The sequence below is a fragment of the Salvelinus namaycush genome, chromosome 9 (genome assembly GCF_016432855.1).
Source record: "Salvelinus namaycush isolate Seneca chromosome 9, SaNama_1.0, whole genome shotgun sequence".
In the NCBI taxonomy this organism is placed as follows: domain Eukaryota; kingdom Metazoa; phylum Chordata; class Actinopteri; order Salmoniformes; family Salmonidae; genus Salvelinus; species Salvelinus namaycush.
Window position 1 is genome coordinate 52928657 of NC_052315.1, and position 72089 is coordinate 53000745.

General features: G+C 43.9%; 2 protein-coding genes across 2 annotated transcripts; one reads left to right on the forward strand and one right to left on the reverse strand.

The window, feature by feature from the left end:
• Positions 1-3445: 3445 nt before the first annotated feature.
• Positions 3446-52098, forward strand: LOC120053544 (calcium/calmodulin-dependent protein kinase type 1D-like). The gene is made up of 10 exons (XM_039000679.1): positions 3446-3809; positions 36382-36513; positions 43843-43917; positions 44751-44889; positions 44966-45092; positions 46149-46224; positions 47292-47404; positions 47910-47988; positions 49598-49685; positions 50509-52098. The coding sequence occupies exons 1-10, from the start codon at positions 3712-3714 to the stop codon at positions 50680-50682; spliced, it is 1101 nt and encodes a 366-aa protein (XP_038856607.1). The 5' UTR covers positions 3446-3711; the 3' UTR covers positions 50683-52098.
• An 8835-nt stretch (positions 52099-60933) lies between these two features.
• On the reverse strand, positions 60934-67031 carry LOC120053323 (unique cartilage matrix-associated protein-like). The gene is made up of 5 exons (XM_039000450.1): positions 67013-67031; positions 66041-66109; positions 65684-65779; positions 63007-63105; positions 60934-61080 (listed from the first exon to the last, which is right to left on the reverse strand). The coding sequence occupies exons 1-5, from the start codon at positions 67029-67031 to the stop codon at positions 60983-60985; spliced, it is 381 nt and encodes a 126-aa protein (XP_038856378.1). The 3' UTR covers positions 60934-60982.
• Between the last annotated feature and the right edge of the window lie 5058 nt (positions 67032-72089).

Consider the following 72089-nt stretch of genomic DNA (forward strand, 5'->3'; position numbering starts at 1 on the left):
GAAATTGTTTTTGTCTTATGCAGCTGTATTGACCCAATGGGTGAATAAACTTGGTTGGAGCTTTCATAGTGTCTGTCAATTTCTTACTCTGATATTTAGAACCTAACAGTATGTAGTCCATGGAAGAACTGGGATAGTTTCACAGTGTTTCAAACAGTGAATTATAAGTGAAATAATCTGTCTGTAAACAATTGTTGGAAAAATTACTTGTGTCATGCACAAAGTAGATGTCCTAACCGACTTGCCAAAACTATAGTTTGTTAACAAGAAATGTGTGGAGTGGTTGAAAAACGAGTTTAAATGACTCCAACCTAAGTGTATGTAAACCTCCGACTTCAACTGTACATACACTGACCAAAAAGCTATTTTGTTGGCATTTATGTATGTCCCCATTACCAGTAAAACATAATCAACCTATTTCTTTCACTTACTTGATGTGCTGTTTCCTTGTTCTTTCTCAACCAGGATTTCATCATACATGTCAAGCAGTGAAGTTTCAGCTCTGTCTGTCCGTGGCCTTTCTTCCTCGTTGTGCACTGTCAGTGTGTCCGTTTTCCATCTTGTCCAGCTGTGTCTAACGTTTCACGTAAACCCTGTTTCTTGTCTGCATCGAAGTAGTGGTCCTTGTACCTGGCAGCGAGCACTGTAAGGAGGCTCAGAGAGACTGCCAACGAATCGCTTGTTCACATCCTCTAGTGGAGTTATTTTCCAAGTTTTAACCCCACGGTCTGTGTCGGCAGTTTTGTTGAGCAGGCGTTTCAATGTCTTGACGGAGGGTATCACGTCTGCTGCAGACGCAGTTGATGAGGTTATTTCTCGAGTCAGTTGGAGCTAGGGGTGTGTTAATGTTTTCAATGAGAGTCCACAGGTTTGTACTGATTGTTGCAGGTAACTCCTAGTCGGCTGCGTACACGCCAAGCACTCGTTTTTGTTCCAGCAGGCTCTACGTCATGTAAAAAGTACTGTTCTATCTGGTGGAAACGTCTTGCTTACGCCTTTTCGTTTTCACTCCAAGCTGCTCCTGTGTTGCTTGCAGGTGGCTGTAAGCTAGCGGTGAGTGTTTAAAATGACCCACTATCTTCCTTACCTGTTGCCACTGTCTCAGATATGCTGCGTTGGGGCCAAAACACCTTCGTTCACAGCCATTTGCAGCGTGTGTGCCATGCATGGCAAATTGCCGACTCCGCATTCTTCCAAAGCCTTTGTCATGTTACGTGCATTATCACGTAGCACAGCGTGTACTTTGTTCTTGGAGATTTTCCTAGTTTCAAACATGTTCTCAAATGCCATTGAAATGGCAGCAGCGGTATGAGAACCAGCACATTCTTGAGCATGCAATACGGCTTTCCTCAGTATGAAATCCTCATCGACCCACTGTGCTGTCAGACTCTGCATGCTCATGGGGCTGACATCGCTGGTCCAAATGTCAGTCGTGAAGCTAATGGCAGTGACTCCCATAGCAAGTAGCTCAAGGATGTGCGTTTCAACTATACTGTGTAACTCCTGTAGGGTAACATCTGAAAAATGGAGCCTACTTGGTAGTGTGTACCAGGGCTTGCGGTACTCGACCAGTCAGCGGAAGCCGACATCATCCACGACAGAGAACAGTTGATTGTCAAGGGCAATGAATTCCATTATCTTGGTGTTAATGGATTTCGCCATTGAGGTGTCTCGCTGAAATTGTATTTGTCTTTCAAATGACTACTCGACTTGAACTTGTTTAGTTGTTGGAAGTGTGCGTTTAGTTTTTTTTCTGCTTTTGTTCTAAGTAGTCGGTGAACATCTGGGGGTGATGCACTTTCAAATGAGTAATTAGGTTTCTGGTATTGAAAGATTTCACTTTCTCCCCTCTGGAAATAATAGCAGATGGCCTTTTTGTTATCTTCCTTTTGAAACCTAAATATATCCACACAGCAGACATTGTGGGCTAGGTTAGGAATGCTGTGTTTTGCACGTGCATCGCTGTGTTTTGCGTGCCGTCATTACGTCGTCTACCGACATTATACAGGTATGCACGTCAGCCGTGACATCGGTTTTGAACGTCGGCGTTAAACTAGACATAGAGCCGATATTGCCATTTTTAGCTAATATCAGCCGATTCCGTTATATCGTGCATCCCTAGAAATGAACATTACATTTTCTGGCAACAGCTCTGCTGGACATTCCTGCAGTCAGCATGCCAATTGCACACTCCCTCAACTTAAGACATCTGTGGCATTGTGTTATGACAAAACTGCACATTTTAGCTTGGCCTTTGTCCCCAGCACAAGGTACACCTGATCATGCTGTTTAATCAGCTTCTTGATATGCCACACATGTCAGGTGGATGGATTATCTTGGCAAAGGAGAAACGCTCACTAACAGGGATGTAAATACATTTGTGCACAAACTGAGAGAAATAAGCTTTTTGTGCATATGCAAAACCCTGGCTTAGGGGCTAGAGGTCGTGTTTTGGACAGGGACAAGGTAGCCTTGTTCGACCACCCTGATCTCTCTGTGTGGCTATTAAACTGTGTGCAGCAGTCAGGATGGTGGGTCAGGCCTAAAGCGTAAGGATGCTACATTAGGGTTGATTTGTGATCTGCTCCGAGATGAACCAGTCTGTCCATGGAGACAGACCGGTGAGGCTCCACCATCTCATTAACACATTGTAATGAGCAGAAGACCAATTGCACTTCCTTCAGAATCTCTGACACTTGAATTAACCGATTTGAATTGGTTTTCTATATAATCATCTCGGCTAACAGCAATGGCGATATCCCTTTTGCTTTGGGGAAATAAAAAGTCTCATAATGATATAGTAGAGAAGGATGACTGCTGAATGTGATAACATAGACCAGGCACGTGCATATACTGTACATGCAGAAAACTGTTACACACCTTTTGGCTTGGTTGAGGCCATGTAGGTTGGATCAGGCCTTTAAGGGCATAAGGCAATGCCAGGGGATCAGAGTAATCATGTTGTTGTTAGAAGGACTTGACATAGTTCCCTGTCACCATAGTTGTATTCATGGAAAAGCCCACTTGCTTGTCAACTATAGCCATTACGTACTACAATTTTTTATGTTTTATTTAATCTTTTATTTAACTAGGCAAGTCAGTGGGTCATGGATTTGGTGAAATGCGAACACCAATCGTTCACTCGTAGCCTACCTATCCTCATCCCCACGCACTCTGCCGGCTACATGGACAATAGAGGAGAGCAGCCTCCCACTCCCCCTTATTGGTATAACAACAAAGGGGGCGGTCAGCAGGCAGCGTGACTCACTAGAATAGCGGTTCAGTTCAGATACACACACACCAACCGATCAACTCCGCCAACCGGAGTCATCTTTCTATCAAGTCGCATAGCCTAAACAGAATCTGAAGAGGTAGAATGAATTGTTCCGAACCAAAAGGAGACAGAATAACGAGGAAGCTCCCGTTCAATTACATCAAAGAGATTAGGCTAGTCTGATAACCTGCAGGTAGGCTGCTACGTGTGATTGGTGGTAGGGCTACTGTAGGAGACCTTTTGCATTGGCGACGCAGCGGGTTGTATGGATTGGTTGAGCGATGCAAGGTAGAATTGGGCGACACTCAGGAAGAAACTCTGTGATTTCATTCCGACTTTAGTCGCCACGAGACGGGACCATATTTCCTCACTGAGTCAGCACAAGGAGGTGAAAAACGGTGTCTAATCTAATCACTTCGGTCTTCCCTGGCGGCGACATGGCGAGGGAGAACGGAGAGTCGGGCGGGGATGGATCTTGGAAGAAGAATGTCGATGATATCACGCTTGTATTCGAGTTCAAAGAAGTCCTTGGAACGTGAGTAATGTGGTTTATCCTACTCCGTTCTAGAACCTAGGGTGTTACACTTAAACTTTGTCGTCGACTCAGTTTACTTGACAGACAAGACAATAATACAATGTAACCGTAGCGGAAATGCAATTGTCATCGTGTTCTGTTGCACATTAGATGAACTAGTCGGATTTCCACTGTTGTCAACGACATATAGACAATATGGCTAATACCTACTGGTATTTTTTAAATATTTTACAAATGTTAATTATGCTTTATGATTTCCTACAAATGTTTATGAAATCGAAAGTTACTTTCTGGGTGCAACAATTCGACAGCACGTGCGAAAACTGTCAATAATTGGTCTATTCTATGGTGGCAGGTGTTTGATGGATAATCAGACACGACCCTATATAATACGACATTGTCTCGAATTTATCTCTCATAGAGAGATTATTTTGAGAGGTTATTTTGGTCTGAGATTAGTTCTGGTAGGTTATGGCGCTTGCCCCAACTCAATGCACCTGGATTACAGAATAGATTCTCTTGAGGTTTTCTTTATTCATGTACATCAAATTGAGTCTATAAGCCGAAATATGGCAGCACCTGTTTATTAAATGCATTGACAGGACTCTGTAGTCAAAATGGTCAGGAGATTGGATTGTCAGCTGCTGATGAGAAAATAAATTCTGGTGTCTGGTCAGACTGGATAACATTGGATATATGCAGAAGATTCTAATACTTGTCCTGGTGCTGATTTATGAGCATGTCTATGCTGTATTTCATTTATGATAACACGAAAGCACAGGAGGTTAGTGGGACCTTAATAATTGGGGAGAACGGGCTTGAGTGGAATGGTATCAAATACATCACACGCATGGTTTCCAGGTGTTTGATGCCATTCCATTGGTTCCGTTCCGGCCATTATTATGAGCCGTAATTCCCTTAGCAGCCTCCTGTGCACGAAAGGGACTTGGGCAAGTCGGGGGTATTTTTTGGGTTGCCAGAAGATTATGATCACTTGGACCGAACATTTTAAGTGGCTAATTTCACCTACATGCAGGGAAAAGACCAGGCTGTACCCGGCTTCAAGAGGGGGCTGAAGGTGGCTTAGCACCCTCAGTTCAAACCTCAGTTTTAGTTTGTCCCTATATAATAAAAGGTCAAATGATTGACAGGTTGGCTCAAAAAAAATCTATCTGTATCAACTTTCAAAGCAGAATTACTTTCCCATTGTTCCTCAACTGTAGTGTATGATATACTTTTATCCAATATAAAAAAAATAAAAAAATGTTTTCGCTACATAAGACTGAATTGAGCTGGTCGGTATTTTAACGCAACAGTTTTTGTGACAAACTATCAGTAGAGTTGAAAATGTAATGGAAACACAACTTTTTATTAGGTACGTAAAAACGTAAGAAAAAAAGTGCGTTTTGTGCACTACGTCATCACACTGATTTATGGAGATTTTTGAATATTCGCATACATCTGTGGCCAATTGGATGGAAACCTAGTTACTGACTGACACTGAATTGATTATGACCGAGCTGTGTGCTCTGACCCTTTCCCCGGGCTTGGAGAGAAAATAACTGTACCGCAAAATGTTCCTGGGTGTGGCATGGAAGTTGTCACTGCTGGGGGGGTCTGGAGACAACCCGTGTCCACTGTGCGTCATTTGGCAGAGAATGCTCCCTTACCTGCTTCAACAAAGGCCCATGCGGGGATTTTATGCCCCCGCATCGCCAAAAGGTTAGTGGACAGTGTTTAGGACCTGGGCAACGTCTTCATCTGCCTTGGGGAAACTGATATGATGTTCCTTTTATTTGCTCCACCAATCTACATTCACCAAATGAACCTACCATGTTGGTCAATATGTATGATGATGATACCCAGTGCTCATTTGGAATGTGCCATTCTGCCTTGCTGTCACATGTCCATTAGTTTGGGAGGTGTGAGTTTTAAAGGGGGTGGTTAGAAATACTGAACCGTACTCACCGTAATGACGTCCTGACAATGTATGAGGTTACTGCGTATGTGTGAGGAAGTTGTCTCAAACAATTTAAAATGTCGATCAGAATAAGGGTAGGGTTGTGTGGCGAAGATGCGCTATAGGCACGTCTCTCTCCACGTTTCGAACTCGCTCCAATCCGTGCGCACTATTTGTTTAATTGTGTCAATTGTTGGGTTATGGTCGTTTTGATCATTCATTAAATATAATACATTCCTACAATTTTCATTCTCAGAGTGGATTTTTTTTTGGAGAGCTCAAAACTGCGCAACAATTGTGATGAACTTTTGGTTAATTTAATTGCATTTACCAGTTTACTATCAATTTCTTCGTAGTCTTTGTTTGGGGAGCATGTGTCTGGTTTTTCCATGTTTAACGTGTGAATGCACGCACTGTAGCATGCATACATATACCTGGCCTGCGTGCCAAGAATAGGTGTTGCCAAATGTATTTAAGTGTTTGGGGATGTTCTAGTTAGTTCACCTTTGGGTAACTCAAAGGGAGGCTGTATCTGCTTATTGGTTAAGACAGGTTTTGCCTAATGAAAGGCTTTTTCTTTTGAATGCTGACATTTTTAAGTCAGAACCTTGTGTGTATGTATGTATGTATATATATATATATATATACTACATGACCAAAAGTCATGCTCGTCGAACATCTAATTCCAAAATCATGGGCATTAATTTGGAGTTGGTACCCCCCCCCCCCCACTTGCTGCTACAACAACCTCCACTCTTCTGGGAAGGCTTTCCACTAGATGTTGGAACATTGCTGCAGGGACTTGCTTCCATTCAGCCACAAGATCATTAGTGAGGTCGGGCAATGATGTTGGGAGATTAGGCCTGGCTTGCAGTCGGCGTTCCAATTCATCCCAAAGGTGTTCGATGGGGTTGAGGTCAGCGCTCTGTGCAGGCCAGTCAAGTTCTTCCACACCAATCTCGACAAACCATTCATTTCTATATAGACCTCGCTTTGTGCACAGGGCACTACGCGCTTCAGCTGTCCTGTTCTGTGGCCTACCACTTCACAGCTGAGCCGTTGTTGCTCCTAGATGTTTCCCTTTCACAATAACAGCACTTACAGTTGACTGGGGCAGCTGTAGCAGGGCAGAAATTTGGATGAACTGACTTGTTGAAAAGGTGGTATCCTATGACTGCCACGTTGAAAGTCACTGAGCTCTTCAGTAAGGCCATTCTACTGCCAATGTTTGTCTGTGGAGATTGCATGGCTGTGTGCTCGATTTCATACACCTGTCAGCAACGGGTGTGGATGAAATGGCCAAATCCACTCATTTGAAGGGGTGTTCACATACTTTCAAAAATGATGGTGATATTTAAACACCAGCTCTGTGTAAATAAATCGAACACTCATTTACACATCTGCCTCCTGCTGAATCTTTCTCCTTACGACTGCTAGAAGGACCCTATTTTACGCTGATACAGCACAGCGCCAACCTGTCACTTCAAAAGCACTCGATTTTGGACTTTTATGTTTGTGGTATAGCTTGACATATGTGGAATCCAATGTCATTCGAATGTAAGAACCCTGAAAATGTTTGTCCCCTTTCCACTGCCCCTTTATCCTGGTGCCAGTTCTGGACCAGACTACTGGAATTATTTGCATTTTGTTTGTCAGTAAACAATTATTACCTGCCCCACACAATGGGGCAACTTTAGAACAGGCACAACTTGTGAGACTGCTCAGTGCGCAGGTCACTTTCCCCAGGCAATAAGTCAACCATTAATGTCAATCAATGCATGTAATGTTATCCTCTTCATCAGCAGTCATGAATGCACTGCTATCACTTCATCTATCGTCTAAGTTACCTGGCGATTATTATTTTTTTATTTTATTTTATTTTTTAAACATTTTATCCCCTTTTCTCCCCAATTTTCGTGGTATCCAATCGCTAGTAATTACTATCTTGTCTCATCGCTACAACTCCCGTACGGGCTCGGGAGAGACGAAGGTCGAAAGCCATGCGTCCTCCGAAGCACAACCCAACCAAGCCGCACTGCTTCTTTAACACAGCGCGCCTCCAACCTGGAAGCCAGCCGCACCAATGTGTCGGAGGAAACACCGTGCACCTGGCCCCCTTGGTTAGCGCGCACTGCGCCCGGCCCGCCACAGGAGTCGCTGGAGCGCGATGAGACAAGGATATCCCTACCGGCCAAACCCTCCCTAACCCGGACGACGCTAGCCCAATTGTGCGTCGCCCCACGGACCTCCCGGTCGCGGCCGGCTGCGACAGAGCCTGGGCGCGAACCCAGAGACTCTGGTGGCGCAGTTAGCACTGCGATGCAGTGCCCTAGACCACTGCGCCACCCGGGAGGCCCTACCTGGCGATTTTTAAGATCACTCTGGGAGTATGGACCATTTTCATTATCACTTCAGATCTCTGGTGTTCAGTAACCCCAGAATCTGTGTGTTCAGGATGTCGAAGATGAGTATGATGTGTCTCCTGTCTAACGCCCATTCCAACTCCCATTAGACAGCTCTGCAAGCGTTATGTCAAAATACTTATTACTCATTATGGCGTTTTGCTGAGCAACAATCTTCATTTACGTCCGTTATGTACTTCCAAAAAAGGTCTAAATAAAAATGTACAAGCAACCAAAAAAATGCCTATTTTGCTCCTCAATGTAAATCACTCATTACTGTCACACAGGTCAGAAGTCTACAACAGCTCAAAACATTGGAGGTGCTGAAGATGCTGTTATTTGGTTGCTTGTAACAGTTTTATTTAGACCTCTTTTGGAAGTACGCATCGGCCATAACCGGAGTAAATTAAGATAGTTGCTCGGCGAAACTCCACATTTGAGCAACAAACGTGTTTTGACGTGATGCTTGCAGAGCTGTCTAATGGTAGTTTGAATCGGAGCTTCCTGGGCATTAGAGGAGACACGTCATACTCATCGTGGACATCTCGAACGTATAGCTACTGGGGCACTCCCAAGAGATGCTTTTATTGACGCTAGACTGACCTTTGAACTGGGAATCGAAAAAGACACACGCATATGGGGATGGGTTTCATCCCATTACTACTGTTTGTTGTACGTGGGACAACAGTTCTGCTCACAGTTCTGTTATTCTCACAATGTATTCTCTCATGCTTGAACTACTACACTTTTTTTCAGTGCAGACACATTCTAGCGGAGTTTATTTCTGCCCTACAGTTAGTGCTGCTTGACTTAATGCCTGCTCTGCTGTGGATGAGTTACGATGCACACAGGGAGCATGTAGGTACTCACTTTGAAGGGCATGTTCCCCAAAATGGAAGACTGGAAGACAGTTCTACAAAAGATTCTCTCCCTCTTCAAGATTGTCATCAATGGCCTGGGTGTTACATGCATACTGTAGGTGTTAGTTGTTGTTGGAGCCAAAGCACAGAGTGATAATCTAGCCACACTTTTTAATTCACAGGCAATAAAGATAAAACACCAGGTATAAAATCTAGGTGTTATTTTAGATTCTGAACTATATTTCGAATCACACATTAGGAATGTGATCAAAATAGCTTTTTACCACCTGAGGAACATTGCCAAGGTGCGGCCATTTCTCTCTCGGGCTGATACAGAGAGACTAATTCGTACTTTTATGACAAGCAGGCTTGACTACTGTAATGCTCTCCTGTCTGGTCTACCCAAGAAAGCCATTGGTCAACTGCAGAACATACAGAATGCTGCAGCATGGGTACTGACCAAGGCCAGACGGAGAGAACACATACTTCACTGGTTTGAAGGTGTCTGCATTGGCTGAGTTTTAGAATTCATTTTAAGATTATTGTATTGGTTTTTAAATCAATCCACGATTGTGCACTCCAACACGTCAGACATGTTTTTTTTGAGTTATGTACCCAGTAGGTCCCTCAGGTCTTCTGCCACTGGCCTTTTAACTATCCCAAAGCCTAGGACCAAGAGGCATGGAGAGGCAGCTTTTAGTTATTATGCCCTCAGCTTCTGGAATAACCTGCCAGATAACCTGAGGGGGGCTGAAATTGTGAACATATTAAAAAAAATAACTTAACCTCTTTTTAGATTAGCTTTTCCTTAGGGTGCTCATTAGTAGTTCAGTTTGCCATTCTTTTTGTTTTATCTTTTGTTTGTGTATTAAATATTTTAAATATTTTTTTTTACTGTAAAGCACATTGCGTTGCATTTCATGTCTGTAATGTTCTGTATAAATAAAGCTTGATTTGGTTCGGCTCCCTGTCCAATGACTAACTCGGGTTTTTTTTGTGTGCGTTTTGATCTTGAAGTAAAAATCTGTCAACATGTTTGATAGAGGTTGAATTGATAAGCTATGTGTTATAGGAAAAGAAAGACTAAGTCCTTGGACCTTCAGATGTTTTTTTTTTTCTATTTAATTCCTTCAATGTAAGCAGCCACACATGCATCAGCACTCCTTCTTTTGGGGAGAATGTAATTTGATCGGGTATTGTAGGAAGCCTGTGTCAGAGAAGGGAATTCCCGGGGGCTGTTTTTGGCCAGTCCTTGGATAACGGTGTCAAGCTGGAAAAGTAGGCCACTCTTCGCTTCAGTAAACTGGCAATGCTGTTCTCCATTCAACTGTGTAAACTTGGACAATATGGGGATCAGGATTGGGGTCAATTCTGTTTTGATTCAGTCAATTCAGGAAATAAACTGAAAATGGAATTGGAATCTCAGTTGACTTCCTGGCTATTTGGAGTGATAACACACACAGCAATCCCTTCTTCACGGCATAGCCTATTTGTTGTTGAGTCTAAGATCATTCTCAATATGCTACGTCTCTTAGGCTAAGTCTCACATTCAGTCTGCACACGTTTTGGCTTAGCCCAGGGCTAAGAAAGAACATGCAGCGTGAAAGCCATTAATGTCCCCTAATGCCCCCCCCCCCCCCCAAACCCACATGGATCCGTGTTCGACCCTGTCCTCCTGAGGTACAGGCTGTGCCTCTCATTACCATCAGGGAGGTGAGGAGCTCAATGTTCCCATCAGCCTCTTGATTTGGACACATGGCTTTAGTGTGATTGTAACCCCCGACTTGGGTCACACCAAGAGACCTTACGTAATTCACTCCATTCCATTCAACTATATTTCCTTGCAGGCTCCCGTTGTATTCAAGGAGTGGGCGATCGTAACGGCAGAAGGTTACGATGCCCTCATCTGTTCTTTTATTGTTACCTGTGAATGTCATCGTGAGTTTAGGAACCAATATTCACAGTCGGTTAGGAAAGCTAAGGCTAGCTTTTTCAAACAGACATATGCATCTTGTAGCACTAATTCCAAAGAGTTTTGGGACACTGTCAAGTCCATGGAGAATAAGAGCACCTCCTCCCAGCTGCCCACTGCACTGAGGCTAGGAAACACTGTAACCACCGATAAATCTACGATAATGGAGAATTTCAATAAGCATTTTTCTACGGCTGGCCATGCTTTCCACCTGGCTTAGCTCACTGGTCACCATAACACCCACACGTAGCACGCGCTCCAGCAGGTATATTTCACTGGTCATCCCCAAAGCCAACACTTCTTTTGGCTGCCTTTCCTTCCAGTTCTCTGCTGCCAATGACTGGAGCTAATTGCAAAAATCTCTGAAGCTGGAGACTCATATCTCCCTCTCTAACTTTAAGCATCAGCTGCCAGAGCAGCTTACCGATCACTGTACCTGTACACAGCCAATCTGTAAATAGCACACCCAACTACCTCATCCCCATATTATTACTTACCCTCTTGCTCTTTTGCACCCCAGTATCTCTACTTGCACATCATCTGCACATCTATCACTCCAGTATTAATGCTAGATTGTAATTATTTCCGCCTCTATGGCATATGTATTGCCTACCTCGCTACTCTTCTACATTTGCACACACTGTACATAGATTTTTCAATTTTTATTTTGTTGTTGACTGTACGTTTGTTTGTAACTCAGTTTTTTGTCGCACTGCTTTGCTTCATCTTGGCCAGGTCGCAGTTGTAAATGAGAAATTGTTCTCAACTGGCCTACCTGGTTAAATAAAGATGAAAAAAATAAATGAGTCACTGTCTAAACAGTCTGTAGGTTGAAAACCAGTCATCTCTACATAACAGCCCACCATGCCTGGGGGCGGCAGGTAGCCTTGTGGTTAGAGTGTTGGGCCAGTAACCGAAAGTGCCTAGATAAAGAAAGGTTAAAATAAAAACCAAAAAATCAATAAATGCCTTTGCCTGTCTGCCCACCAATGTCTGCAGTAGCTCGGTCGTGCTCAGTTTTGTTCTGTTGTAAAACTTTTTTTCTACACACACACACACACACACACACTGTCCCATGTCAGCACAGCAGAGGCCCTGGTTAGGGCTCCTGCTGTGTTGTGTATAAGCAGAGACAGCAGGTGTGTGTGGTGTGTTGTATTCAGTGAGCTTGCTGCCTGCTGAGCTGCTGTCACAGGCTGACAGCAGGCGGGTCACTCGGGGTGAGCCAACCCTGGCAGGTTTAGCACACACACACAGCGCTGTCTTTTCCCCTCCTCCTCCCGACCACTTGTTCAGCGCTCAGCCTAGACGATCTGCTTGGGGATTAAGAATAGACAGGTATAGGAAGGAGGTGACAGGGACAGAGAGATGTAGATTATCTCTTCTCCTCCTCTTCCTTCCCTTCCTCCACTTCGGGCTTTCCCATCAGTGTCCAATAGGGATCATCCCTTCTCACTCATTCACTTTAGGTCTCCCTGACTGAATAACCTTAAACCCCTTCCCTTGACCCTAGAATTTACCCACTAGCCCATAGACACATTTACATCAGATTGGATTGGTTATTAGGTATAAGCAATATGGCAGAAATTCCAACTAGCCAATCAGAGGTAAATGTGTAACTAGCACCCATTACCACAATAATAAATTCTTAACTGACTTGCCTAGTTAAATTGAAACAATATTGCTCATACCTATTCAATATTTTAAGATCTAGGTGAAAGGCGTAGGGTTGCTTCTGGATGAGGCCATAATCTCCACCTGTTGCCCTTCAACAATGCATAGCTATGAGATGGGAAGCAAGCTTGGAAGAAGAAAGGAACGGCCTAATTGTCACTATCGAAAACGTCAATGCTCATCAACATTGATTGGGTCACACCAAGAGACCTTATGTAATTCACTCCGTTCCATCCAACTATATTGTCCTGGCAGGGAAATTCATTGTGCTTCCGGGAGCACATAAGACACACAATTTAGTACACAGTTAAGAAGTAATATGTGTCACAGTCATATAAGTACAGTGGAACAGGCTCCCGTTGTATTCACGGAGTGGGCGGTCGTAACGGCAGAAGGTTACGATGCCCTCATCTGTTCTTTTTATTGTTACCTGTGAATGTTGTCATAATGAGTCACCGTCTAAACAGTCGATAGGTTGAAAACCAGTCATCTCTACACAACAGCTCACCATGCCTCTGCCTGTCTGCCCACCTATATCTGCAGTAGCTCGGTTATGCTCATTTTTGTTCTGCAAAACTTTTTTCCACACCCACACACACACAGTCCCATGCCAACACAGCAGAGGCTCTGGTTGTGGCTCCTGCTGTGTTGTGTATAAGCAGAGACAGCAGGTGTGCGGTGTATTCAGTCAGCTAGCAGCCTGCTGAGCTGGTGTCGTGGGCGGGTCACTCCGGGTGAGTCAGCCCTTGCAGCTATAGCACCCACACACACACAGCTCTGTCTTCTCTCCTCCTCTTCCTAATCCCTCATTCAGCCTAGACCCTTTGCTTGGGAATCAAGAATAGACTGATCAAAGGAGTGAGGGACAGGAAGAGACCCAGATTCTCTTCTCCTACCCCTCTTCCTTGCCCTCCTTCATTTCAGGCCTCCCCAGAAATTTCAACTAGCCTACCAGAGGGAAATGTGGAACTACCACCATATTGCTCATACCTATTCAATCTTTTAAGAATCGAGGTGAAGTCCTTATGGTTTATAGGGTTGCTTCCGGATGAGGCCATAGTCTTTAGCTGTTACCCTTCAACAATGCAAAGCTATGAGAGGGAGTTTCTGCTATTGATCCACGGACCCTGACATCTACTTTATGATATTGTTCCTTTACTAAAGCTCAATTGAATGTTTGGCAGGCAGGTGTAATCCATTTTGTTTCCCCAATACAAACAGAAGGATAGATAGCCATAGATTTTTGAATACAATAGAAAAGTTGTGTTAAACAAACATCTGTGTGCTATTTGAATGAGAAATATATCACACTGAACAAAAATAAGTGCCACATGTAAAGTATTGGTTCCCATGTTTCATGAGCTGAAATAAAAGATCCCAGAAATGTTCCATATGTACAAAAAGCTTCTCTCAAATGTTGTGCACAAATTTGTTTACATCCCTGTCAGTGAGAATTTCTACTTTGCCAATATAATTAATCCTCCTGACAGGTGTGGCATATCAAGAAGCTGATTTAAATGGCATGATCATTACACATGTCCACCTTGTGCTGGGGACAAAAGGCCAACCTAAAATGTGCAGTTTTGTAACACAACACAATGCTACAGATGTCTCAGTTTTGGGGGAGTGTGCAATTGGCATGCTGACTGCAGGAATGCCCACCAGAGCTATTGCCAGATAATTTAATGTTTATTTCTCTACCATGAGCTGCGTCCAACGTCGTTTTAGAGAATTTGTCAGTACGTCCAACCGGCCTCACAAACGCAGACCATGTGTAACAACGCCAGCCCAGGACCTCCACATCTGGCTTCTTCACCTGCAGGATCGTCTGAGACCAGCCACCCGGACAGCTGATGAAACTGTGGGTTTGCTCGTCATCGTCACCAGGGTCTTAACCTGACTGCAGTAACCGACTTCAGTGGGCAAATGCTCACCTTCGATGGTCACTGGCAATCTGGTGAAATGTGCTCATGTATGAATTCCAGGTATCAAATTGTATTTGGCACATGTGGTCAAATACTTACAAGCCCTTAACCAACCATGCTTTAAGAAGTTAACACTTGTTTTTTTCTTAAGTGAAAAATAAAAGTAACAAATAATTCAACGGCAGCAGTAAAATAACAAGCGAGGCTATGTACCGGTACAGAGTCAATGTGTGAGGGCACCGGTTGAGGTAATTAAGGAAATATGTACATGTAGGTAGAGTTAAAGTGACTGCATAGATTAATAACTGAGTAGCAGCAGTGAAAAAGAGGGTTCAAGGGTAGCCCTTTGATTAGCTGTTCAGGAGTCTTATGGCTTGGGGGTTGAAGCTGTTAAGAAGCCTTTTGGACCTCGACTTGGTCCTACGGTACCGCTTGCCATGCGGTAGCAGAGAGAACAGTCTATGACTAGGGTGGCTGGAGTCTTAGGGCCTTCCTCTGACGCCGAGTGATATAGAGGTCCTGGATAGCAGGACGCTTCACCCCAGTGATTTACTGGGCCTTACGCACTACCCTCTAGTGCCTTGCGGTCGGAGGCCGAGCAGTTGCCATACCAGGCGGTGATACAACCAGTCAGGATGCTCTCGATGGTGCAGCTGTAGAACCTTTTGAGGATCTGAGGACCCATGCCAAATCTTTTCAGTCTCCTGAGGGGGAATAGATTATGTCGTGCCCTATTCACAACGGTCTGTGTGTTTGGACCATTATGGTGTCAGCATCACCAACAAACTAAGGAACTTGAAGCTCTCAACCTGTTCCACTACAGCACCATCGATGAGAATGGCGGCGTGCTCAGTCCTCCTTTTCCTGTAGTCCACAATCATCTCCTTTGTCTTAATCATGTTGAGGGAGAAGTTGTCCTGGCACCACACGACCAGGTGTCTGACCCCCAAATAGGCTGTCTCATCGTTGTCGGTGATCAGGCCTACCACTTGTGTCATCGGCAAACTTGATGATGGTGTTGGAGTCATGCCTGGCCGTGCAGTCATGAGTGAACAGGGAGTACAGGAGGGGACTGAGCACGCCCCCCCTGAGGGGCCCCCGTGTTGAGGATCAGCGTGGCGGATGTTGTTCCCTAACCTTACCACCTGGGGGTGGCCCGTCAGGAAGTCCAGGATCCAGTTGCAGAGGGAGGTGTTTAGTCCCAGGATCCTTAGCTTAGTGATGCGCTTTGAGGGTACTATGGTGTTGAACGCTGAGATGTAGTCAATGAATAGCATTCTCACATAGGTGTTCCTTTTGTTCCTGTGGGAAAGGTCAGTGTGGAGTGCATCATCTGTGGATCTGTTGGGGCAGTATGCAAATTGGAGTGGGTCTAGGGTTTCTGCGATTAATGGTGTTGATGTGAGCCATGGCCAGCCTTTCAAAGCACTTCATGGCTTCAGACGTGAGTGCTACGGGTCTGTAGTCATTTAGGCAGGTTACCTTTGTGTTCTTGGGCACAGGGACTATGGTGGTCTGCTTGATACATGTTGGTATTACAGACTCAGTCAGGGAGAGGTTGAAAATGTCAGTGAAGACACTTGCCAGTTGGTCAGCGCATGCTCGGAGTACACGTCCTGGTAATCCGTCTGGCCCTGCGGCCTTGTGAATGTTGACCTGTTTAAAGGTCTTACTCACATCGGCTATGGAGAGCGTGATCACACAGCTGTACTGGGCAGGTGGCAGACAGCGTGTATGGGCGTGCGGTTTGCTTATGTCAACATTGTTAGGAGTGCCCCATGTTGGTGGGTGGGTTATGGTATGGGCAGGCATAAGCTACGGACAACAAACACAATTGCATTTTATCGATGGCCATTCATCCGCCGCCATCACCTCGTGTTTCAGCATGATAATGCACGGCCCCATGTCGAAAGGATCTGTACACATTCCTGGAAGCTGAAAATGTCCCAGTTCTTTCATGGCCCACATACTTACCAGACATGTCACCCGTTGAGCATGTTTGGGATGCTCTGGATCGACGTGTACAACGGTGTGTTCCAGTTCCCACCGATATCCTGCAACTTCGCACAGCCATTGAAGAGGAGTGGGACTACATTCCACAGGCCACAATCAACAGCCTGATCAACTCTATGCGAGTGAGATGTGTTGCGCTGCATGAGGCAAATTGTGGTCACACAAGATACTGATTCGTTTTCTGATCCACTCCCCTACTTTTTTGTAAGATATCTTTTTTTCAAGGTAGATGCATATCTGTACTCATGTGAAATCCATAGATTAGAGCCTAATTTATTTATTTCAATTGATTTCCTTAACTCAGTAAAATATTTGAAATTGTTGCATTTATTTTTTTGTATTGTGTGTGTGAACAATGTTTGTTAATCACTAGCAACAACAGAATAAAGTAATTTTTAGTTACATACCTACAGTAGAAAATAGGAGAATATCTTATTTCTAATTAACTTAATTTCTCAACTCCTATTGATCAAGAAAAGGTTGAAGACCCTTGATGTAGGGTGCTATTTGGGACGCAACCCGTATCTACCCCTGGAATGGTGTTGCGGTCATGCTGTTAGTCACCCAGGTTGTTGCCTAATGAAGTCTGCTTTGTCACTGTAGCATAGTCCATCTCTATCAACATCCAGTGGCGTGTATCCATGGATGCCAAGCGTCCCCAAAAAATTGAAATTTTTTCTTCAGTTCGCAAGAAACTGAATTTATCTCACCAGAGAAAGTATCCAAGCGAGCAAACAGCACCCCTTTGTCTCTGTATATGTAGCCCATCTATCTGATGGTGTCTGGTCAAAAATAGTGACTTTGTTGCCGCCCGCATTGAATGCAAGGGAAGCCAGAGAGCATTTGGCCTCCCTTGGTAAAGTATAAAATAATAGCCAATCAGCATTGAGCTTAACTGAGTGAGTACAACTGTGAATGGTCCTGTTTGGATTTGGCTTCACATCAAAATGCCATACATAGAAAAAACTTGTTGTTGCATCTCATTGTCGTTGTTCTCTGGTGGCTAGCTAGCTAGCTAAAATTGTCCCTTTCCCAAATTAGCCATGGATGGAGAGACTGATTTGTGTTTCTACTTAATTCTCCGTACTGGCCAATGATTATACCAACGATTCTGATCCAACCATAAATTCATCCATTGTGCCCCTGGCCTGAGAGGATGGACGTTCAATATATAGCTAGATGTAGTAGGCTAATGTTAACTAGCTGGCTCTTTGTTGCCCATGAAAGGAAGTCAGGCTCGTGAGCAAGCGTTTTAGCCAGATAGCCTAGGACAACAAAAACTAAAAGCGTGTACTGTATGAGAGTCATAGACCGTTTCGTCAACATGAAAGAGAGGAGGTTGGCATTGGCGTTTCTCTACAAGTAGGCTGAGTCGACATGTTTTCTTTATACTTGCACGAACGCGCACACACAAGAATTCCGCACCATGGACAGCCACATCATATTTAGCTTACGTTGATTGGAATAAATAGTTTTTAGTATCTTTTAGTTGTCACTTTATTAGTAAAGTGACAACTAAAAGATACCTAAAACAATTAGACTAGGCAGAGGTGATTTGATGTTGAAATGGTGCTGGAAAAAAGGAGGCAGCTCCTGTTTCCTTTGCGACTTGCGGTAACTCTGTGGTTCTAAATCAATAGTTAGTGGTCCGAAAATGTCAGAAACACTAACTTGCTTGATCATGCTGTAGGTTATGTAGACTCAAGACACTCCAGTTTTATGATGAAACAAAGGTGTGGTGTAATTTTATTATGCCACTGTGTCTTATTGTCTCGGCCTTAGGCCTATATATCACAGTGGCAAGGTATATGAACTAACAGGTTATAAAACAAATGAACACACAGGTTGCAATAATAGAACACACAGGTTGCAATAATAGAACACACAGGTTGCAATAATAGAACACACAGGTTGCAATAATAGAACACACAGGTTGCAATAATAGAACACACAGGTTGCAATAATAGAACACACAGGTTGCAATAATAGAACACACAGGTTGCAATAATAGAACACACAGGTTGCAATAATAGAACACACAGGTTGTAATAATAGAACACACAGGTTGTAATAATTGAACACACAGGTTGTAATAATTGAACACACAGGTTGTAATAATTGAACACACAGGTTGTAATAATTGAACACACAGGTTGTAATAATTGAACACACAGGTTGTAATAATTGAACACACAGGTTGCAATAATAGAACACATAGGTGGTGATAATAGAACACATAGGTGGTGATAATAGAACACATAGGTGGTGATAATAGAACACATAGGTGGTGATAATAGAACACATAGGTGGTAATAATAGAACACATAGGTGGTAATAATAGAACACACAGGTGGTAATAATAGAACACACAGGTGGTGATAATAGAACACATAGGTGGTAATAATAGAACACATAGGTGGTGATAATAGAACACATAGGTGGTAATGATAGAACACATAGGTGGTAATAATAGAACACATAGGTTGTAATAATAGAACACATAGGTTGCAATAATAGAACACATAGGTTGCAATAATAGAACACACAGGTGGTGATAATAGAACACATAGGTGGTAATGATAGAACACATAGGTGGTAATAATAGAACACATAGGTTGTAATAATAGAACACATAGGTTGTAATAATAGAACACATAGGTTGCAATAATAGAACACATAGGTTGTAATAATAGAACACATAGGTTGCAATAATAGAACACATAGGTTGTAATGATAGAACACATAGGTTGCAATAAGAACACATAGGTTGTAATAATAGAACACATAGGTTGTAATAATAGAACACACAGGTTGCAATAATAGAACACACAGGTTGCAATAATAGAACACACAGGTTGCAATAATAGAACACACAGGTTGCAATAATAGAACACACAGGTTGTAATAATAGAACACACAGGTTGTAATAATTGAACACATAGGTTGTAATAATAGAACACACAGGTTGCAATAATAGAACACACAGGTTGCAATAATAGAACACACAGGTTGCAATAATAGAACACACAGGTTGCAATAATAGAACACACAGGTTGCAATAATAGAACACACAGGTTGCAATAATAGAACACACAGGTTGTAATAATAGAACACACAGGTTGTAATAATTGAACACACAGGTTGTAATAATTGAACACACAGGTTGTAATAATTGAACACACAGGTTGTAATAATTGAACACACAGGTTGTAATAATAGAACACACAGGTTGCAATAATAGAACACATAGGTGGTGATAATAGAACACATAGGTGGTGATAATAGAACACATAGGTGGTGATAATAGAACACATAGGTGGTGATAATAGAACACATAGGTGGTGATAGTAGAACACATAGGTGGTAATAATAGAACACATAGGTGGTAATAATAGAACACATAGGTGGTAATAATAGAACACACAGGTGGTGATAATAGAACACATAGGTGGTAATAATAGAACACATAGGTGGTGATAATAGAACACATAGGTGGTAATGATAACACATAGGTGGTAATGATAGAACACATAGGTGGTAATAATAGAACACATAGGTTGCAATAATAGAACACATAGGTTGCAATAATAGAACACACAGGTGGTGATAATAGAACACATAGGTGGTAATGATAGAACACATAGGTGGTAATAATAGAACACATAGGTTGTAATAATAGAACACATAGGTTGTAATAATAGAACACATAGGTTGCAATAATAGAACACATAGGTTGTAATAATAGAACACATAGGTTGCAATAATAGAACACATAGGTTGTAATGATAGAACACATAGGTTGTAATAAGGCTTTTGTTCTGGCTTGGCTTCTCCAGCGATTTTTTTTTTTTTTTTTTTACCCACGCACTGATCCTGTCGACGTCAGTCAGATCCACTGCTGCCTGGCCGGCATCTCGCTCTCGCTTGCACTCAATGATGATGCTCTCAACGATGATGTCAGAGATGCATTTAATACCAAAAACAAACAAATATTTATACAGTGCCTTCCGCTTTTACTTATCACATCTGTGTAGGACAATTAGATCACTATAAGCGAATGATCACCGTGTTCACTGCAGCTGGACTGCTCTGTAGCATTAAGACCACTTTAAAGGGTTTTCTCTTATTACGTTCCTTTACCCAGTCCTATTTTCAGGGAAAGTGCTGTAGTGTAGCTAGTCTCCTTTCAGGCAGGCACTGAGGGATTGTGGAGTAAAATGGTTCTCTGTGTGTGTGTACACACACACACAGTCAGTCCTCAAATGAGTGGCTGGCTCTTGGGGGAGAGGGGATTGAGTTGAGCTGCAGCTAGGAAATTGGTATGATGATGGGGGACCCTTTTAGATGTGGCTGTTGTAATTGCGTGTGTGTGTGTCCGCATGTGGGTGCAGAAGTGTCTCTGCCTCCTCATGCATTCGTTGAATCCCTGATTTACTTGAATCAGGTCCTGTGTTCATAGGACTTCTTCACCCGAACCTAGATCAGCACTCCTGCCCTGAGACGCTTTATAACTACGCCCAGACGTGATTGTAGTACAGGATATAGTAAGGGGAGCTGGTTCGGGTCTGGAAACATGGGTCTAGTTAAAAGTAGGGATGTAACGATTCACCCATACGATTCAAATGTTTAAGATATGACCGCATCGGTCCGCGGATGTGTCCTCTCCTTCATGGTCAAACTAAGAATGTAACTGTCTTGACAGTCTTGCCCAACAACCTGGGAAATATCAGTAGCCAGGTCAAACTGCGCAACGTGCCAGCTTCGCGTGCTGACCAATGTGAGGGAGGTGGCCTGTTCCTGATCTCGCTCATCTGAGCAACACGTTCAGCATTCAAATGCTAAAATGGTTTGTGTGATATTAGCCTGTATTAGTTCACAACCTAAAGTGCCTTCAGAAAGTGTTCACACCCCTTTTTGACTTTTTATTTTCTTGTTTCACTGGCCTACACACGATATCCCATAATGTCGAAGTGTAATTATGTTTTTAGAAATGTTCTACAAATGAATAAAAATATAAAGTCAAGTTATTCAACCCCTTTTGTTAAGGCAAGCCTAAATGAGTTCAGGAGTAAACATTTGTTTACGTTGCATGCACTCTGTGTGCAATAATAGTGTTTGACATGATTTTGGAATGACTACCTCTATACCCTACAGGTACAGTTATCTGTAAGGTCCCGCAGTTGAGCAGGGGATTTCAGACACTGATTCAACTACAAAGACCAGGGAGGTTTTTCAATGCCTCGCAACAAAAAGCACCTATTGGTAAATGGGTTAAAACAAAAAAAATGCAGACATTTAATATCCCTTTGAGCATATATCAATACACCCTCAGGGATTTCACCATGAGGTCAATGGTGACTTTTTAAAACACTTAAAGTTTAATGGTTGTGATGGCATAAAACAACTGAGGATGGATCAACAACATTGTAGTTACTCCACAATACTAATCTAAATGACAGAGTGGCTGCATCATGTTATGGGTATGCTTGTCATCGGCAAGGACTAGGGAGTTTTTTTAGGGTGAAAATAAATGTGGAAAAGAGCTAAGCACAGGCAAAGCCCCAGAGGAAAAACCTGGTTCATCAGTCTGCTTTCCAACAGACACTGGAAGACAAATTCACCTTTCAACAGGACAATAATCTAAAATACAACGGCAAATATACTGTACACTGTACAACATTTTAATGTTCCTGAGTGGCCTAGTTACACACAGCTGTAAACCCTGCCAAGGGGGATTCTAACATATATTGACTCAGGGGTGTGAATACTTACGTAAATTAGATTTCTGTATTTCATATTCAGTAAATTTGCAAACATTTCTAAAAATATGTTTTCACTTTGTCATTATGGGGTATTGTGTGTAGATCGGTGAGGAAAAATATATATTTAATCCATTTTGAATTCAGGCTGTAACACAACAATATTATATGGAATAAGTCAAGGGGTATGAATACTTTCTGAAGGCACTGTATGTAATTTGCTAGGTTATTCGTATCTATGGGCTGTTAAATTGTTTTACCTGAATAAAAGTAAGCTACCAGAAACAACTCTCATTTGGCTATACTTGCTGAACAGTGTTTACAATAGATTTTATTTAGATTGTTAAGATTCACCATCAGTTTTGGTAGTTTTGCTTTAAACAATCAGTCAATATTGTCATTTTTAGATATACAGGGTAAATTTGATAAATTTATAATGCGGAATCACTTTTACGAGGCGCGCTGTATGGCCAATGTGGGAGAAGAAAATAAGCTCACAATTTTTTCAAACGGTCAAAACCATTTCATTTTGAGAGGGGTGAAATCCAAACTTGTGCTACATATTCATTGGCTATGTCATACCTAATTCGTAAACATTGATATATGACTAGCTCAAACACTTAATCTGCAAAAATGACAAGTTTTATTAGTGGGTGATGTTGATTTCTAAACATGATGGTGATTTTCAAATAGGCTACATTGCAGCCCCCCAATCTGATATTGTAGATGCTTAGTCTCCCTTATGGCTCAGATCAGATGCCTGCATAATACATACACATAATTTACAGTACATTCCGAAAGTATTCAGACCCCTTGACTTTTTCCACATCTGTGACCGACCGTCTCGATTCGGTCTTGAGGCAAAATATCCAATGTTTTTTACAATGGATAAAAGTAGACTCAGCTAGAAAATGGTATATCATACACTACAGTTGAGGAACAATGGGGAAAGTAATTCTGCTTTGAAAGTTGATAAACCTGTAACCTCACTTTTGAGAAAATGGCCCTTGAGTGTTTTGGTACCTACTGGAGAGCTCTTCTTTGTCTACACCCATTCAGCATCATTCACACCCTCTTATGCTTTAACCCCACGCATCTCTTTAAGGATTCACATGTGAGGCTATGTACTAAGCAACCAAAGATTTCAAGACCTAAAGTCTGGTATATACTACGGGTGTGTTCGTAAATTTAATCTGGAGTGCCAGAGTGTGTTCTGGGTGTTCGTAAACTCAGAGCGTTTGTCAGATTTGCCTTTCGTGAATTCCGAGTGTTTCGCTCTCAGAGCGTTCATAGAGCACACTTGACGCTCTGGCCGAGGAGTAGCGTTGATCCGAGCGTTCTGACCTAACAGCAGCAGTCAAGCTAACTGGCTAATGTTGGCTAGCTTGCTAGCTTCTTCCAGACACAAATGAGAGAACAGCTCACTCTGACCATTTTACTCGCCCTAGCAGAGCTGGGTAGGCTGCTTTTATGTTATCCAGAGCGTTGGTGACTGCAACTGTGCTGCTGGCAAATTTAATTACGCTTATTTGACAATGTTTACTGACACCGGCCATATTCAACGGGTGTTGAGTGTTTGTAAATTTGTCAGTTATTCTGCGCTCTGGCACACTCAGACGAGTGCTCTGAAATCAGAGTAGATAACCAAAGTGAATTTACCAGCTACGTCTAGCAACAATTGTCGCAGTGACAACATAAACATTCTATTGAAATACACTGCTCAAAAAAATAAAGGGAACACTAAAATAACACATCCTAGATCTGAATGAATGAAATATTCTTATTAAATACTTTTTTCTTTACATAGTTGAATGTGCTGACAACAAAATCACACAAAAATTATCAATGGAAATCAAATTTATCAACCCATGGAGGTCTGGATTTGGAGTCACACTCAAAATTAAAGTGGAAAACCACACTACAGGCTGATCCAACTTTGATGTAATGTCCTTAAAACAAGTCAAAATGAGGCTCAGTAGTGTGTGTGGCCTCCACGTGCCTGTATGACCTCCCTACAACGCCTGGGCATGCTCCTGATGAGGTGGCGGATGGTCTCCTGAGGGATCTCCTCCCAGACCTGGACTAAAGCATCCGCCAACTCCTGGACAGTCTGTGGTGCAACGTAGCGTTGGTGGATGGAGCGAGACATGATGTCCCAGATGTGCTCAATTGGATTCAGGTCTGGGAAACGGGCGGGCCAGTCCATAGCATCAATGCCTTCCTCTTGCAGGAACTGCTGACACACTCCAGCCACATGAGGTCTAGCATTGTCTTGCATTAGGAGGAACCCAGGACCAACCGCACCAGCATATGATCTCACAAGGGGTCTGAGGATCTCATCTCGGTACCTAATGGCAGTCAGGCTACCTCTGGCGAGCCCATGGAGGGCTGTGCAGCCCCCCAAAGAAATGCCACCCCACACCATGACTGACCCACCGCCAAACCGGTCATGCTGGAGGATGTTGCAGGCAGCAGAACGTTCTCCACGGCGTCTCCAGACTGTCACGTCTGTCACATGTGCTCAGTGTGAACCTGCTTTCATCTGTGAAGAGCACAGGGCGCCAGTGGCGAATTTGCCAATCTTGGTGTTCTCTGGCAAATGCCAAACGTCCTGCACGGTGTTGGGCTGTAAGCACAACCCCCACCTGTGGACGTCGGGCCCTCATACCACCCTCATGGAGTCTGTTTCTGACCGTTTGAGCAGACACATGCACATTTGTGGCCTGCTGGAGGTCATTTTGCAGGGCTCTGGCAGTACTCCTCCTGCTCCTTCTTGCACAAAGGCGGAGGTAGCGGTCCTGCTGCTGGGTTGTTGCCCTCCTACGGCCTCCTCCACGTCTCCTGATGTACTGGCCTGTCTCCTGGTAGCGCCTCCATGCTCTGGACACTACGCTGACAGACACAGCAAACCTTCTTGCCACAGCTCGCATTGATGTGACATCCTGGATGAGCTGCACTACCTGAGCCACTTGTGTGGGTTGTAGACTCCGTCTCATGCTACCACTAGAGTGAAAGCACCGCCACCATTCAAAAGTGACCAAAACATCAGCCAGGAAGCATAGGAACTGAGAAGTGGTCTGTGGTCACCACCTGCAGAACCACTCCTTTATTGGGGGTGTCTTGCTAATTGCCTATAATTTCCACCTGTTGTCTATTCCATTTGCACAACAGAATGTGAAATTTATTGTCAATCAGTGTTGCTTCCTAAGTGGACAGTTTGATTTCACAGAAGTGTGATTGACTTGGAGTTACATTGTGTTGTTTAAGTGTTCCCTTTATTTTTTTGAGCAGTGTAGTTACTTGCATAGTGGAGTCTTTTGTTAAGACATGTAGCTAGCTAGCTAAACAATGAAGCATCATCCCAACTCGTTACTACCCTGCATGAATCTGCAGATAGCTAACCAACCAGGTTCAATGTAAGCTAGATAACATTAAGCTATAACTAGCAATGCAAATGGTTGGTTCAAATAATATTACTACACAGATCATACACTTAACGTTAGCTAGCTATCCAGCCAGCTAACGTTAACTAGCTAGCTAACAGCAAACTTTAACTTGAAATGAGAACGACTTTCTGACAAAATTAGAAATGTCTATCTGAATGTAGCTAGCTAGACTCTTACCGTACACATGGATGGACGCTTCTCCCTCTGTCACGGATGCCATGCTTGCCCTTAGTTTGAAGATGTCATCCGGAGACAGGTGTTTTATACAACACCAGCCTTCTGTGTGTTCTCTTTTCTACTCCGCTGCATATTTGCTATCAAATGGCAGAGTTTTTATCTCCTTAGCTATCACATTCTAATTCCACTGATTTCAAAACTCGGTCCTCCAGAAAGTGGAGAGCAATACTTATGCGGTTCTACTACATCATATCTTTAAAAAAAATCTGTGTTATAAAGGATTACTTACACATACTGACCAGCTCATTATAGGCAGAAGCATGCTACATGGCAGACCAATCCGAATTAATCTCTTGGCATGTCCAGCCCACTCATTATCTCAGCCAATCATGGCTAGCGGGAAGGTAGCTGTCTTTTTTTCCGTGGCTAAACCAACAAGGTTCGTCATTTAATCATATATTTGTATTTACAGAAGGTATACACGTTTGTTATTAAGGCACATGAAAGTTCACATGTTCCAGAAGGCATGTCTCCCCCAAAAAACGATTTTATAAAAACAAGTGTGTTCAAATGGCTCTTCTGTGAAGAAGTGACTAGCCTAGTTTCCTGAAATTAGTCACATTTTATGTTAGTCTTACTCTAAAATTGATTATAGTTTTGTCCCCCCTCATCAATCTACACACAATACCTCATAATGACAAAGCAAAAACAGGTTTTTAGACATTTTTGCAAATTTATAAAAATAAAAAACAAATACATTATTTACATAAGTATTCAGACCATTTGCTACGAGACTCGAAATGCAGCTCAGGTGCATCATGTTTTTCCGTTGATCATCCTTGAGATGTTTCTACAATTTGATTGGAGTCCAACTATGATAAATTAAATTGATTGGACATGATTTGGAAAGGCACAGATCTGTTGAAGGTTACCAAAAAGTTCTGCAGCATTGAAGGTCCCCAAGAGCACAGTGGCCTCTTCCAAGACTCTTCCTAGAGATGGCCACTCGGCCAAACTGGAGAAGGGCCTTGGTCAGGGAGGTGAGCTCAGAGCTCCAGAGTTCCTCTGTGGCGATGGGAGAACCTTCCAGAAGGGCAACCATCTCTGCAGCACTTCACCAATCAGGCTTTTATGGTAGAGTGACCAGACGGAAGCCACTCCCCAGTAAAAGGCACATGACAGAGAAGAATGGGAGAAACTCCCCAAATACAGGTGTGCCAAGTTTATAGCATCATACCCAAGAAGACTTGAGGCTGTAATCGCTGCTTCAACAAAGCACTGAGTAAAGGGTCTGAATATTTGTATATTTATTTAAATAGGCAAGTCAGTTAAGAACAAATTCTTATTTTCAATGAAGGCCTAGGAACAGTGCCTGTTCAGGGGCAGAACGACAGATTTGTACCTTGTCAGCTCGGGGATTTGAACTTTCAACCTTTCGGTTACTAGTCCAGCGCTCTAACCACTAGGCTACCCTGCCGCCCCGTGTCAATGTGATAAAATACTTATGTCAATGTGACATTTGTTTTTTATTTTCAATCTAAAAACCTGTTTTTGCTTCGTCATTATGGGCTATTGTGTGTAGATTGATGAGGGGAAACTATTTAATCCATTTTAGAATAAGGCTGTAATCCATTTTAGAATAAGGCTGTAACGTAACAAAATGAGAAATAAGTCAAGGGGTCTGAATACTTTCCGAATGCACTGTACACACACACACAGCTCAGACAGATCCAGCTCAGAGAGGCCCCGCTCATGAGCTCCATCAGCAGCAGATTTGAATTTAGAATGGAAAATTAATGAGTTTATGCAACAAATGTTAGTTTATCGTATCGAAAGGTTAAGACGCTATTTAATAGGTTATTTATTTTAATAACAAACCATACAAATCACATTTTAAAATGTATCCTTCAGTACATAGCCATTATTGAAGACTGCACATTTCAGTTGTCTCATTTCTCTTCACCACAGCCCCACAGAGCCCTCTAAGCCCCAGTACAGCTGCAGCGGGTTGGAGTGTGCCAGAGAGCGCAGAGGGGCAGTTATCTATCTGTGGAGAGGAGAGTGGGCAGTAATTGCCCGTATCTAAACAGTAACAGTCGGACACTTATATGGAATTTCAGGCTTAGCCGCAATCTTGAGAATAGATTTTGGTGAGTTTCAGTCTCTCTTTCTTGTCCACTCTCTCGCCCCCCTCTCTCTTGCCCTCCCCTCTCTCTGTCTCTTGCCCTCCCCTCTCTCTGTCTCTTGCCCTCCCCTCTCTCTGTCTCTCGCCCGCCTTCCCTCTCTTTCGCCCACCCTCCTTCCCTCTCTCTTGCCCTCTCTCTCTCTCGCCCTCCCTCCCTCTCTCTCTCTCGCCTGCCCTCTCTCTCGCCTGCCCTCTCTCTCGCCTGCCCTCTCTCTCTCTCGCCCTCTCTCTCTCTCGCCCTCTCTCTCTCTCGCCCGCCATCTCTCTCACCCGCCATCTCTCTCGCCCGCCCTCTCTCTCTCTCGCCCTCTCTCTCTCTCGCCCGCCATCTCTCACCCGCCATCTCTCTCGCCCGCCCTCTCTGTCTCTCGCCCGCCGTCTCGCCCGCCCGCTCTCTCGCCCGTCCTCCCTCCCTCTCTCTCTCGCCCTCCCTCTCTCTCTCTCTCGCCCTCCCTCTCTCTCGCCCTCCCTGTCTCTCGCCCGCCCTCTCTCTCGCCCGCCCTCCCTCTCTCTCGCCCTCCCTCTCTCTCTCTCGCCCTCCCTTCCTCTCGCCCTCCCTCCCTGTCTCTCGCCCTCTCTCCCTTTCTCTCGCCCTCTCTCCCTTTCTCTCGCCCGCCCTCCCTCCCTTTCTCTCTCGCCCGCCTTCCCTCCCTCTCTCTCTCACCCGTCTTCCCCCTCTCCCTCTTGCTCGCCCGCCCTTCCTCTCTCTCGCCCTCCCTGTCTCTCGCCCTCCCTCCCTGTCTCTCGCCCTCTCTCGCCCTCTCTCCCTTTCTCTCGCCCTTTCTCCCGCCCGCCCTCCCTCCCTCTCTCTCTCGCCCGTCCTCCCCCTCTCCCTCTCGCTCGCCCGCCCTCCTCTCTCGCCTCAGCCGAACTAACCTCAACCGAACTAAGATTAGAATGATTATTTCCCCCATTTAATCAAGAGTCTGGTGAGCCGAGCACAGAGCTTACATTCCAGGAAAGCAACCCCAGGCCCTAGCCAACAACAACATGTAGGCCTAACGTCCCGTGTCGATGCAGTAGCAGACACCGGACAGAAGTTGTGTTAGTAATTATCAGTATGAGAGAATGTTACTTTATTCTCAGGATTTATAGAGGCAACATTTTGCGAAACAGAATTTGCTGTACAGTATGTATAATGCCTGTTTTTAAAGTGATCATAATCTGATTCACGTCGTATATTGACACGCTTATGAAAACCTATGTCACATTGCCAGTCTTAAGTACTCTCTGTTTTCTGTAAATACAAAGTCAATCAGCTGTCTTATGATCAGATGGTGCCTTTTGCTTGTCTTGGTGAATGTTGGCATAACACTGTAGTGTAGCCCACAGCGTTGGGTTCAATTCATGAGAGCTCATAACAGCATGTAGGCCAACATGTAGGTGCCACTGGTTGCCCCAGGCGCATGTTGTTATTGTTTTTGAAAAGGAGATGAGCATCTAGCAACGTAGTCATTTTTTTCCCTCCAAATCATAGTACTGTTGTGACGCACGTGCAGTACTGTCCGAGGGAATAAAACAGTGTCCGTTGCTTGAAATAATGTCTGTTGATGTAATATCGCAAACGGACATGACCGTTTCACCGCAACAGATTCCAACTTTGACATCCCCCTAGTATCTATGTAGCTGCGAGACAGTATGGCAGTAATCCTCACTTTGAGGGAGTTTTGGCAACACTTTAGCCTGCAGCTATTATGATTCAGTTATAGAACATTGTAAGACCGGTCATAAGCATGCATGTCCGCTTCTAATATCATTATCATCTCATTGTGATCCTGACCAAATGACAGCCGCTTTGAGTCGGTTTGTGATTTTTCAACTGGAGAGACATGACATGTGTTATACGCCTTAGACGTTGCTTGCTTTGGTGAGTGTTGACATAATAACACTGTGTATTGGATAACTGAATAGTCCTGACGGGACTAGGACCGCCAGTGACCGTACTCAAGCAAGGTTGTGGTCCGTCGACTGTTCTGCAGCCGAACGATGACCATGAACTCAACCCCTGAAGGGAATTCTAATTCCATTAGACCAGTACATGCTCCACCCCATCTGGATTATCTAGCCTAGCGAGCAATGACTTTCCATCCAATAGATGACATAAGCGGAATAGTAATGCGTCTTACACAACATGATTCTCTGTGGTTTACTCTGACTCAGCAGCTACAGCAGCAGCACAGGCCATGACTAGGGCACGCTCTCTCTCTCACACACACACACACACCAACTCTAGCCTAGCTCGACCCCCGTGACCCCCGAAACCACTCCACCCTTTTTAACCTTTACCTAAACTCACTCTATATTCGCATAATTGCCAACGGTTTATTATGCGAGCGCCCCGTGCTCTTTAGAGAAAAGAAAAACCATCACACTGCACCCCGTCTCAGGTTTTACGTGTCACAAGACTGGGTTAGGCCACTCCGCTAAAGCCTAGGCATTAGCTCGGGAAGCCAACGTAAGTCTTCAGGTCTCAGCCAGGATTTCTTATCCTGCAAGTGTAGCTCACAGCGGGAAGTGCCTATTCACTCTGGAAGGACCTTTTTGAGGTAACCGACTAGGTGCTAATCAGCTACTTATTCCACGAAAGCAGAGCAAAAGAGAGTCAGTGTATTCATGGCAGTAAAGTGCTCAAGGTCAGAGCAAACTAGTCTATGCCGTACACACACTGATAGCACACTAGATTGTGACACTGGGTCAAAGCCATTTTGTGGAGCCACGCTGTCATTTTTAAATCCAGTAATGGATTGAAAGGAGTTTTACTCAAGAGCCAAATTTAGATGAAGCTTTTCTCCTCAATTAATGCCGCGCTTACGTTCCAGCTCACACCTTGGATTATAGTCAAACAGGGTAGAGTCGGTCACATGAGTCTCTCGTCTGACTGTGTGTACGCACAAATGTTTTCTTTTAACCTCAAGTAAAGATGCGTCCCAACTTCCACCCATAATGAGTTGCCTATATTGTGGGAGCCCCTATTGTGTATCATGTACCGTGTGTCGTGTCGTGTAGTGGCAGTGAGACAAAAGTCTCTGCGGCGTTCTGCTGTGTAGTTACCAGCAGGACATGATGCTGGCTCACCCTGTGTGAGGTGAAGGTAGAATGCACTGCAGCAACTGTTTTCTAACTGTGTGTGGTGCACGCTTTCTTCTGTGCGTTGTAACATCCCCTCCAAGCTTCCTGTGGTTTTAATCATTGTGTTCCTTTCACTCTGACTGCAGCATAGCGCAAGCTATACAATGCTCTGGTAAAGACATGCACGAAACACCTTTCACACACATAACACACGTTACATTCACGCCGCTGCGTATGAGTCAGATTTTCTTTCTCACTAAAGTCGCAATGCTGCAGCAGAGATGGTAAAGATGGTCGAGGGTTATAGGAGGGTTATTGGATGGTTGTAGAGGCCAGCCTGTTGCTGTGGAGTGTGTGTGTGTTACTGTATCTATGATCTATGGAGTGTGTAGAGGAGAGCAGGATTAGCGTGGATTTGATGACCAGGGGAGGTTTAGCAGGCCGACTACAGCTGAGTTTAGAGCCTGCTGAAAGGAGCCGTTTTACACACGCACACACACACACACACACACACACACACACACACACACACACACACACACACACACACACACACACACACACACACACACACACACAGTGGCTCGCAGGTCTGCATACACACATTCATACCCACACATGAATTCAGAGTCAGCGCCAGCCTTTTGGGTGCCCCCCCCCCCCCCCCCCTGCAATTCTACATATTTTGCCATGGGGCATAGAGAAAATGTTGCAGTTTTAAAGCAGGTTTGGTGCAATTATACTCATTTTGCCATGAGGCGGAGGGAAAAAATGGCTGTTTTTATAACGAATTTCCTGCAATTCTACACACATTTCTCCACAGTTTTTAAATATGATATCTTAGTGAGTGTGAGTAACAAAATCAATGGGAGCCCCACGGTTGGTAATTCGACCATGATTACAAGTTTAGATAGCTGGCTAGACTAACCAATAATAACATGTAAAAAATGCTGACGTGGGCTAATTGAGTGACTCAGTGACTGCATTAAAATAAACTGCTGATGCACAAAGTTGAGACCCCGTCTTTTTGTGGTGGGGTGGGGAGGGATTGATCCGCTGGCCTACAGCCAGTGGTCCATCCCTATAATAGACCCTCGACAGGAGCCAAGGCTTTAAGAACAGCAGTGCCACGGAGGTTGCTCTGTGTGTGTGAATGATGTGTGTATCTGTGTATGATAATGACTAACAACATTCAGGCGCTTATTTCTGTTGTGTGGTTAAAGAGCAGGGAACACAGAAGAAAATGACACAAAGGTAAAGGGAATATAGGAAAGTAAGCGCGAGTGTAGGAGGGAGAAAGGGCTAGCCAGAGTGGGAAGGAGAGGAAAGATAACGGAGAAAGCTGGCTACACGATCAGTTCAGGGTTTTTATTAACTAACTTTAAAAGGCACAGCACAAGGACATGGCTTGTAAGGCTGGTAGGTAAGTTTGTGATACAAATTATGATAGGAGGTTGCGTGCCAACCAAACAAAGGGCATTTCGCAATACCTACGGAACAGGATATACAAGACAACATAGGAAGTATTCTAAGGAAAGTATAGCATCATAAACGGTCTGATTGGCAATAGACATACAGGCTAGAAAGTTAGCATTGTACAATTCTCCATACACATAAAGGGCACTTGCTTAAGAGCGAGGGACGCACAACAAAGGACTTGGGCCGCCCCATGCCACCACACACTGAGCAAACACTACGGAAACACAAGCTACTTTATACCAGAGGGATGGTGGTTATCAGAGGGAGTTAAGGTGTGGTGACTTGGCAGGAGATGTGGGGTGTCCAGAGGGTAATTGGGGAGTCGGGGCCAATGGCATGATCCTTCAGAAAAGTCCAAAGTTGACCTAGGTACTCTCTCTTTCGTTTCCTCTCTCTATCGCCTCTGTAGAGAGAGTGGGGAGGGATTCAAATTGTATTAGTCACGTGCGCCGAATACAACAGGTGTAGACCTTACACTGAAATGCTTACTTACAGGCTATAACCAATAGTGCAAAAAAGGTATTAGGTGAACAATAGGTAAGTAAAGAAATAAAAGCAACAGTGAAAAATAACAGTAGCGAGGCTATAAAAGTAGCGAGGCTACATACAGACACCGGTTAGTCAGGCTGATTGAGGTAGTATGTACATGTAGATATGGTTAAAGTGACTATGCATATATGATGAACAGAGAATAGCAGTAGCGTAAAAGAGGGGTTGGTGGGTGGCGGAACACAATGCAGATAGCCCGGGTTAGCCATTGTGCGGGAGCACTGGTTGGTCGGGCCAATTAAGGTAGTATGTACATGAATGTGTAGTTAAAGTGACTATGCATATATGATAAACAGAGAGTAGCAGCAGCGTAAAAAACAGGTTTGGGGGGCACAATTTGCAAATAGTCCGGGTAGCCATTTGATTACCTGTTCAGGAGTCTTATGGCTTGGGGGTAAAAACTGTTCAGAAGCCTTTTTGTCCTAGACTTGGCACTCTGGTACCGCTTGCCATGCGGAGGTAGAGAGAACAGTCTATGGCTGGGGTCTTTGACAATTTTTAGGGCCTTCCTCTGACACCGCCTGGTGTAGAGGTCCTGGATGGCAGGCAGCTTAGCCCCAGTGATGTACTGGGCCGTACGCACTGCCCTCTGAAGTGCCTTGCGGTCGGAGGTCGAGCAGTTGCCATACCAGGCAGTGATGCAACCAGTCAGGATGCTCTCGATGTTGCAGCTGTAGAACCTTTTGAAGATCTGAGGACCCATGCCAAATCTTTTTAGTTTCCTGAGGGGGAATAGGCTTTGTCGTGCCCTCTTCATGACCGTCTTGGTGTGTTTGAACCATTCTAATTGGTTGGTGATGTGGACACCAAGGAACTTGAAGCTCTCAACCTGCTCCACTACAGCCCCGTCGATGAGAATGGGGGCGTGCTCGGTCCTCCTTTTCCTGTAGTCCACAATCATCTCCTTAGTCTTGGTTACGTTGAGGGATAGGCTGTTATTCTGGCACCACCCAGCCAGGTCTCTGACCTCCTCCCTATAGGCTGTCTCGTCGTTGATCAGGCCTACCACTGTTGTGTCGTCTGCAAACTTAATGATGGTGTTGGAGTCGTGCCTGGCCATGCAGTCGTGGGTGAACAGGGAGTACAGGAGAGGGACTGAGCACGCACCCCTGTGGGGCTCCAGTGTTGAGGATCAGCGTGGCAGATGTGTTGCTACCTACCCTCACCACCTGGGGGCGGCCCGTCCGGAAGTCCAGGATCCAGTTGCAGAGGGAGGTGTTTAGTCCCAGAATCCTTAGCTTAGTGATGAGCTTTGTGGGTACTATGGTGTTGAACGCTGAGCTGTAGTCAGTGAATAGCATTCTCACGTAAGTGTTCCTTTTGTCCAGGTGGGAAAGGGCAGTGTGGAGTGCAATAGAGATTGCATCATCTGTGGATCTGTTTGGGCGGTATGCAAATTGGAGTGGGTCTAGGGTTTCTGGGATAATGGTGTTGATGTGAGCCATTACCAGCCTTTTAAAGCACTTCATGGCTATGGACGTGAGTGATACAGGTCTGTAGTCATTTAGGCAGGTTGCCTTTGTGTTTTTGGGCACAGGGACTATGGTGGTCTGCTTGAAACATGTTGGTATTACAGACTCAATAAGGGACAGGTTGAAAATGTCAGTGAAGACACCTGCCAGTTGGTCAGCACATACCCGGAGCACACGTCCTGGTAATCCGTCTGGCCCCTCAGCCTTGTGAATGTTGACCTGTTTAAAGGTCTTACTCACGTCGGCTACGGAGAGCGTGATCACACAGTCGTCCGGAACAGCTGATGCTCTCATGCATGCCTCAGTGTTGCTTGCCTCGAAGTGAGCATAGAAGTGATTTAGCTCGTCTGGTTGGGGTATGTACGTACAGTCACTGTGGGGGGGACGTCCTCGATGCACTTATTGATAAAGCCAGTGACTGATGTAGTGTACTCCTCAATGCCATCGGAAGAATCCCGGGAAAATGTTCCAGTCCGTGATAGCAAAACAGTCCTCTGCTTCATCTGAACACTTTTTTATAGACCGAGTCACTGGTGCTTCCTGCTTTAATTTTAGCTTGTAAGCAGGAATCATGAGGATAGAGTTGTGGTCGGATTTACCAAATGGAGGGAGAGGGAGAGCTTTGTACGCGTCTCTGTGTGTGGAGTACAGGTGATCTAGAAAAAATGTTCCCCTCTGGTTGCACATTTGACATGTTGATAGAAATTTGGTAGAACTGATTTGTTTCCCTGCATTAAAGTCTCTGGCCACTAGGAGCGCCGCCTCTGGGTGAGTGGTTTCCTGTTTGCTTATTTCCTTATACAGAGTACATGCTGACTGAGTGCGGTCTTAGTGCCAGCATCTGTCTGTGGTGGTAAATAAACAGCCATGAAAAGTATAGCTGAAAACTCTCTAGGCAAGTAGTGTGGCCTGCAATTTATCACAATATATTCTACTTCAGGCAAGCAAAATCTAGAGACTTCCTTAGATTTCGTGCACCAGCTGTTGTTTACAAATATGCACAGACCACCCCCCCCCCTCGTCTTACCGGAGTGTGCTGTTCTATCTTGCCGGTGCAGCGTATATCCCGTTAGCTGAATATCCATGTTGTCATTCAGCCACGATTCCGTGAAACATAGGATATTACAGTTTTTGATGTCCCATTGGTAGGATATTCGTGATCGTACCTTGTCTAGTCTATTGTCCAATGATTGCACGTTGGTGAGTAATATTGACAGTAATGGCAGCTTTCCCACTCGCCTCCTGCGGGACCTCACGAGGCATCCCGCTCTGTGTCCTATGTACCTGCGTCTCCTCCTCTTGCAAAGAACGGGGATGTTGGCACTGTCAGGTGTTTGGAGAATGTCCTGTGCTTCCTGCTTGTTGAAGAAAAAATCTAAATCTAATCCGAGGTGAGTGATCGCTGTCCTGATATCCAGAAGCTCTTTTTTGCCATAAGATACGGTCGCAGAAACATTATGTACAAAATAAGTTACAAATAACGTGAAAAACCCCCACATAATAGCACAATTGGTTGGGCGCCCGTAAAACTGCCGCCATTTCTTCCGGCGCCATTTTAACACTACCCCTCTCTCTCTCCCTCTCCCCCCCTCCCCTCTATCTCTATCTCCCTTTCCCTCTGTTTCCACAGTGGTGCGTTCTCTGAGGTGATCATGGCCAGGGAGAAGGCCACAGGGAAGATGGTTGCAGTGAAGTGCATCCCCAAGAAAGCGCTGAAGGGGAAAGAGACCAGCATTGAGAATGAAATCACCGTGCTTAGGAAGTAGGTACCGGGCGTCCTGAGGGGGATCAAAGGGGGGAGTAGTTGCTTGGTTACGGTTGCCATCCTTCCACTCCGCCATCCTCCCTTTCTCTCTTCCTTCTCGCCAGTGCTTGTTTCTCTTGCTCCTTTATCTAATGACCCTGAAGCAGCAGTGTAGTTTAACAGGTTTCACTGTTCAGGTCACCGACGTCAGCACACACACGCTCCTCCTGCCCCTCATTCACCCACCTGTCTCTCTAAACGAGGCCCGTCATTTTATCTATTTTCCATGGTGTTTTAGTGTTCTGATCACCCACACCTTGCTGCTTGGACACCAGAGCGGTATACTACAATGCAAGCTCGATTTACTCAGGGTTTTCTTAAGCTAGCCAGCTTCAGTTAGCTTCACATTCTAGCTCAGGCTTCATCCATATTACGACGGTGGATATTGCTCGTCCGGCCTGCCACTAAGTCTCGCAGGCTTGTATCTGCGTGTGCATGACGAACGGCAGACTCTTCATTGAGACAATACTGAAACACCAATCCATGGGCGATTCAGTGCCACATTATCATTTGTGCCGACATCAAAATGAGAAAACAGTTATCTTACAAATTCAGCAGGCTATGGTGTTACTTATTGTTGATGCCGCCTTTTAGTGTGTTTATCAATGCATAAGCACCTTTTTTCCCCACTCGGTTATCCGGAGTTGACCAAAGTTACCTCGCTAACTACTCTAAACCAGGTACGTAGTATACAGTTGAAGTCGGAAGTTTACATACACTTTGGTTGGAGTCATTAAAACTTGTTTTTCAACCACTACACACATTTCTTGTTATCAAACTATAGTTTTGGCAAGTCGGTTAGGACATCTACTTTGTGCATGACACAAGTAATTTTTCCAACAACTGTTTACAGACAGATTATATCACGTATAATTCACTGTGTCACAATTCCAGTGGGTCAGAAGTTTACATACACTAAGTTGACTGTGCCTTTAAACAGCTTGGAAAATTCCAGAAAATGATGTCATGGCTTTAGAAGCTTCTGATAGGCTAATTGACATCATTTGAGTCAATTGGAGGTGTGCCTGTGGATGTATTTCAAGGCCTACCTTCAAACTCAGTGCCTCTTTGCTTGACATCATGGGAAAAGCACAATAAATCAGCCAAGACCTCAGAAGAAAATTAATTGTAGACCTCCACAAGTCTGGTTCATCCTTGGGAGCAATTTCCAAGTGCCTGAAGGTACCACGTTCATCTGTACAAACAATAGTACGCAAGTATAAACACCATGGGACCACGCAGGTGTCATACCGCTCAGGAAGGAGACGCATTCTGTCTCCTAGAGATGAACAGACTTTGGTGTGAGAAGTGCAAATCAATCCCAGAACAACAGCAAAGGACCTTGTGAAGATGCTGGAGGAAACAGGTACAAAAGTGTCTATATCCACAGTAAAACGAGTCCTATATCGACATAACCTGAAAGGCCGCTCAGCAAAACCGCCATTAAAAAGCCAGACTACTGTTTACAACTGCACATGGAGACAAAGATCGTACTTTTTTGAGAAATGTCCTTTGTTCTGATGAAAGAAAAATAGAACTGTTTAGCCATAATGACCATCGTTATGTTTGGAGGAAAAAGGGGGAGGCTTGCAAGCCAAAGAACACCATCCCAACCGTGAAGCACGGGGGTGGCAGCATCATGTTGTGAGGGTGCTTTGCTGCAGGAGGGACTGGTGCACTTCACAAAATAGATGGCATCATGAGGTAGGAACATTATGTGGATATATTGAAGCAACATCTCAAGACATCAGTCAGGAAGTTAAAGCTTGGTTGCAAATGGGTCTTCCAAATGGACAATGACCCCAAGCATACAATGTGGCAAAATGGCTTAAGGACAACAAAGTCAACGTATTGGAGTGGCCATCACAAAGCCCTGACCTCAATCCTATAGAAACTTTGTTGGCAGAACTGAAAAAGCATGTGCGAGCAAGGAGACCTAAAAACCAGACTCAGTTACACCAGCTCTGTCAGGAGGAATGGGCCAAAATTCACCCACCTTATTGTGGGAAGCTTGTGGAAGGCTACCCAAAACGTTTGACCCAAGTTAAACAATTTAAAGGCAATGCTACCAAATACTAATTGAGTGTATGTAAACTTCTGACCCACTAGGAATGCGATGAAAGAAATAAAAGCTGAAAAATCATTCTCTCAACAATTATTCTGACATTTCACATTCTTAAAATAAAGTGGTGATACTAACCGACAGGGAATTTTTACTAGGATTAAATGTCAGGAATTGTGAAAAACTGAGTTTAAATGTATTTGGCTAAGGTGTATGTAAACTTCAGACTTCAACTGTAGGTATGGAGCCAAATACCTGTCAAAAGGTTGAACGTACATATCATTAGGATCGTAAGAAAATCTATACGTAAATTGTTAGGATCGTGAGAAAAGCCATGCGAGAAACATAAAACGTTAACTTTTAAAATAGATCTGTAAACGTACAAAACCCTATGTTCCAACTATTAATGACTATTTACACATTCAATTCTTACTTTACGTCTCCCTTTACCCGGTGACAGATCTTTTTTATGCGGACAAACTTTATTCAGTAATGTACCATCTGCAAAGGACACGAACTGAACGTAGCTAGTCGAAGTTAGCTAGTCAATCAAGCAACTCTTGTCCAGACATTTGAGTTGCTTTGCAACTTCCGGTTTCATTTGCAAATTACAAGTCTTGAGTTTGTTTTAGAACTGCATTCAATAACTACGTTATACCAGTAGATGACGTAGTATAGGCTTGGGCCTTCAGCAAATGACTTGTGTGAGAATGATAAAGACACAGAAGAGCCTTGTCTAGAACAACCGCCTGAGCTGCAAAATAGAAAGTAAATATGATTTAGGCTAGGCCTATTCCGCTATTTAAATATGCCATGCTGTTGTGTGTTAGTTAATGGCCATATAATTGCATCATTTATTTTTTATGGCGATCATGTGACCTTTCCTGTATTTGGGAGAACGGACTCTAGGCCTTGTATTAGGCGTTTTGATTGTTTTATTAATGAGTTCCACTCTGTATGTAGGCTTGTTATAGAACTGTTTAGCCATAATGACCATCGTCATTATCATTATTGCGTTGCACAACCCCATCGCGCAGAGGCTATATATCCATTTCAATAAACGAGACAAAACAAAATATTGATTAGATCTTGGCTGTGACCTGTCCTGAGCGAAATAGCCAAGGGGTCCCAAATGGTCAAGACTATCTATAGCCTGTTCTTATTGCGAGATCTGTTTTCCCGATCAGCCACTGCATGTGCTTCTTCAACAATTTTGTTTAACATTTAGAGGATATATTTAGAAACCTGTGAGCTCGGGTCTCTTTTTAACGGGAGCCATATAATAAAAACAGTTATAAAACACAAGAGTTCTAAAATTATTCTGCAAGACACCAGTACCCAAAATGATAGCCTAAATTGCAATGCCTACAAATTGAAGGCCAATATTTTTTGGGGGGGATATGCCTAAATTAAACATTGAATTATTAAAGTGATGGGCTAAAGAACTTAGATACATTTGAATACACATGTTTTTCAATCAACAAACTGGTGAGACTGTTCTATTCTCTTTGATTTAGTTCCTATTGCAACTCAAACAAATGACATACTGACTGAACTGAATGAAGGATTAATTAGATGTTCAAATATGTTGGATTGACGAGTTGCACGCATCATGCATGTTCTGCGCTTTATTTGGCTAGTAGGCAAATAGTCCTACATTAGGGTATAATGACTCTATGACTGCATGCCTCCAGAAGGGCATCTTCTGAGGCTGAGCGGTGCTTTTCTGAAGGCGCTGCATGGAGATCACCAGCTCTTCCACTGGGCAGCAGTGTCGCGATGGAGGGAATATCCTATAAATCAAATCCAAATTGTATTGGTCACATACACGTGTTTAACAGATGTTATTGCGGGTGTAGTGAAATGCTTGTGTTTCTAGTTCCAACAGTGCAATAATGTTTAACAAGTAATATCTAACAATTTCACAACAATACACACAAATCTAAAGGAATGGAATTAAGAATATATAAATATTTGGACAAGCAATGTCAGAGCGGCATAGACAAAGATACAGTATATACAAATGAGATGAGTAATGCAAAATATGTAAACGTTATTAAAGTTACTAGTGTTCCAATATTAAAGTGGCCAGTGATTTCAAGTCTATGTATTTAGGGCAGCAGCCTCTGTGCTAGTGATGGCTATTTAACAGTCTGATGGCCTTGAGATGGAAGCTGTTTTTCAGTCTCCCGGTCCCAGCTTTCAGTCTCTCGGTCCCAACCTGTACTGACCTCACCTTCTGGATGATAGCGGGGTGAACAGGAAGTGGCTCTGGTGGTTGTTGTCCTTAATGATCTTTTTGCCCTTCCTGTGACATCGGGTGCTGTAGGGTGCTGTCCTGGAGGGCAGGTAGTTTTCCCCCGGTGATGTGTCTGGAGAGCACTGCGGTTGCGGGCGGTGCAGTTGCCGTACCAGGAGGTGATAAAGCCCGACAGGATGCTCTCAATTGTACATCTATGAGGGTTTTAGGTGCTATGCCAAATTTCTTCAGCCTCCTGAGGTGGAAGAGGCGCTGTTGTGCCTTCTTCACTACACTGTCTGTGTGAGTGGACCATTTCAGTGTGTCAGTGATGTGTACGCCGCTGAAGCTTTCTACCTTCTCCACTGCGGTCCCGTCGATGACAATAGGGGGGTGTTCCCTCTGCTGTTTCCTGAAGTCCACGATCAGCTCCTTTGTTTTGGTGATGTTGAGTGAAAGGTTATTTTCCTGGCACCACACTCTCAGAGCCCTCACCTCCTCCCTGTAGCCTGTCTCGTCATTGTTGGTAATCAGGCCTATTGTTGTCATCCGCAAACTTGATGATTGAGTTGAAGGCTTGCGTGGCCACGCAGTCATGGCTGAACAAGGAGTACAGGAGGGGGCTGAGCACGCACCCTTGTGGGGCACCAATGTTGAGAATCAGCGAAGTGGAGGTTTGTTTCCTACTTTCACCTCCTGGGGGTGGCCCGTCAGGAAGTCCAGGACCCATTTGCACTGGGTGGGGTTCAGACCCAGGTCCTCGAGCTAAATGATGAGCTTGGAGGGTACTATGGTGTTGAATGCTGAGCTATTGTCAATGAACAGCATTCTTACATAGGTATTCATCTTGTACAGATGGGATAGGGCAGTGTGCAGTGTGATGGTGTGCTGTGGATCTATTGGGGTGGTAAGCAAACAAATTGAAATGGGTCTAGGGTGTCAGGTAAGGTAGAGGTCATATGATCCTTGACTAGTCTCTCAAAGCACTTCATGATGACAGAAGTGAGTGCTATGGGGCAATAGTAATTTAGTTCAGTTACCTTAGCTTTCTCTGGTACAGAAACAATGGTGACCATCTTGAAGCATGTGTGGACAGCAGACTGGGATAAGGAGAGATTGAATATGTCTGTAACCACTCCAGCCAGCTGGTCTGCACATTCTCTGAGGAAGCGACTAGGGATGCCGTCTGGGCCGGCAGCCTTGCGAGGGTTAACACGCTTAAATGTCTTGCTCACATCAGCCACGGAGGAGGAGAGCCCACAGTCCTTGGTAGCAGGCCGCGTCTGTGGCACTGTGTTATCCTCACAGCGGGCGAAGAAGGTGTTTAACTTGTCTGGAAGCAAGACGTCGGTGTCCGTGACGTGGCTGGTTTTCCTTTTGTATTTCGTTACTATCTGTAGACCCTGCCATATACGTCTCGTATCTGAGCCGTTGAATTGCGACTCCACTTTGTCACTATACTGACATTTTGCCTGTTTGATTGTCTTACAGAGGGAATAACTACACCGTTTGTATTCGGCCATATTCCCAGTCAGTTTTTCGCGAATGCTGCCATATATCCACGGTTTTTGGTTAGGGTAGGTTTTAATAGTCACGGTGGGTACAACATCTCCTATACACTTCCTGATAAACTCAGTCACCGTATCAGTGTATTCGTCAATGTTGTTCTCGGAGGCTACCTGCAACATATCCCAGTCCGCGTGATCAAAACTATCTTGAAGAGTGGATTCCGATTGGTCAGACCAGCATTGAATAGTCTTAGCACGGGTAATTCCTGTTTGAGTTTCTGCCTATAGGAAGGGAGCAACCAAATGTTAATTTCAAAGTCTATATGTTCATGACTCGATTCATATAAATCTTGTGAAATTATTAGAAATTCATATTAACCCCTCCTACAGAATATGCATTGCCATGATTTTGAGTGATTTAAATAAACGTGTCATATTTCTTCTCGAATCTGTAGGACATAAAACAATTTAGAGGTAAGATGGATATCGATTTTGAGACATGACATGTAGTGTTTTCATATTTTAGTACTGTATGCACTTTTCAGAATGATTTTAAAATTCCTGTTTTTCGAACATTTTTCGCATACTAAGCTTTCTATTTTCAAAGCCTTTCACATTGACTTCAGCTCGTGTCACGCAGATTTTGCCTTTGGCGACCCGCGGAAACAAATTTCAAGACAACGGCCACAAAATGTAAAATCGACTGAAGTTGTTACGAGAAACCTGCACCGCTATCAACAGAGCTCGTTGCTTATTATGGGATGTATTAGGTTACGAAATCCAACTTTTTTGTATATAATGTTAATTATATGTTAGAGAAAGACCCCACTCAACGACTCAGAACATGAATTATCATATTTGTCTCGGGAAAGTGTGTTTTATAACGTAAGGAAGTGAAATTTCATCACTAAGTCCATTTTTTACCCACTATGGACAGAGTGGGTGGACACCCTATGATTAGTTAGAACTCTGAGCAGAGGGACTTTCTTTCTGTGTGTCTCAAATAGCACCCTATTCCCTATGTAGCTCAATGGGCTCTGGTCAAAAGTAGGGCACAATATGGGGAATAGGGTGCGATTTGGGATTCAGACATTTCTCCTTGCTGCTGGTGAAACACTGAAGTAGAGGTTTCAACAAGCTCATTGTCTGCCTTGTCACCAGACACACAACCACTCACACACACACACACACTTTTCGCCCACACAGATTTTTTCTATGGCCTATTGAGAACAGAAAGAAAATTGAAAACACTTGATGATTCAAAGCAATTTAACATGAAAAGAGCTGCGTTTCAAATGGACTCTGGTCAAAAGTAGTGCACTATAGGTAATATGGTGCTGTTTGGGACTGACATTGCTTTGTTGTGATGAATGTAATGAATAAAGGTATTTGGTGAGGAAATTGTTCTTTATTGTGCTGTGCATTGAAATGATCAGAGGTTAGTAGAACAGTAAGTAAATTAAATATACTCTTTTCAGGATAAAACATGAGAACATTGTGGCTTTGGAGGACATCTATGAGAGCTCCAACCACCTATACCTCATCATGCAGTTGTGAGTACAGTACCTCAACCACCATTTTGTCTGTCTGCGTCTTGTATACGTCTGTCCGTCTTTCTGATAATGCAGGACCGGTGTTCATGTTTCTATAAGAGGTGTCTGTACGCGCGCCGTAGAAAATGAGATGTGCCGGTACTCTGTATCCGTGTGAACACGGGTCCAAATCAATCACTGGGATAGCGTAGCGCGCTTTGCTGCAGTAAGCGTTCAAGGGCCATCGAGGTGCATTTGGCCTTGCCTATACAAAAGCAGCCTGTATGGATGCAAGCATTCCCAAAAGAGTTGCGTCTATGCTTCTTTTGTGTCATGGTTGTGACACTGTAGCAGACACAGTCTGGCAAAAGACTCATTCAAAAAGAGTCTCTAGGGTCAGTTTCCCAGACATGGATTTAGCCTTGACTGATTTTAAGAAAGGCATGATCAATGGAGAATCTCTATTGAAAATGCCTTTTAATTCGGGACTAAGATGAAGTGTCTGAAAACGTTGAAAGAAAAGTTAAAAGCTGCACACGCAGCTCCGACGCAATCATTTATTCACCAACATTTCGACACGAAGCTTCATTCGGGTTACGTGGGTTTTAAGTATCTGGGAAACCAGCCCTACGTGAGGGTTAGGTTAATTCAGCCCTCAATCTCCTCAGAGTATCTGGACGGAAGCTTGTTTGACTGCATCGTAAAGGGTTAGGGTTGTGGTCGAGGCGAGGGTTGAACCAGGAACTGCACATGAAGCCAGGGTTATGGTTAGGGTTGAAGTTGAACCCGGATATAGACATGAAGCTAGGGTTACGGTCGGGTTAGATTTGACTAAACCTCTGTCTCTGTCGCAGGGTGTCTGGTGGTGAGTTGTTTGACCGCATCGTAGAGAAGGGTTTCTACACCGAGATGGACGCCAGCAGGCTCATTAAACAGGTGCTTGACGCTGTCAACTACCTCCATGCTATGGGCATCGTACACAGAGACCTCAAGGTACTGAGTGAGACACACACATACACGGAGCTCAAATCTCTTATTTCCCAATATTGATTGTTTCTTTTTCCCTCAGCCAGAGAACCTGCTTTACTACAACCCCCATGATGAGGCCAAGATCATGATCAGTGACTTTGGTCTGTCTAAGATGGAGGGGACAGGAGACGTGATGGCCACTGCCTGTGGGACGCCAGGATATGTGGGTGAGGCTGTTCTCTCTACCCTCTGGGCTGTTAGGATCCATATTAGCTACTGCCAAAGCAGCTGCTACTCTTCCTGGGGTCCACACCAAACACGAAACATGACCTAATACATAATGTGAATAGACAAGTACATCACAAAGACAAAACTACATAAATGCAAAAAAAAAGTATACATGCTTTCAATGTATGCCTTCATAATCATGTGATTCCTCGACGCTACTGAATGCAAGTGCAACACACACAAAAGGAAATGGAAATGCAATAACAAGCAAGTGCGTCGTAAATAGGATGACGCTTCACTAAGTTCCCCTGACGTGAATATAGCTACCTTGTTTTGCTAAATTCCCCTGGTGAGAATAAAGCTACCTTGTTTCTATGGTTACCGCCCGTAATGGGTATGCTGTAGTAAAGTATAGACTTTTTTTTTTACGGTTACCACCCACAATGGGTTTCATGGGGTAACATGTCATCTCTTAAACTTGTAGACCTTTTGTTACAGTCACCACCCGCTATGGGTTTCATTAGGTAAAATGCAACATTCGTGAACATGAAATAACCAGGTCTTGAATCTTGAGCCTTGTTACAGTCTATCGCCCTTAACGGGTTAGTTGCGATGTAGTGTAACGTGTGACAGTACGACCCGCTATGGGTTTCATTAGGTCAAATGGAAGGAAGACATGACATAAGGAAGTCCGCAGTGGTGACATAATCTAAACATATCTCTACTTCTGGGTTAACCTAAAGATAATTCACCTAATTTGACCGGAGGAAACCTCACCCAAACAAAATGAATAGGAGTTTAGTATATACAGTGGTGAAGTAGTGGGTGGTTTCTGAAAAACACTCCATAAGAACATATGGCAACAGAGCTTTGGTCCTCCCTTCTATTGTGTCCTTGTTTACTTAGGGGTTCATGTGGAAGAAGCCTTATTTCCTATTTACAACAGTATGTTTGGAACATACTTTGCTAGTGTCAGTTCAAGCGCCACACAGGGATTGTTATGCAAGGCCTCCATGTTCTAAATCTCCCTCTGAACCGTATGATGTTCCCCACAGCCCCAGAGGTTCTGGCCCAGAAGCCCTACAGCAAAGCAGTGGACTGCTGGTCGATCGGAGTCATCGCTTACATTCTGTAAGTACCGCCATAACAACGTTTTTTTTTGTGTCGCTGGCCTAGGCACAATACCCCATAATGTCAAAGTGAAATTATGTGTTTAGATATTTTTTACAAATGAATGAAAAGCTGAAATGTCTTGTCGATATGTGTTCAACCCCTTTGTTAAGGCGAGCCTAAATAAATTCAGGCGTAAAAATGTGTTTAAAAAGTCACATAATAAGTTGCGTGGACTCACTCTGTGTGCAATAATAGTGTTTGACATGATTTTTGAAAGACTACTTCATCTCTGTACCCCACACATACAATTATCTGTAAGGTCGTTGCAAGTGCATTTCAGACACTGATTCAACCACAAAGACCAGAGAGGTAAAACAATTACGGAGTTGAATGGCTGTGATAGTAGAGAACTGAGGATGGATGACAGTGGAAAAGTGGAAAAAGAAGGAATCCTGTACAGAATAACAAATATTCCAAAACATGCATCCTGTTTGCAATGAAGCATTAAAGTAAAACTGCAGCAAAGAAATGAACTTCATGTCCTGAATACAAAAGCGTTATGTTTGGGGTGAATCCAACAAAACACGTCACCGAGTACCACTCTTCAACAGACACTGGGAGTCAACTTCACCTTTCAGCAGGACAGTAACCTAAAACACAAGGCCAAATCTACACTGGAGTTGCTTACCAAGATGACGTTGAATGTTCTTGAGTGGCTTAGTTACATTTTTGACCTAAATCGTCTTGAAAATATATGGCAAGACTTCCAAATGGCTGTCTAGCAAGGATCAACAACCAGCTTGACAGAGCTTAAATATTTTTTTAAAGAATAATGTGCAAATATTGTACAATCCAGGTGTTCAAAGCTCTTAGAGACTTACCCAGAAAGACTCACAGCTGTATTCACTGCCAAAGGTGATTCTAACATGTATTGGCTACACGGTGTGAATACTTATGTAAATGTAAGGAAATAAATATTTGATTAATTTGGAATTCAGGCTGTAACACAACACAATGTGGAATAAGTCAAGGGTGTGAATACTTTCTGTAGGCACTGTATAATTGATATGTTATCTGTCCCCAAGGTTGTGTGGTTACCCTCCATTCTATGACGAGAATGACTCTAAGTTGTTTGAGCAGATACTCAAGGCAGACTATGAGTTTGATGCACCCTATTGGGATGATATATCGGATTCAGGTGAGCTGTGTGTGTTTGCATCTGTTCGCGTGCACATTTTAGTCATTTTGCCGACGCTCTTAAAGTACTTAAAGTAGTGAGTGCATACATTTTCATACTTTTGTCATACTTGTCCCCTGTGGGGATTGAACCCACCAGACTGGCATTGCAAGGACCATGCTCTACCAACTGAGCCACACGGGATCCAGTAACAAATGTCTTCATAAGAATAGTAAACCAACTAAAATTCAGTGAAGTGAGGACATTTTGCCGGTCCTCACTTGTAAAATTGAGATTTTACGGTTAGGGTCAGGGTAAGGACTAGGTTAAGGGGTTAGGGAAAATAAGATTTTGAATGGGAATCAATTGTTGGTCCACACAAGTATAGTAAGACATAGCTGGGCTTGTATATGAGAGTGTGTGCACGTATACAATTGTTTGTGTGTAATGCTATCTTGAATTAATGGCACATGGTATACAGTCCCACGAGTGAGATTGTGTGTATCTTCCTCTCTTCCACATACAGCCAAAGAGTTCATCAGCTCTCTGATGGAGAAGGATCCAGAGAAGAGATTCACCTGTGACCAGGCTCTAGCCCACCCCTGGTGAGTGTCTGTCTGCCGCCATTCTGACTGAGCACCGTCATACAGCTGCTGGTCCCAATTTACTCCATACCCCTTTCTCTTGGCCCTAACCCTTTGATGTGTGCAGATCTGAAGGGTCTGGGTAGGTAGAGCCCGTTAAAGCTTCCTCATATCTCTGCCACCTTACCCATCTGTAAACATCAATGTGTTAAGAACAATGGGAAGGGGTGGTAAATGAATTGGGACCAAACAATCAAAGGGAACAATGCACCGTGGTGAAAGCTGACGCAAATAGAGGATGTCTGGATGATGCAGGTGTTACTTAGAGCAGTGCCGTGCGTGTCCTCCCACTGTCATCTGTCACCATGACTCCCTCCCCGCCTCCTAAACTCTCTCCTCTGCTGGTCTGAGACTGGGGGGGAGACAGCCTAGGGTTGGGGAGACAGAGACGCAAAATATACAAAATTGCAACCATCGAAAGCCACCAGGTTATTACCAGCTGATGTCTCATTAAACCATAAATACGTTCTGAAATCACGCACACAGCTGATCTCAACTGCAACCAACATTGGCCAGCGATTTTATCGCTCCCTAACGGGGATGTCGAGGTTGTCTTTTAGTCATGATTACATTTCCAAGACAATTTTGCCCTCTGGTTGGTATTATCATTGGAACAACTTAGTCCTACTTTATGAGCAGACTAAGGATGAGTTCTATATTTGACAATCATTCCGTACAACTGAATTAAAGCATTTCCTCCTTTACCACGGAAAATCTACTATGACCGTTTACCCGACACTGTGTATGAAATGGAAAACATTTAAAACTAATGTTGACGGTTTAGCCTACTCATTATTTGATTTGTTTCCAATTTATATAGTCGATTATATACAACTGTCTTTCAAATAAAATTGTCTGATATGGTAAATTCTTATCAAGATTGGAGGTAAAATATCCCTGGACCGTCCTTATTTGAAATGTGTAACTAAATCAAGTAAATTGAAGGGGAAAAAAGAAGATATTTTCAAAGGAAAATGTAGTCTAAAGTTAATTCGATTGGCATATATTATATTGTTTTGCCATTTAAGGTGAAATGTTTGAATGAAATATAGGCCTACTACAAGTATTTTCACATTCGTCAGCCTTACGTTTTCCAATGCTCCTGATAGGTCGATATTTGAAACGGAGAATCTAGACTAGCTGTCTGGTATCATAATCACTTCATACGGTAACAACGAGAGATCAACTGATCTGCTGGTTTATCCTTAGTGGGTTTTTTGTTGCAATCAAGCTTAGTTTAGCCCGCAGGGGCATGTAATCTCATGTTAGTAACATTTTAAGAAATCCAGCGGTAACCTGCAGGAGCAGGTTAAATTACGCCTGTCCATTGCAATCGAGACATTGCGTCTTGGGCCTATTGTGGCTTGGGAAGGTGGCTTGGTAGAGTTTATATAGACTCACAAAGGGTGGTTGTAACAGGTGGGTATTATATCACGTGAGACCGGTCACAGCTTGGAGCTGATGATAGGTACCCAGGCCAGGATTTTTAACCATGTTAAAAGAAAAACATCTGCACACTACATGTTCTTTATCAGTACTTTTGAACCAATAAACAGACTTTGTATTTCAGGATTGCTGGGGACACGGCTCTCTGCAAGAACATCCATGAATCAGTCAGTCGGCAGATGAGGAAAAATTTTGCCAAAAGCAAATGGAGGGTGGGTACACAATTTACTCTTCTCTCTCTTTTTTTTGTGGGGGGGGGTTCTGTCACCTCCTGTGGCCCATCCCACATGAAATGTGTATACACATTAATATTAAACATCCAAGCATGCAAAAAGTACCAATTTACAATGTACACATTTTAAATTGTGTCTAACATCAACATGTTTACTGTAATTTAGTTATCCTTCCTCTTTTGCATGCCTGTTCTCGCTATCCCTCCTTACCTGCCTCCTCTCCCTCCTTCTCTCTCTCTCCCTGCCTCCTCTCCCTCCCTGCCTCCTCTCCCTCCTTCTCTCTCTCTCCCTGCCTCCTCTCCCTCCCTGCCTCCTCTCCCTCCTTCTCTCTCTCTCCCTGCCTCCTCTCCCTCCCTGCCTCCTCTCCCTCCCTGCCTCCTCTCCCTCCTTCTCTCTCTCTCCCTGCCTCCTCTCCCTCCCTGCCTCCTCTCCCTCCTTCTCTCTCTCTCCCTGCCTCCTCTCCCTCCCTGCCTCCTCTCCCTCCCTGCCTCCTCTCCCTCCTTCTCTCTCTCTCCCTGCCTCCTCTCCCTCCCTGCCTCCTCTCCCTACTTCTCTCTCTCTCCCTGCCTCCTCTCCCTCCCTGCCTCCTCTCCCTCCTTCTCTCTCTCTCCCTGCCTCCTCTCCCTCCCTGCCTCCTCTCCCTCCCTGCCTCCTCTCCCTACTTCTCTCTCTCTCCCTGCCTCCTCTCCCTCCCTGCCTCCTCTCCCTCCTTCTCTCTCTCTCCCTGCCTCCTCTCCCTCCCTGCCTCCTCTCCCTCCCTGCCTCCTCTCCCTCCTTCTCTCTCTCTCTGTTTCCTCCACAGCAAGCGTTTCACGCCACGGCAGTGATCCGTCATATGAGGCGCTTGCAGCTGGGCAGTAGTCTGAACAGTAGCTTTGGCAGCAGTATGAGCTTTGACCAACAGGGACCGAACTCTATGCTGGCCAAGAGCATGTCTGTAGACTGTGCCACCCTCTCACGCAAAGACGGTGACTGAATGACGCCTTTACGTTACTTTACCGGTTTAGTCTGGTATTTTGGATCTATCAAGCCTGTAACTTTTTAATCGATTGGTTCCCATTGACTTATATTGTAGTGCAATTCCATAAGGATCATTTACTCCAATTCTGTTTCAGTAATTATTTTCTTTTAAGTGTAGGCTTCAGTGATTCTAGTGATCTTCTCTCTTCAGGTCCTCCACAACCTCTGCCCACTCTGCCTCTCTCCACTGCAGCCTGCAGTGCCCCTGCCAGCATCAGAGGGGAACCACAGGCAGAACTACAGGTTGTGGCTACAGCTGCAGCGGTGGAGCCACCCCGGCCACGCCCATCCACAGTCTCCACCATCCACATGGGGACTAAATGACGTCAGGTTCCGCGGGAGGTCAGTTGGGAGACCACAGAGCTTTGAGTTGGGATTCTAATTCAGCCCCTCAGAATTCCAGAATTTCTCTCCTAGTCTGCCCATCCCGCTCATTATCAGCTGTTGGGATTGAGGACTTGAGGACCCCTTCTATTTACCATGGCTCAGCACTTACTGCATTCTCAGGGCAGCACTCTGTCTGTACCCAACCACAGTAAGTGTATTCAGAGATGTGAAATCAAATGAAGAGTGCTCACAGGATTTCCTATTCTATCAAACAGACAATCATATCTGTTCTACATGATACATTCCTATTTGAACATTCTACTTCCTAACGGACCACAGGTCTGATGGTGAAGAGATGAGGAGGACCACTGTCTCTCTCTGTCTACTGACCAGAGGGTTTAATTTTTTCGGGCTAGTGGGGCCAGTTTCCCAGTGTTTGAATTGGGTTGGTGCACTCGGTACAGAGTAATTGCAACACAAAATGTTCACTCTAAAATATGAACACGGACATTAAAATATTGTACTGTAAAATGAAAATGAGCCTGGCTCCTGAAATGAATACCGGCATCTTTGTCATTCCGCTTCAAGCACTGCTGTGTTGTAAGACTGTCCTCCAGAAGACAAGAAGACCTGTTTTGTATGGGACATTGGTGGTGTTATGAGGCCACACTATGCTAGGTTGAAGATGGAGAAGGTTAAGACGACGTAATAATTCCGTGCAGATGCGTTCGAATATAAACAAATTCATTGGACCAGCGCTGGAGCGAAAATGACTGGGAGTGAACGTTAGCAGTACAGAACGTTTGCCGTCAAAGTGGAAAATAAACACAATCGTTGGGAATTTCTGTTACATACTCAGCCAACAAATAACCTAACTGTTTTACTGTCATTCTATTCGTTTAAACGTTTTTCAAATGAGCTACAGACACTTTACTACTTGATTTCCCAACCGCTGGTCACGTTTTCATCTCCTGTAAAATCAGCAACAGCGCTGGTCCAATGAATGTGTTTATTTTCAAATGCCGCCGCATGGAATTATTCCGTTTTCTTATCCTCTGTTTTTTTTTGGGGGGGGGGGGGGGGGGGGGGACCTAGACACTATGGGAACTCACCATGTTTTTATTAGTCTGTTATCGAGACTGCTGTAACTCTGAGACTGTGAGTGTCAGGGGCATAACGCCCTCTATGCCTTGTGTTCAAAATTGCACCCTGAAACTGTGGGGAAACCGTTGTGTGGAGTTACTTTTATGAAACTGAAACAGCATTCAAGGCTAAAATAGCGGTGACTTATTATCCTAATTTCTAGTTTTAATTTTTAGCTGCAGTAAATCGCTGGTTCATTATTCCCAACTGTAGGGCATAGCGGTTATATATATATATATTTGCTTTATGTTTTCTGGATATAAAATGACAGAGAAACACATCTATGTGCAGAATCATGCACACACCTGTGAATGAAGTGCTTCAGTAGTGTGAGACAACTGGCAAGAGCCGTTTTGATGGTTGTGACGATAATGAGGGATGGGACAGTTATGCATTCATTGTACACCTTTCCCGATTGAAAGGTATTGAATTGTTTATTTTCTTATTCTGACTCTTGTAAGAACTTTACTTACAAAGAAAAATGTGTAAATGTAGACTTTTACGTTGTAATGTATAAACGGTCAAGTATGTCGTCAGTAATAGGGTTCAAATGTATAGTTGTTACTTATGAATAATTGTGATGTAACTGTGATGCCATCCTTAGCATAAGGATGCAGTGTGTAACATAGCTTTGTGACCTGTTCTCAGGGAGATACTTTGACAATTTGATGAAATGAAACCCCAGTTATGATGCTGAGGTTTATGATGATGACGCATGTATTGACTAAAGCAAGCTTTGCATATTCTTACGTGCCATCAGGACAGTTCAGCTCATAATTCAATTTTTCGGTGGGGATGAACCTTACATGGAATGGACAGTTTGATATATCCCATTTTTGGGATGAGACTGAAATGATGCGTATTATAACAATGACCACTGCAATAGAGTTAAATTTAAACACATATGACAAACTAAGAAATTTAGATTGAAGTAATTTGATAATCAGTGCGTGCCATTGCAGAATAATTTTGTAGAAGCCTGATTAGTATAGCCAACTTTAGTTAGCTGTGCTGCTTTGCTTCCCCCCAGGCGCTGGCTGTTCCCAGAAGTGCTCACACACTGTTTGGTCAGTGTACTTTCATACCCGTCCTTTGAATTTAGCAGCCAGTTGCTGTCTCTCTCCCTGTCCTCACTCTCTGTCTTCGCTCCTCTCTCCCAAATCGAATGATCTTCACGCTGCAAGGAGGAGGGAAATCTGTCTAGCAAGCTTTTTACCTGTGATACCACTGCTTAGTATTTCACTGTTCAACATGGATGGAACCAGGCTTGATGTCAATTTCATTTCAATTCAGGAACATAAGAGTTTCAGTTTACTTTCTGAATTGACTTTATTTAAATGGTATTGACCCCAACCCTGGATGCAACTTAAAAGCTTGAAATTAGTCAGTTTCGATGTTGAGCACAATGTCACTTTGGATTGTAGGTCTCAATGTGCAATGTTGATGTAAAGGACTTGAAAAACTACTTCTCAGGGGCAGTAAACTATGAGTATAGATATATGTTCATAAAGATGTAGATCCTCTTGTCCTTTTTAGATATAAATCTCAGTAACCATATTTGCTTGGATTGTAGTGTTTATTGATTTTCTACGTTACAAATACTGTATGTTCTCTTCAAAAACAGCATGATACAAAGCACGAAATATAAAGCATGTATGAAAAGCACTTTGTTTGAGATATACTGTATATAGGTTGTGACAAATTGGACTACAAAATGACTAACTGTTAAATAAAATCAAATAAAACGTTAGAATATACTGAACTCCAGGAGGCTTACTGTGGGGTGCTATTGCAAAGGAGTGACTATAAAACAGAAATATTACACCTGTGTATACGCTACCGGTCAAATGTTTTATAACACCTACTCATCCAAGGGTTTTTCTTCTTTTTTTACTATTTTCTACACTGTAGAATAGTAGTGAAGACATCAAAACTATGAAATAACACAAATGGAATCGTGTAGTAACCGAAAAAGTGTTAAATCTCAAATATATTTTGATTTGTTTAACACTGTTTTGGTTACTACATGATTCCATATGTGTTATTTCATAGTGATGTCTTCATTATTATTCTACAATATATATATACAGTATATACACAAATACAGTACCAGTTCAAAGTTTGGACACACATACTCATTCAAGGGTTTTTCTTTATTTTTACTAATTTCTACATTGTAGAATAATAGTGAAGACATGGAATCATGTAGTAACCAAAAAAGTGTTATAAAAATATATTTGAGATTCTTCAAAGTAGCCACCCTTTGCCTTGATGACAGCTTTGCACGCTTTTTGCATTCTCTCAACCAGGTTCATGAGGTGTACTGGAATGCTTCCCAACCATCTTGAAGGAGTTCCCACATATGCTGAGCACTTGTTGGCTGCTTTTCCTTCACTCTGCAGTCCAACTCATCCCAAACCATCTCAATCTGATTGAGGTCGGGTGATTGTTGAGGCCAGGTCATCTGATGCAGCACCATCACTATCCTTATTGGTCAAATAGCCCTTACACAACCTGGAGGTGTGTTTTGGGTCATTGTCCTGTTGAAAAATAAATGATAGTCCCACTAAGCGCAAACCAGATGGGATGGCGTATCGCTGCAGAATGCTGTGGTAGCCATGCTGGTTAAGTGTGCCTTGAATTCTAAATAAATACCCTACAGTGTCACCAGCAAAGCACCATCACACCTCATCCTCCATGCTTCATGGTGGGAACCACACATGCGGAGATCATCCGTTCACCTACTCTGCGTCTCACAAAGACACAGCGGTTGGAACCAAAAGTCTCCAATTTGGACTCATCAGACCAAAGGACAGATTTCCACTGGTCTAATTTCCATTGCTCGTGTTTTTTTTGGCATCCTTTAGTAATGGTTTCTTTGCAGCAATTCAATCATGAAGGCCTGATTCACGCGGTCTCCTCTGAACAGTTGAAGCATTTATTTGGGCTGCAATCTGAGAAGCAGTTAATTGCCGATTTCTGAGGTGCAGTTAACTCTAATGAACTTATCCTCTGCAGCAGAGGTAACTCTGGGTCTTCCTTCCGTGTGGCGGTCCTCATGAGAGGCAGTTTCATCATAGTGCTTGATGGTTTTTGCAACTGCACTTGAAGAAACTTTCAAAGTTCTTGAAATTTTCCGTGTTGACTGACCTTCATATCTTAAAGTAATGATGGACTGTCCTTTCTCTTTGCTTATTTGAGCTGTTCTTGCCATAATATGGTCTTGGTCTTTTACCAAATAGGGCTATCTTCTGTATACCTTGTTACAACACAACTGATTGGCTCAAATGCATTAAGAAGGTTAGAAATTCCACAAATCAACTTTTAACAATGCACACCTGTTAATTGAAATGCATTCCAGGTGACTACCTCATGATGCTGGTTGAGAGAATGACAAGAGCATGCAAAGGGTGGCTACTTTGATGAATCTCAATTATGAAATATATTTTGATTTGTTTAACACTTTCTTTTGTTTACTACATGATTCCATGTGTTATTTCATAGTTTTGATGTCTTCACTATTATTCTACAATGTAGAAAATAGTATAAATAAAGAAAAACCCTGGAATAAGAAGGTGTGTCCAAACTTTTCACTGGTACGGTATGTATATATATATATATATGTATATATATATGTATATACATATATATACATATATATATGTGTATATATATATATATATATATAAATAATTACACACACGTGAAGTCGGAAGTTTACATGCACCTTAGCCAAATACATTTAAACTCAGTTTTTCACAATTCCTGACAATTAATCCTAATAAAAATTCCCTGTTTTAGGTCAGTTAGGATCACCACTTTATTTTAAGAATGTGACATGTCAGAATAATAGTTGAGAGTGATTTATTTCAGCTTTTATTTCTTTCATCACATTCCCAGTGGGTCAGAAGTTTACATACACTCAATTAGCATTTGGTAGCATTGCCTTTAAATTGTTTAACTTGGGTCAAACATTTCGGGTAGCCTTCCACAATTTTCTCACAATAAATTGGGTGAATTTTGGCCCATTCCTCCTGACAGAGCTGGTGTAACTGAGTCAGGTTTGTAGGCCTCCTTGCTCGCACACGCCTTTTCAGTTCTGCCCACACATTTTCAATAGGATTGAGGTCAGGGCTTTGTGATGGCCACTCTAATACGTTGACTTTGTTGTCCTTAAGCCATTTTGCCACAACTTTGGAAGTATGCTTCGGGTCATTGTCCATTTGGAAAACCCATTTGCTGTAACGGTATTCCTCCTCCTCTACAACCGAAGAGGAGGAGTAGTGATTGAACCAAGGCGCAGCGGGTTGTGATGACATAATTTTAATAAAACAAGACGGGAAAAACACGAAACGAAACCACTTGAAATAATTAACAAAATAACAAAACAAATGTAGACAAACCTGAACTATACGAACTTACATAACACTAAGAACGCACGAACAGGGAAAATAGACTACACAAAAGGAACGATGTACAAACAAACCGAACAGTCCCGTATGGTGCGACAAACACTGACACAGGAGACAACCACCCACAACGAACACTGTGAAACAACCTACCTAAATATGACTCTCAATTAGAGGAAACGCCAAACACCTGCCTCTAATTGAGAGCCATACCAGGCAACCCTTAAACCAACATAGAAACAGAAAACATAGAATGCCCACCCAAACTCACGTCCTGACAAACTAACACATACAACAAACTAACAGAAATAGGTCAGGAACGTGACATATCCCCCCCCTTAAGGTGCGAACTCCGGGCGCACCAGCACAAAGTTTAGGGGAGGGTCTGGGTGGGCATCTGACCACGGTGGTGGCTCAGGCTCAGGACGAGGTCCCCACCCCACCATAGTCAATCCCAGCTTGCTAATCCCCCTCAGAATGACCACCCCTCTCTTCCACCCACCTAATATAGGCAACACAAAATAAAGGGACAGCTCCGGAACAAGGTAGCTCAGGACATAGAGGTAGGTGAGAAGAGAGAGGTAGATAGAGAGGTAGCTCAGGATAAAGAGGTAGCTCAGGATAGAGGGGCAACTCCGGACTGAAAGGCAGCTCCGGACAGAGAGACAGCTCTGGACTGAGGGGCAGTTCTGGATTAATGGCCGCTCTGGGCTGAGGGGCAGCTCATGACTGGCTGACGGCTCTGGACGCTCATGGCTGGCTGGCGGCTCTGGACGCTCATGGCTGGCTGACGGCTCTGGACGCTCATGGCTGGCTGACGGCTCTGGACGCTCATGGCTCGCTGACGGCTCTGGACGCTCATGGCTGGCTGACGGCTCTGGACGCTCATGGCTGGCTGGCGGCTCTGGCAGATCCTGTCTGGTTGGCGGCTCTGGCAGATCCTGTCTGGTTGGCGGCTCTGGCAGATCCTGTCTGGTTGGCGGCTCTGGCAGATCCTGTCTGGTTGGCGGCTCTGGCAGATCCTGACTGACGAATGGCTCTAGCGGCTCCTGACTGACTAACGGCTCTGACGGCTCGGGACAGACGGGCGGCTCTAATGGCTCGGGACAGACGGATGGCTCAGACGGCGCTGGGGAGACGGATGGCTCAGACGGCGCTGAGGAGACGGATGGCTCAGACGGCGCTGAGGAGACGGATGGCTCAGACGGCGCTGAGGAGACGGATGGCTCAGATGGCGCTGAGGAGACGGATGGCTCAGATGGCGCTGCGGAGACGGATGGCTCAGATGGCGCTGCGGAGACGGATGGCTTTGGCTGCTCCTGTCTGGTGGAAGGCTCTAGCGGCTCCTGTCTGGCGGAAGGCTCTAGCGGCTCCAGTCTGGCGGAAGGCTCTGTAGGCTCATGGCAGACGGGCGGCTTTGCAGGCTCATGGCAGACGGGCGGCTTTGCAGGCTCAATACAGATGAGCAGTTCATGCGGCGCTTGGCAGACGGACAGTTCAGGCGCCGTTGGGCAGACGGCAGACTCTGGCCGGCTGAGACGCACTGTAGGCCTGGTGCGTGGTACCGGCACTGGTGGCACCGGGCTGAGTGCACGCACATCAGGACGAGTACGGGGAGAAGGAACAGTGTGTACAGGGCTCTGGAGACGCACAGGTGGCTTAGTGCGTGGTGCCGGAACTGGAGGCACTGGGCTGGAGACACGCACCATAGAGAGAGTGCGTGGAGGAGGAACAGGGCTCTGGAAACGCACTGGAAGCCTGGTGCGTGGTGTAGGCACTGGTGGTACTGGGCTGGGGCGGGGAGGTAGTGCCGGAAATACCGGACCGTGCAAGCGTACTGGCTCCCTTGAGCATTGAGCCTGCCCAACCTTACCTGGTTGAATGCTCCCCGTCGCCCGACCAGTGCGGGGAGGTGGAATAACCCGCACCGGGCTATGTAGGCGAACCGGGGACACCATGCGTAAGGCAGGTGCCATGTAAGCCGGCCCGAGGAGACGTACTGGTGGCCAGATATGAAGGGCCGGCTTCATGACATTTGGCTCAATGCCCAATCTAGCCCTACCAGTGCGGGGAGGTGGAATAACCCGCACTGGGCTATGCACACGTACAGGAGACACCGTGCGCTCTACTGCGTAACACGGTGTCTGCCCGTACTCCCGCTCTCCACGGTTAGCCTGGGAAGTGGGCGCAGGTCTCCTACCTGCCCTTGGCCCACTACCTCTTAGCCCCCCCCCCCAGGAATTTTTTGGGTTGTACTCACGGGCTTTTCGGGCTTCCGTGCCAGACGCGTCCCCTCATAATGCCGGTTCCTCTCTCCCGTTTCCTCCGCTCTCCGAGCTGCCTCCAGCTGTTCCCATGGGCGGCGATTCACCTCCACTTTAGCCCATGGTCCTTTTCCTTCCATGATCTCCTCCCAAGACCATAAATCCTGCTTCGTGCGCTGTCCGTTCCTCCCGTTACACCGCTGCTTGGTTCTGGTTATTTGGTGGGTGGTTCTGTAACGGTATTCCTCCTCCTCTACAACCGAAGAGGAGGAGTAGTGATTGAACCAAGGCGCAGCGGGTTGTGATGACATAATTTTAATAAAACAAGACGGGAAAAACACGAAACGAAACCACTTGAAATAATTAACAAAATAACAAAACAAATGTAGACAAACCTGAACTATACGAACTTACATAACACTAAGAACGCACGAACAGGGAAAATAGACTACACAAAAGGAACGATGTACAAACAAACCGAACAGTCCCGTATGGTGCGACAAACACTGACACAGGAGACAACCACCCACAACGAACACTGTGAAACAACCTACCTAAATATGACTCTCAATTAGAGGAAACGCCAAACACCTGCCTCTAATTGAGAGCCATACCAGGCAACCCTTAAACCAACATAGAAACAGAAAACATAGAATGCCCACCCAAACTCACGTCCTGACAAACTAACACATACAACAAACTAACAGAAATAGGTCAGGAACGTGACATTTGCGACCAAGCTTTAACTTCCTGACTGATGTCTTGAGATGGTTGATTCAATATATCCACATAATGTTCCTACCTCATGATGCCATCTATTTTGTGAAGTGCACCAGTCCCTCCTGCAGGAAAGCACCCCCACAACATGATGCTGCCACCCCCCGTGCTTCACGGATGGGATGGTGTTCTTCGGCTCTCAAGCCTCCCCCTTTTTCCTCCAAACATAACGATGGTCATTATGGCCAAACAGTTCTATTTTCTCCAAAAAATACTATCTTTGTCCCCATGTGCAGTTGCAATCCGTAGTCTGCCTCTTTTATGGCGGTTTTGGGGGAGTGGCTTCTTCCTTGCTGAACGGCCTTTCAGGTTATGTCGATATAGGACTCGTTTTACTGTGGATATAGATCCTTTTGTACCTGTTTCCTCCAGAATCTTCACACGGTCCTTTGCTGTTGTTCTGGGATTGATTTGCACTTTTCGCACCAAAGCACGTTCATCTCTAGGGGACAGAAGGCGTCTCCCTCCTTAGAGGTATGACGGCTGCGTGGTCCCATGGTGTTTATACTTGCGTATTATTGTTTGTACAGATGAATGTGGTACCTTCAGGCATTTGGAAATTGCTCCCAAGGATGAATCAGACTTGTGGAGGTCTACAATTGTTTTTCTGAGGTCTTGGCTGATTTCTTTTGATTTTCCCATGATCTCAAGCAAAGAGGCAATGAATTTGAAGGTAGGCCTTGAAATACATCCACAGGTACACCTCCAATAGGCTAGTTGACATCATTTGAGTCAATCAGAAGCTTCTAAAGCCATGACATCATTTTCTGGAATTTTCCAAGCTGTTTAATGGCTCAGTCAACTTAGTGTATGTAAACTTCTGACCCACTGGAATTGTGATACAGTGAATTATAAGTTAAATAACCTGCCTGTAAACAATTGTTGGAAAAATTACTTGTGTCATGCACAAAGTAGATATCCTAACCGACTTGCCAAAACTATAGTTTAACAAGAAATTTGTGGAGTGGTTGAAAAACTAGTTTTAATGACTCCAACCTAAGTGTATATAAACTTCCGACTTCAGCTGTATATAAGTATAAACATGTTCAAATCTACATCATTGTATAGTCACACAGCATGCGAAAATGCAACACACATGCAAATGTTCAAACCAGTACAGAAGAATAACATTCATTTGTTTCTTTAAAAATATTATTTATAAGGCAGATCTTAAAGAGAACACCTACCTAAAGTCTTTCCAAAGTATTTATAAAAGCGTACATGACATTATAAAAAAGTTACATTTTACAGGTAGAGGTGCGTCTATAGTAGGGGGCGTAGCCCTCTGTGTCCTGCCTGCTGTAATACCACTGTTCTCCAGTAGGGCGGTGATGTCTCAGGTAGACTGGCGGTTGTACTCCTGGGGGGGATGCAGGCCGTCATAGTGGAACTCTCGCCACTGCTCGGTGCTCTCCCGGGTTCTCTCGTCTTGCTCTAAGGTCAGAGGTAAGTTATGGGGGGGAATGAAGAGGGGAGACAGATCACGCTACTGGGTGAAGTGTTACTGGATCAATTCATTGATACACATAGGCTACCTTCCTACTGCCATACTGTGCTCTGATTATACACCAACAATAAAGAGAAACTGTTACAGGAGTAGAATACAAAATAACCTGTTATTGTTTATACTGCGTATTAGGGTATTATACACTGTGTACAAAACATTAGGAACATCTTCCTAATATTGAGTTGCACCCCCTTTTGCCCTCAGAACAGCCTCAATTCATCGGGGCATGGACTCTACAAGGTGTCAAGCGTTCCACAAGGATGTGTAGATGATGCATCTGGACACTATTAGCCAGCTAGTTAGCTAGCCAAGCCAAAAAGAGTTGACCTGCCAGTCCATCTGTGGATCAAAACCATCACAAATATGCAATAAAAATCAATGTTTTCAACAAAAAAAACAGCTGATAAACAAAAATACATATTTACAGGAACTCTTTGCTTAGGCTGCTACAAGGGCGCCATGGCAACTACCATGACAGACTGATCAGGTGAATCCATGTGAAAGCTATGATCCCTTATTGTTGAATCCACTTCAATCAGTGTAGATGAAGGGGGGGGGGCAGTTTAAAGAAGGATGTTTAAGCCTTGAGACACGGATTGTGTATGTGTGCCATTCATAGTGTGAATGGGCAAGACAAAAGATTTAAGTGCCTTTGAACGGGGTATGGTAGTAGGTGCCAGGAGCACCGGTTTGACTATGTCAAGAACTGCGGCGCTGCTGGGTTTTTCACGCTCAACAGTTTCCTATGTGTATCAAGAATTGTCCACTATCCAAAGGATATCCAGCCAATTTGACACAACTGTGGGAAGCATTGGAGTCAACATGTGATCCACAGATTTGCAGATGGACTGGCAGGTCAACTCTTTTTGGCTTGGCTAGCTAACTAGCTGGCTAATAGTGTCCAGATGCATCATTTGAACAATCAGCTTTTTTGTTTCACCTGGCTGCTGATCCCTGATCTTTTGAAAGCATCAATTGAAGAGTCACCTGAAGCTTGAGAGGAATGGGAGATGCAGTAGAGGAATGCAGTGCTGAGGCAGAGGGCTCGTAGTGAGGACAACTGGCTACTACTCTGAACTGTGTGTGGTGAGCTTTCTGGCTGCCGAGGCATCACTCAAGTGGGTGACATACATTGTGAAGGTGTCACGCCCTGACCTTAGTTATATATGTTTTCTGTATTATTTTGGTCAGGTCAGGGTGTGACGTGGGTGGGTATGCGTGTTTTGTATTGTCTAGGGTTTTTTGTAGATCTATGTTTTTTTTAAAGTCTAGGTTATTGTAGGTCTATGGTGGCCTGAATTGGTTCCCAATCAGAGGCAGCTGTTTATCGTTGTCTCTGATTGGGGATCCTATTTAGGTTGCCATTTTCCATTTAGGTTTTGTGGGTTATTGTCTATGTGTAGTTGCATGTCAGCACTCAGTTGTATATAGCTTCACGTTAGTTTGTTTAGTGTTCTTCGTTTATTAAAGAAGAATGTATTCACATCACGCTGCGCCTTGGTCTCATCACTACGACGAACGTGACAGAAGGAGGAGAAGTCCAGTAGCTACATGAATGAGGCTGGTTCCCAGAGCAACACTCTATAAGATCGTCACTAGACCCTTCATCATCAACCATCTCCCTGACCACATTCCTCTTCTCAAGCCTCGATGAACTGCCTCTCTCTATCTTTGGAGGATGCATGAACTCAAAAGACTTGGCCTATATTGGTTGACCTAACTATAGTTAGGCTACTCATGATGGTGTAATGCTTGTTTTTGTATGAAGCGCTTTGAGATTTTGAAAAGTTGAATAAATTATTATTATGGAAAGAACAGGTGTTCCTAATGTTTTGTACACTGTATTATTATACCGTCATGCTCCTCCTCAGCGTAGTTCTCAAACTCATTCATCTGTTCCTCATGGTTCTCTCTCTTCCGCTTATCTGCAGCCAGCACCTGTCTCTGTTCAGCTATAGGGGAGGAGAAAAAGGAAGTAAATTAAATTGTATCACTTGCGGTCAAACTGCGCCAACAACATTACGTAGGGTTGAATCTCTGCAGAGTACAGGCAGACGCTGGGTTTGGGCCATGGAATCCTCTCCTAGTCCTGACACCTAACCTCTGACCTTTTCTTCATTGTTGTTCCATGGGACAGGTCTTTGCCTGCATAACGACTTCCTTTTGGAATTTCATTTTGGGGAATTCAGGTCAGTCAGGTAGTTGTAAATAACAACTAAATGGAAAAGCAATCAGATGAACAGTTGAAATGGGAAAGCTTGCAGCGTTCCTTCGCAGGTCGGTGGTCAGGGAGCTGTGAACTAATGACCCAGTGTAAATAAAACTCAAAAGGTAACCACCCATATCATCAACCAAGGGTTATGTCAATCATTGGGATACTGCACTGTATGCAAGTCACTTATTTACACATCAGTGATATGCTCCTAACTCCTGTCATAAAGTATTTGACCCACCCACTCACTTCTACCTGGCATAACCTCGCCACCTAAAAGCCCAAAGTCAAACAGGTTCACCCATTTGAACACAGGTGAAAGCCACATTGATGTTGATTATACCTACCTGGCAACAGAGCTGAACCTCACTGTAACCACTCAGTGGTCACACAGATAACACAAACTCACACATTTGTTATACTATCCTTGTGGGGACCAAACAATTGATTCCCATTCAAAATCCTAATTTCCCTGACCTTAACTCCTAACCTAACCTCTAACCCTGAAGCTTAAAACAGCCTTTTTCCTTGTGGCGACCGGTGAAATGTTCCCTCTTGACTATATTATCCATGTTTTACTATCCTAGTGGGGAATTCTGATCCCAACATGGATAGTAAAAACACACACACAATCAATCAAATAAATGTAGAAAGATGTTCTTATACAGAAACACAAGCCTAAAACCCCAAACAGCAAGCAATGTAGATGTACACACACACACACTATAGGTTTATCCACATTTTCTCATATGACTTACTGTGGTTTAGTAGTGTCAACATGTGGCTGCCAAAGTGGCTCTCAAAAAGTAAACTTATTTTTCTCTCACTCTATCCATCTCTCTGACCCCCCTCCCTCCACTGTGTCAGTGTTGGCACATTCCACACTCAACTTCTAACTGCTCTCTCCATACCCAGACTGGATACAAACATCACTCCATCTCACTCTCTCTCTATTTTTCTTCTCTCGCTCTAACTCTTTTCAGCGAACACTTCAATTTGTCTTGGGTTTATGTACTTACGTAACTCGCCTCTCACCGTCTCTCTCTCTCCAGCTAAACTCTCACCTGGCCGTCAACTGAGTAGTTAAAGAGAACAATCAAACAACTCACTTCTGGGAACTTTCACAAGGTCTCCTCTCGTGTCCTAGCGGTTAGAGCGTTAGGGACAGTAACTGAAAGGGACAGTAACTGAAAGGTTGCTTGTTCAAATCCCTAAAGTGGAAAAATCTGCCGTTCTTCCCTTGAACAAGGCGGTTAACCCTCACAACAACTTCTCCCCCGACCTTGATGATGTCAATTAAGGCAGTTTCCCGCACCTCTCTGATTCAGAGGGGTTGCGGAAAATGCCTTCAGTTTTGCAACTGACTACAGCAGTAAGTATCACCTTTCCCTGCATAATACATGTACCTTGTGAAAGTGGAGATAAAAGGAGTCGGATAAAAGGAGAGAAGCTCAATGCTCCATGCTACTCTGTAGCTCCTGCGGCAGCCTCCAATATGCTACCGTTTATAGCTGGGTCATGTTCAGTGGGGAGAGAACTTTTGAAACTGAGAGGTACCATATCTAAACTTGTCCAATGAGAACACTGGGTTTGGTTTTCTGTTGCAAAACATTTTGCTACAGTGTGCCCTACTGAACACAACTCTGGTCTGAGGCGGTCTGGCAAGGGTATAGCACCTGAGGTGTCCAGGGCTCTAGGCTTTGCAGCTGGCAGTCGCCGGCTAGCCTTCTCACAGTAAAAACACTATTCTCCAGCTCAGTCCAGCCATAACAGTATTCACTCAGTGTCATAACATTACCTATTCAGCTGAATCATTTTAGATTTTTGTCATTTAGCAGACGCTCTTATCCAGAGCAACTTACAGTAGTGAGTGCATACATTTTCATATTTCTTCATACTGGTCCCACAGGGGAATCAAACCCACAACCCTGGTGTTGCTCTACCAACTGAGCCACACGGGACCGAATCATTGCAAAGACCGATAAAACACTGGGACTTCAGCCATCGCTGTATTCAATTGCAGCAATATAAACTCCATCCAGTAATATAAACTCGTAGTGCAGTAGTAGGCTACCTCTGCAACCAAAACGTTCAGCTGACCTTAAGAAGTATTGATCGATCTAGAGATGTGGGACCAAACCATCCATCTATGCTACACACACAAGCTGTGCTTCATTCAGGCATCCACAGACAGAGGCACGCAACACCACACCATCCACTGCAAGTTCACCACCGACCATTGGTGAAAAACAACCCCAAAAACATCCAAGCAACATATAGATCTTAAAAGAGATCCAAACAGAGAAAGCTTCAATCACCGTCAATTTCGTCCTGAGACTTGGCAGCTCTCCTGCTGCGGCGTCTGAAGAAGTTTGCTGCATCGGCCTCGGGCATGAAGATCTCCCTCAGTGGACCTGAGAAGAAGAGAGAAAGAAAAGACAGAGTTGAGAGCTATTGTGTTAGTATGCAGAGGGCGGTGAGTTCGCGCCCAGAAAACAAAGACAACACATTTCCATTCTGTTACAATCGCATAAGAGATGAGAGGAGGGTAGATTTAACAGCAGGCAAAAAAAGAGGAAGTTCCGTAAGGTTTGAAGTCCCAGCCCGCACCAGGAAATGAGGTTGTACGTGCTGCAGAAGACGAAGAGGGGTTCGGTGAAGGTCGAGCTGCTTACCTCTCGGGTCGGTTGCCTTGGTAGTGCCCTTATCATCGGGGACAGCTGCACTGTCTACCTCCTGAGATACTGCATGGGTTCAGAGGTACATGATGATAGGACAAGACATCAGATCAGCGTTGAGCTCTCTATCACAATGTTCCCATACCACTATCACTAGTAACAGAGTCACTCTGCCCTCAGACTGCACTCTTAAGTTTCTCTAGCGATATCACCTGAAAATATGACATGCACCATCCTCCTCAAGTATTCATTCACATCTCGTAAATATATATTATTCCCTGACAATACAGTCCCCCCTGCAGGCAGACTCACTCACAGGACAGTGACAGGAGCACAGCGACAAGAAAGGTTGCATGCGGCCAGGACATCTTGAGAGCTGTGTCTGAGCTGTTGAGGGATAGGAGAGAGGTGAGTGAGGTGAGAGAGAGAGAGGGCGGGGGGAAGGAGGAGAGTAAGAGAGGAAGGAGGTGAGTAAGAGAGAACGAGAGAGAGAGAGAGAGAAAGAGAGGTTAAAAGAGAGCAGATGGCACCCTGGAAGGGGGGGCCGGGGAGAAGATCAGCTGGTTGGAATTTCAGAGGCTTTGACAAACCATTGGTCAGGGAGGGGAAGAGAGGATCCATGGGGACCATAGAAGCACAAAAACGTCAAGGTTTCCTCACATAAGCCACATCATTTCAGTTTTTCAAGTAATTAAACAGTTTGATCTGAAAACCCTCAAAAGTAATATACCCCCGACCCTTAACCTTTGGAGCTGGACTTACACAATATATGGTAATGGTCCAGATGACCTTTCACCTTGTCTCAGGTGGCACAGGCTCATGAGCACATGCTCTGGGGGCTCATTTTAGTTGCCTGTGACATCATTTAGAGATTTCAAATGGGAAGGACTCAATGAGAGATCATTCATGCCACAAGTATTGCATTGCAATATTACAGCTTCATAATGTATACCTGCAGCAAAGTCTTACCCGAGGTTGTGCTGTACATCATTCCACTCAACATAAGGCTCCATAACATATTTAAGGGAGAGCTTTGATTGGGTTTGACGTTGACAAATGTGTTATTTTGTCATAACTGCCGTGTGTGGAGGCTCGTTGCTGGGCAGGACTCCAGGATACAGCTGTACACCAGAGATTTACTGACATGTACAGTGTATTTTTTATGTTTACACCTATCAGACAGGAAAGCAATGGATGACTTGCAACTATTACAACACTGCAATTCCCCAGTCCTGGAAAGCAATGAGAAAAGTGATTTGGAGGGCACCGACTTGCCTGTGTTGCCTCCCGCCAAATCTCTCCATCCAGACAAAACCATATGTTCAATATATATCTACCTCAATTACCTCGTATCTCTGCACATCGACTTGGTACTGGTACCCTGTGTACATAACCAAGTTATCGTTACTCATTGTGTATTTATTCCTCGTGTTATTCTCTTTCTATTATTTTTCCATTTTTTTCTCCCTGCGTTGTTTGAAAGGGCCCGTAAGTAAGCATTTCACTGTTAGTCTACACCTCTTGACTTGACAAATAATTTGATTTGACACACACACACACACACTGCCAGGTCTCTCCATCCAGATGGAACTGAGCTGGCCCCTTTAACAAGGCCGCCTTCTTTGCTCAGCAGAAACTCCATCAGGAAAGTATGTAAACTTTTGTTTGCTTGAGTTTTCCCCCACCTGAATAGCTGGCTCGACACAGGTCGGAGTGAATGTGTAAATTGTTGAGAGAGAGAAGTATGCTAGGCTATCCAGGGTGGAGGGACTTTATGGATTATTTCCCAGGGGTCCAAAGTAAGTTGGAGGAAAGGGAGGAAGGATATAGTGTGTGTGTGTGTGTAGTTGTTGTCCTACCTTATCAGGACTCCAGTGCCCTAACAATTCACCTAAATGTCCTGACAAGGTAGGAAACAAGAACTTTTTGGAAAAGGCAGGACTTTTTTAATGTCCTGAATTTGTTCAAATGCAACTTGAAGCTTAAAGGTTTTGGGGTTAGTCATTTTTAATGGTCAAACATTTTTACTCCCTAAAAAGTCCTGAAATGTCATGAAAATTAAGCTGTGTGTGTGAGGGTGTGTGTGTTTTGTTTGTTTGTTTGTGTGTGTGTATTTTCTGTGGTGAGAATGAACAGCAACCTAGTGATAAGGAGATTCTGGTGTACAGACTTACTGTACATCAACATAGAGAGAGATGTTTTTTGTGCTCTCTCACACACAGATGGACTGCTATTTTCCTACAAAGTTGGGATTTATAAGGAAAAGCATGTGCCCAACTCTCTGCTTATACTGTAAAGCTTATCAAGGAAGCCCCAAATAGATGTTGTGCCAAATAGATAGAATAAATAAATATTGTCCAAATAAATAGAGATGAGAAACCAGTAAATCAAACTAGTGGGTATTATGTTAGAAAGTGGCTAGGATTATATCACATTAGCAGAGTAAACACAACTCCATATCATCTCTATGCACACAAAAGAATGAGGGTTCCTCAAGGGTTCTTTGAGGAGGGTGATGCTTCTATGTGTGAATCATATTGACCCAAAGAACCATTTGAGCCCTTCAATGGCTCTTTGCAGTTCAAAAAAGGGTTCTTTCCTCTTCTAGTGATAATTCAAATAAGGGCAGTGGCTCATGAGCATATTCTGGGGGCGTGGTTTACGCACAGCTCTTTTTCTGCAACCGTGAGTCAGAGAGTCATCCCAGTTGATCTAATCTGTTGCGTTATGCTGTGACATGTTACATATGACTATGGCCAGTGACGGTGTATTGTGAAAGACTCACATACGCCCGGGAGTCATTTGAGAATGTTCGACTAAATCAGTCATTGGTTTTTGATTCTCTCCTCGGGGGACCTTCAGCCGTTCCAGAGCTAGCACACCTGATTTAATGTGTTAATAAACCAATCAGAATCAATGTCCGCGCCTCCGTGGAAATCAAGTTGGCGTACTACAAAAATCTTCATATAAATCTGTCTGTCTGTATTTTTCATGGGCTGTGTCTGAATCAGTCGATGTGGGTACCACCGAGCTGCCAACTTCTGTCTGTAGCATCCGAACAGTTTGGGCTACTCTCTAAAACTCTCACAAACACGTACTGTACATGTCGGTTGTTTGGCTCTAGGAAGCCCACAAGCCACACAAGACTCGTCTGAAGGTAGTCCGGTACCTGTTAAAAAAATGGAAGTATAGTATATACTGTATGGAAGTAGTTTAGTGCCTTAAAAGAGCGGTTAAATATGTGAAGAAAAAATCTTTCTTAGATCTCTCAGATATAGGACAGACACTTCAAAGCAAACTTATTTTTACTATCTGTTTTTCCATGTATGAATCTGTTATTCATTGCATTTCTATGGACTAATGTCATTTCTATGGACTAATGATGCTGCCACCACCATGCTTCACCGTAGGGATGGTGCCAGGTTTCCTCCTGACGTGACACTTGGCATTCAGGCCAAAGAGTTCCATCTTGGTTTCTTCAGGCCAGAGAATCTTGTTTATCATGGTCTGAGAATCCTTTAAGTGCCTTTTGGCAAACTCCAAGCAGGCTGTCATGTGCCTTTGACTGAGGAGTTGCTTCCGTCTGGCCACTCTTCCATAAAGGCCTGATTGGTGGAGTGCTGCAGAGATGGTTACCCTTCTGGAAGGTTCTCCAATTTCCACAGAGGAACTCTGGAGCTCTGTCAGAGGGTTCTTGGTCACCTCCCTGACCAAGGCCCTTCTCCCCCGAGTTTGGCCGGGAAGCCAGCTCTAGGAAGAGTCTTGTTGGTTTCAAACTTCTTCCATTAAACAATGATGGAGGCCATTGTGTTCTTGGGGACCTTCAATGCTGCAGAAATGTTTTGGTACCCCTCACCAGATCTGTGCTTCGACACAATCCTGTCTCGGAGAATTCCGACAATTCCTTCGACCCCATTGCTTGGTTTTTGCTCTGACATGCACTCTCAACTGTGGGGACCTTATATAGACAGGTGTGTGCCTTTCCAAATCATCTCCAATCAATTGAATTTACCACAGGTGGACTCCAAGTTGTAGAAACATCTCAAGGAAGATCAATGGAAACAGGATGCACCCGAGCTCAATTTTGAGTCTGAATGTTAAGCTATTTCTGTTTTTTATTTTTAATACATTTGCAAAAAAATTAAACCTGTTTTCACATTGTCATTATGGGGTATTGTGTGTGGATTGATGAGGAAAATGTTTTATTTAACACATTTTAGAATAAGGCTGTAATGTAACAAAATAATACTTATAATATCATCTGCTCTTGAAGAGTATAGTCAGAACTACAAATGTCTGATTATTGCATGCAAAACACATGCACACATTTAGCTCTATCGGAGTTATACAGGAACTAACTGCATGCTTTTCACGATCATTAAACATCCATTTAAAATGTATTTTCAGATAAGCGACAGTAGCCGATCCATTTGGTATATGGCATGAAGCTAGCTAAAAAAAACAATATGTCATTTAGCTTTTGGAAGAGTTTGACACTGGAAACTTTACCAGGATGAGGACTTGCCAGTCAGACAACTATCATTGGTATTTGACATTTTATTAGGAACCCATTAGCTGTTGCGAAAGCAGGAGCTACTCTTCCTGGGTGTCCACACAAAACATAAAACTTGACATAATACAGAAAGTTAATAAACAAGAACAGCTGAAGTACAGAACTACATAAATTAAAAAAAACAGCACAATTAGCTTACATATCAATACATACAAACAACATATCTAGGTCAAATAGGTGAGAGGCGTTGTGCCATGAGATGTTGCTTTATCTGTTTTATGAAACCAGGTCTGCTGTTCACTTGAGCAATATCAGCTGGAAGGGAGTTCCATGAAATAATGGCTCTATATCAGGGGTGTCAAAGTCAAATGGACGGAGGGCCAAATAAAAAATTTAGCTACAAGCCGAGGGCCGGACTGTTCGAATGTTCATTGAAAAAATTTTAAATGACGCATATAGTCTAGTGAACCTAATTGAACCTACTGAAAACCTAACAAATATATTCCAATATGATCAGATAAATAAAGCAATATTTTCTTATGGCTCTGTCAGTAATCTTTAATTTTCAACAGACACAAAAGACAAATTTCCTTTATATAAAAATCCCCATAACATGAACATTAAATGAAAGAAACCGGTATTCAAGGCACCATCAGTAGCCTATATTTTCTATTTTAGCAAAAGTGGGCTAAATTTACTTCAAAGAAAAAAACAATAATAGCAATTTTCTATCATCCACTCAACTGAAATATTTTTAAAATATAATTGGATTGAAATACAATAAAATAAAGTGCAAAAATCTATTAATCAAAAACAACACTTTGTTTAAGGAGAAGTAACATGCAGTGAAAACAAATATTAAACTTTAACTTTTAAACTTGAACTGAGTAAAAACTCTAAATATGTGATTGCACAGTAATGTTCACTTGTTTGAGGTTGAGGGTGATACTTGGTGGTGTCCCATCTTTTCCACAAGTTCATCAATGTTCGGGGTAAGGCTCTGAGCTGAGGAAATCCTCAGAATTGAGTGGAGGTGTTCAGCAGTAAGTCGACTTCTGTGTGATGTTTTGTTCAGGTTCATCAAAGAAAACAGTTGTTCACACAGGTATGTGCTGCCAAACATAGACAACGTTTGAGCAGCCTGGATGCGCAGCTGGGGCATTGTGTCGGGGAGGAAACGGGCGAACTCCGCAGCACCCACTGCCGCATATTTTGCCCTCAGTGCATCATTGCATTGGAGGTCAATCAACTCCATTTGGAGGTTTGGTGGTGAGCTTTCCACGTCAACAGCAAATGGGTTACCGAGCAGTTCCAACCTGCTTTTTTGTGCTTCAAAGTCAGCAAATCGGCGTCGAAAGTCAGCGGCAAGCATACCTATTTTATCAGCCAACTGTGCGCTCGGGAACGCACTGGTAGAGAGCTTCTCTTTCATGGTCTGGCAGCTGGGAAAGTGGCTCAAATTTTCTTTCCGCATCTGCGTCTCCCACAGAGTCAGTTTGGTTTTAAATGCCTTCACTGTACTGTACATATCAG

What these genes read in the sequence shown, in the direction of transcription:
- LOC120053544 (XM_039000679.1), top strand. Translation starts at nt 3,712, where the DNA reads ATGGCGAGGGAGAACGGAGAGTCGGGCGGGGATGGATCTTGGAAGAAG. An exon ending in TGGGACGCCAGGATATGTGG is followed by an intron (nt 45,093 to 46,148) that starts GTGAGGCTGTTC and finishes TGTTCCCCACAG; the next exon opens with CCCCAGAGGTTCTGGCCCAG. An exon ending in GGAGTCATCGCTTACATTCT is followed by an intron (nt 46,225 to 47,291) that starts GTAAGTACCGCC and finishes TCTGTCCCCAAG; the next exon opens with GTTGTGTGGTTACCCTCCAT.
- LOC120053323 (XM_039000450.1), bottom strand. An exon ending in CAAGGCAACCGACCCGAGAG is followed by an intron (nt 65,780 to 66,040) that starts GTAAGCAGCTCG and finishes TCTTCTTCTCAG; the next exon opens with GTCCACTGAGGGAGATCTTC. An exon ending in CGCTGAGGAGGAGCATGACG is followed by an intron (nt 61,081 to 63,006) that starts GTATAATAATAC and finishes CTCTGACCTTAG; the next exon opens with AGCAAGACGAGAGAACCCGG.